Genomic DNA, 71481 nt, shown 5'->3' with positions numbered 1-71481 from the left:
AGCTGTACATTGGATCGACAAATGTTGTAAGTTGGGTGGAACTCCCATGGGATCGGCTCATATTATTGGGGGATCCACATGGCGACCGTCCATCACAACTTAATATTGATGGGTCATCTTGACATGTCACTATAAACGGCGTCATATTATTGGGCCCTTATTGGACATGAGGTAAATACATGGGGGTTGCTTTGGAAGCAATTGGGCTCTACCTTTTGAGAATTATGGTTGGCTGATATTATTCGGGACCATAAGTTTGTCAATTGGACTCCATGTTCTCACTAAGGAAAAAGTTTCCCGTTTTCACTAGAGGGTAGTGAAATCGTTAAAATAGTGGGAGTGAGAGTCATAAAATTAAATTCGCCTATTTTATGTCTTAGTAAATTTCTTAAACAATCATCGATAATTGTCTGTTTCATCTCAGTAATCCACATGTTTCTATTCTCCAACAAAACAAACTTACTGGCGCAAACAATACAGAATGATTCCATAAGTTAAGATTGTCCTAAGTTCGGAAAAGATTTTCTAAAGTGTTAGAAAAGGCTTCTCCGAAAACAACTCCGGCTGATGTAACTACCGAAAGGTTGGCCGAACTAGAGAAATGGTTGGACCATGATCTCAAGGCCAAATGTTACATGCAAAATTGGACAAGTCTAAACAAGTTTGCCATCACTGCAAGAAACCCGGTCATTGGAAACGTAACTGCAAGGAATACCTCAAGCAGTTGCGAACTGCAAAGGGTATGTTTTACATTAAAATGTTTTTCTTAATACTACTTCTTGGGTATTGGATACCAGATGTAGATCTCATATTTTCAATGAGTTGCAAATGATGATAAGAAGTAATAGGCTAAGGATGGGTGAGACCCAGTCAAGGCTCGGGAATGGTTCCAGAGATAAATCCAAAGCTATAGGAGACATTTTTGCAGAACAATTTTAAGTTTTTTTGAGAGATGTTTTATATGTTCCGGATTTAATTAAAAACATTATTTCTGTTTCTATGCTTGATAGAGATGGTTATTCTTGTAATTTTGTGAATGGGATTTGCAATATTTACAAGAATGAATGTTTAATTGGAAATGGACAACTTGAAAACGATCTATACAATTTAAAACTAAAAGACGTTCCAGTGAATTGTATTGACAAACCGGCGACAACAAACAAAAGGAAAATCGATAGTCAAAACCCGGCAAACCTTTGGCACGCTAGACTAGGTCATATTTCCTCAAGGAGGATGAACAAGCTAGTGGGAGAGGGCATGTTTGATATGTCTGATATTAACTCTCTACCTACTTGTGAATCCTGTCTAAAAGGAAAAATGACTAAATCTCCTTTTAAGGGGAAACCTGAGCGTAGTCAGAATCTGTTGGATTTGATCCACACAGATGTTTGTGGTCCATTTAGAGTAGGGACTCAACATGGCCACACCTACTTCATTACCTTTACTGATGATTATTCAAGGTATGGGTATTTATATTTAATGAAATATAAGTCTGAAGCATTTGAAAAGTTCAAAGAATTCAAGGCTGAAGTAGAAAACAAGCTAGGTAAAAGTATTAAAGCACTTCGATCGGATCGAGGTGGAGAATACTTGAGTACCGAGTTTTTGGACTATCTAAAAGAGAATGGGATTCTCTCTCAGTGGACTCCTCCTATGACACCACAGCTTAATGGTGTATCGGAGCGTCGTAATCGAACTTTGTTGGACATGGTTCGATCTATGATGAGCTTCACTGAGCTTCCACCTTCGTTTTGGGGCTATGCGCTTGAAACGGCGGTATTGTTGTTGAACAACGTCCACACTAAAGCAGTGGACAAAACACCATACGAGTTATGGAATGGCAAAGCTCCTAAGTATTCGTACTTGAGGATTTGGGGATGTCCTGCTTACGTGAAGCGGACAGTGGGAGATAAGTTGGATAGTCGATCCAGCTTATGTTATTTTGTAGGGTATCCGAAGAATTCAATCGGATATTATTTCTATTATCCTGCTGAAACAAAGGTGTTTGTTTCTAGGAATGCCACCTTCTTGGAGAAGGAATTCTTATTGGATAAGAAAGGCGAGATGATGGAACTCGAAGAAGTTCGAGAAGAACCCGAAATACAAAATAACGATCCTACACCTCAGGAACCATTGCTGGACACGCCTGCACCTAGAAGATCCGAAAGGACTTCTAGACCTCCAGTTCGAAATGGTCTTCTTCTTGAAGGGGATCAAGATGAACCCGACATTGGATGTGATCCAAGAAACTTCAAGGAAGCAATTTCTGATGCGGATTCGAATTTATGGCTTGAAGCTATGCAGTCAGAATTGGATTCGATGCATACAAACCAAGTTTGGTCTTTGGTAGATCCTCCCGATGGAATTGTTCCAATAGGGTGTAAATGGATCTACAAAAGAAAGCTTGGGCCTGATGGTAAGGTATTGACCTACAAGGCGCGATTGGTGGCGAAAGGTTATACTCAAAGGCAAGGAGTTGACTATGATGAAACCTTTTCACCAGTTGCTATGTTCAAGTCCATAAGAATCCTTATTGTCATAGCTGCATGGTATGACTATGAGATATGGCAAATGGATGTGAAGACTGCTTTTCTTAATGGAGACATTAAGGAAGAAATCTATATGAAGCAGCCAGAGGGGTTCACATCCATGGGAAGCGAGCATAAGGTATGCAAGCTTCAGAGATCAATTTATGGTCTAAAACAAGCATCAAGAAGTTGGAACCAGAAATTTGATGAAACAATAAAAGATTTTGGTTTCATCAAGAACCCGGAGGAACCGTGCGTGTACAAGAAAGTAGTTAAGGATGCTGTGACATTCTTAGTACTTTATGTTGATGACATCCTACTCATTGGGAATGATGTAGGGATGTTGCAGTCAACAAAGATATGGTTATCAGGTAGATTCTCGATGAAGGATTTGGGTGAGGCATCCTACATTCTTGGGATACAGATCTATAGAGATAGATCTAAGAGAATGATAGGACTCACACAATCAACCTACATCGACACCATATTGAAACGGTTTTCAATGGATGGGTCCAAAAGAGGACATCTACCCATGTGTCATGGAGTTTCTCTATCCAAGTCTATGTGTCCCAAGACTGATGAAGAGATAGAGAATATGACACATGTACCATATGCGTCAGCTATAGGTAGTATCATGTATGGGATGATATCTACCAGACCGGATGTAGCATTTGCTCTGAGTGTCACGAGCAGATATCAGTCTAATCCTGGTCAAATGCATTGGAAAGCCGTGAAGGACATTCTTAAGTACTTGCGAAGGACTAAGAATATGTTCATGGTTTATGGAGGACGAGAACTCAAATTGGAAGGCTATACCGACTCTAGCTTCCAAAGTGATGTGGATGACTCGAAGTCAACCTCTGGATTTGTGTTCATGCTCAATGGCGGTGCTGTCTCTTGGAAGAGTTCCAAGCAGGACACCACAGCGGATTCCACCACTGAGGCTGAATACATTGCAGCATCAGCTGCTGCTAAAGAGGCCGTTTGGATGAGGAATTTCGTCCAAGAGTTGGGCGTCATTCCTGAATTTGTTGGTCCAGTCCCGGTGTACTGCGACAACACGGGTGCCGTTGCTCAAGCAAAGGAACCAAGGTCTCATCAAAGATCCAAACACGTACTGAGGAAATACCACATAATCCGGGAGATTGTGGAAAGAGGAGACATCATTGTCGAACGAGTGGCCTCTGCAGACAATATCGCTGATCCGCTTACTAAGCCCTTGCCAGGACCATTGTTTGACAAACATCGCGAAGCAATGGGTCTGCGTAGTATGACTAGTTGGCTATAGGGCAAGTGGGAGATTGTAAGAGTGGGTGCCCAGTGAGCCAACTGTGTGGCTATGGGCTTTGATGACTCTTTGTATAAACAATCTTTTGTTTAATGTTATTTACACTTTTATGGCAATGACTTTATATTACTTCATATTGTTATATTGTGATATACTATTGTTGTTTTGATAAAGACCTTGAATATACTATAGTGTATGTAAGATGTGGTAGAACATGGAGATGTCTATCATGAAATACATCTTATAGTCACTGTATGTTCTAAAACCGTTCCTAGTCGATTGAGCCGTCCGATAATAAGGATAAGGATCGCTCGAGTTTGAGACTAGCATTTGCGATGCGGAGGAGTACCACGTTTCATTGGTAGGGAACATGGAGATGTTCGAAGCATGCAAATGGATATTCATAGGATGAATAATCGAACTACCCTATCCGGACTTTCCAAGTGGTTATCACTTATCGAGTGGATTAAGTCCGCGGTTTTGGTTGTACACCATTAGTCCTTACGACTTGAAACATCATGGAGACTCTATATGCTAGTGCTGTGCTTTGACTCGTTTACCGACTCTATGGGGTCATCAGGTGTCGAGATTGGGTACAGTTACGACACATATAGGAGTCAATGCATTGTTGTCAAGGATTCACCACATACTTGCGAGTGTGGATATCCTATGCGATCTGAGGAGATATTAGTGTGATAAATCTCTGGCCAGAGTAATTGATGTGATTTAAGAAATGGTTTCTTAGTAGCACATGCGATGTCACTAATTTGATCTTCAAGATGTATTGCATAGTTATCGAATCTTGAGCGACTCTCGATATACCAATGGTTGTTGATTCGATCGGGATATATGGATGAAGGGACCGTACTGTACGCTAACCAAAATCTACTGGTTCTTGTAGGCACTATCAGTGATACCTAGGGAATCATGGGGCGATGTTGCTAGGCGCTTTACCATGATTCGTTGGGCAAGTCGGAAAGTGTTGTTTCGAGTCACAAGGAGTTGTGAGCCCACGGCTAGCTGTATCCCTGAACCATTGAGGGTCACACAGTGTAATGGAGTTTTAATCCCCGTTGAGATAGTTAAATTTAAAGAGTTAAATTTAATGAACTAAGGAGTTGGACTTCTTAAATAAGAGTAAGGGAGTAGGATTTCCTAAAATGACATAGGGATGGACATTTTTGGAAACCACTGAATTCGGATTCAGGAAAATTTATTTTGACTTTAAAATGTGCAGAAATGGTTTCTGTGCACATTGGTGAAATCAGTTCATCAATCGGAGTCACGATGAATTTTATATTAATTTCTGAACGAGCGGGCTTTGCTTGTCGGGCCCCAGCTTATGACTAATGGGCCCTAAGGTGTTAGTGGCCTGCATTATAAATAAGTTATTTCAGTACAGAAATTACACACAACAGCTCATAATTTTTGAGAAGCAAAAATCGAACCCTAGCCTCTCAAAAGTTTCGGCCGTCCCCTCCCTGTCCTCTGCCCGAGAAAATTCCGGTCTGTGATTTTGAATCGCAGTAAGGAATAGCGAATCAGATTCGTTTATTCTCTTCGCAGAAAACTTCTGATAGATTTTCTAGTGCAATCTATCAGAGGGATTAAACCTCTGTTCGTGGACCTGATTGAAGGAGTTCATCGGTTCCAGGGAGAGACAACAAGAGCAGATCAAATCTGTTGGTGTCCATTAATCTCGTTGCGAGATTGGAGGTAAAATTTAATAACTGTTATTTAAATTTTACACACACAATAATTTAATCGTTGAACGGTTGATACCCACACTATGGAATTGTTCCATAACAAAATTTTTAAACTTCCGCTGCACCGGGTATCAATCGTGATTGATCTGAGAGCCGCGTTTCCAACAAATTCCGGATTTCCTCTCTATTTCTAGTTCTTTTGGAGCTGTTCTAGTCTTCTTTGGCTTGGTCCGGAGGTCGGAGAGGCGTTCGATAGTCGTAGCGGAGTTGTGCCCAAGTTCTGGAGGCATCGACATCAAAGGGCTAACGACGGACGAAGGTATAGCTTTTGCTTCCTATAAATATTTAGGAGTATGCAATAGCTTAGTTAAGGCTTTTAGAGCACTGTAATGATAGTAGTATCATTTCGCTGTGTAGGCGGACTTTAGGCTTGGACTTAGAGCTGGTAGTGCCTACCTGGTATTTGAGGTACGAAAGTACTGTTTGAGATATCCTGACTGAGTATGCATGTATTATATGACTGCATGATTTATATGCCATGATATTATGCTGCATTCATTTGCATCTTGCTGTATCTCCTTCGAGATGTCTGTAGTAGGGTTGTACCCTATCCTGTTAGTGGATGGACTTCCATCGATTTGGGTCCGGCGTATCCACGGTTATCTTGGTATGGGAGCCACCTCCTGAAGCGACGGCACAGCGTGCTACATACCAGGGCCCGGTCTGTCTCTGTTATCTGATCCTTGACCTCAAGTCTATAGGGAGTTCACTTTGCATGCATGTATACTCATACTCTCGCACTGAGCGTTTTATGCTCACGTCTCGTACTCTGTATTTTCTGGACACCCTATTCCATGGGGCAGGTTTGCGATTGGACGAGGAGGGTGGATCCAGGAGGGGCTAGTCAGTGGTTGGCCAGCTGGAGCTTCGTCTAGGCTTTATTACTGTTGATTGGGTTTATACAGCTATTCGATTTGGTTGTATATTATTGGATAATTACAGATTCCTTTACTTGGGATTGTATAATGTTATTGGTTTCCGCAGTTTTTTTATGATATCTGTTTTATTAAGTTAATTGCATGCCTAAGTTCTGTTTAGTAGGTGATCCGGGTAAGGGTCACTACATTTATTCAGTTGATCGAAGCTCCTCTGGCAGTCTGAACTCCATATAAACTTCACATTTTTCTTGGTCAAGGAAGTCAAGGGTACTTAAATAGAAGAAAAACCCTTGATGAACTTCCGGTAGTAACCTGCCAAACCCAAAAAACTGCGAATCTCTGAAGCATTCTTTGGAATTCCCCAATCCTGTACTGCCTGAACCTTCGTCTGATCTACTGCTATCCCATCTCTCGAAATCACGTGGCCTAGAAATGCCACCTGCTCAAGCCAAAACTCGCACTTACTGAACTTCGCATACAAATCGATGCTCTCTCAAAGTCTGTAACGCTGTCTGCAAGTGCTGTCTATGCTCCTCAATGCTCCTCGAGTAGATCAAGATATCATCAATGAAGATTTGATAAACTGATCAAGGTACGGCTGAAATACCCGGTTCATGATATCCATGAAAACCGCAGGAGCATTGGTCAACCCAAAGGGCATCACCAAAAACTCATAATGCCCATAACGTGTCCGGAATGTTGTCTTGGACACATCTGCATCTCTGATCCGCAACTGATGATAGCCAGAACGCAGATCAATCTTAGAGAAAACCGAAGCTTCTGTAACTGATCGAACAAGTCTTCTATCCTCGGCAGTGGGTACTTGTTCTTCACTGTAGCTCTATTAAGCTCTCGGTAGTCGATGCAAAGTCTGAAATTGCCATCCTTCTTTTTCACAAATAACACCGGGGCTCCCCAAAGAGAAAAGCTAGGGCGAATAAATCCCTTCTCCAACAATTCTTGAATCTGCTCCTTCAGCTCTTTCATCTCAGTAGGAGCAAGTCGATACGGTGCCTTAGAGATTGGCACAGTACCTGGTATCAGATCAATACTGAACTCTACCTCTCTAGCTGGTGGAATCCATGCAATATCATCGGGAAAAACGTCTGAAAAATCACGTACCACCTCTATATCTGCTAGGGAACTGGTAGGTGGCACTGCTGATGTGACTACACTGGCTAGAAACCCCTAGCAACCACGTATCAATAACTTCCTCGCACGTGCATAAGAAATCACAGGCGAGATCTCACAGCTCGAAGATGCATAGAAAATAAACTGGTCGCCCTTCTCTGGTTTCACTGCCACCGACCTCTGTCGAAAATCAATCACTGCCCCGTTGGCTGCCAACCAATCCATACCCAAGATCAAATCGAATCCCGTCAATGGTAAGACCACTAAATCTGCTCTGATGGTATGCCCCTGCAAATCCATTTCCAAGCCTCGGCAGATACTAGTGGTAGACAGAATATGTCCAGACGGCATGGTCACATCATAACCTATAACAGCAACCTCAGGTTTGATGCCTACCCGCCTGATAAACTCTAGGGAGATGAACGAATGCGTAGCCCCTGAATCTAGCAACGCATACGTGGAGTTTTCTCCTACTAGAATTCTCCCTACACGCAGAAAATCCCAACAATCGCATACTAAACTTACTCTCTCCCAATAAAAGTTATAAATATTTCTCTTAATTAAACACAAGTAAAAGTACATCTTAATCTAGTCATGCAATCAGACAACTCTATAAACAAACAATCATGTAGTAAATCCCCAAAAATTACTTAAAAGAAGAAGTTAGGAAATACCGGTGATTAAGGAGGTATCTAGGTCAGCCTCCTCAGCCTGCATAACAAACACCCTCCCAGTGGTGTTCTTCCTCTTCGGGCAGTTGTATGACACATGCCCTGGCTCCTTGCAAAGATAGCATACATTGGAACCCACTAAACACTTCTCGGTGTGTGGCTTCTGACACTGCGGGCATATCGGAACTCCTCCAGTCTTAGGGGCCCCGCCCCTCTGCTGCTGCTGACCCTGCGGCCTCTGCTGATTTGGGCCCTTAGATGGCCCTACGTACTGCTTCTTCGCAGGAGGCTGCGAAGTCGCCCTCTGAAACCCTGGCTGAAATTGCCTCTTACCCTGCTGCTCTCTCTGAATCTCCTTTCTACCCTCCTCAGAACGCAAAGCTCTGCTAACTGCAACCTCATATGTAGTGACGTCCATCATCCGAACGTCATGCTTGACTTCAACCCGCAATCCCTCAATGAACTGCCTCAGCTTCTCTGGTGCACTGTCTGCAATCAAGGGCACAAAATGACAGCCCCTCTCAAACTGACTGACGTACTCCACCACTGACTTGTCCCCCTGACGGAGACTCATAAACTCTCGGACCATGCGACTGCGCACATCCTCCGTGAAGTACTTGGCATAGAAGGTACGCCTGAACTCTGCCCAAGTCAAGGTAGGAAGGTGTACTCCCCTGACAGCGCCCTCCCACCATAGAGCTGCATCTCCCTTCATCATGTAGGTTGCACACTTGACCCGGTCAGCATCAGTAATCCCCATGTAATCGAAGATGGTCTCCAGGGATCGAATCCATCCCTCAGCAACTAGCGGATTGGTAGTGCCCGAAAACTCCTTCGGTCCCTTCTTCTGAAACCGCTCAGCCACGTCCTCCTCATGGGAAAGCCTCGGACGTGCCGCCTGCTGCTCCAACAGAGCAGTAATCCCAGCCATCATGTTTGCATTGGCCTGCTCCAATGCTGAAAGAGGGTTCTGCGGAGGTGGAGGTCCCCCGTGTCTGTTAACCTGTCTCGGAGGCATTCTGCACCACCACATGTTTCTTTACGTAAATCGCAATGCATAGCTAGGGATTCAAAAGTTTTTCTAAGTATGAAATTCTTAAACTAATACATAAGCTCTTAATAAATCTTATTAAAGCATTTAAAACTTACAGACCGATAGTGAGATTTCTGAGCTTCACGTGGCAGTAGGACACCCTCCAAGGACCGTGCTCTGATACCAATTGAAACATCTAATACTCTTTAAAATAATATCAATACACATAAATGCCCATACATATATGTATCACATTTAAAATAAAATACTACTTCTTAGTAGTAACTTAAATAATAATAAACAAATAAATAATTAAAAAGGGTTTCATGCATGAAACAAAAATAGTAAGTAATACATGTTTGAAACTCTCATATGCGGAAATAATAAATAGAAAAATGCAATTTGTTTAAAGACTCAACATCATCAAAATAAATGTATCTTAAAACATCATCTAAAAACAGCAACGGTCACGGGGCCACTGATCCGTGAGCTCATACATCCTCATCACCGGTAGGAGCTACATAAAAATCATCTGTCTCACCTGCACCATATAAGCGTAGTGAGCCTAGGGGCTCAACATGTCTAAACTTGAATATCAAGGTTTAAAATAATGCATCACATAATCATACTAATACATATACATGATACATGAACATGCATGGAAACATTTTCATAACATAATTGCTGAATCATAATCTTAAACATAATCATAATCTTTTCTTCATCATACATAACATAGTTGAGCATGGCATTATTTTGAAACATTCTATGGTCCTATCCGTAAGTGTGACCCTATCTGTGCCGACTGATCAGTCTCCTGAACTAACGTACGTGGTGGTGATAAATCACCTCCTATGGTAGTAAACTACCTCATAAATCATATGGTGGATAACCACCCTTATGTCACACTGCATCAATTTCCATCAAGAAAATATTTTATTGCTCAACACATACATAATCATAAGCATGTAAAATTTCATGAATGCATGCACTGAAAATTTGTCTGTAATATATGTTTAATTGATTTGTCATAATATATATGTATATTTAAAATATTTTCATGCACTAAAATAATTAAATATATATTTCGGACTTAGGAATTTTTCATGGTTTCGGTCCAGACTGTTGGTCTCCCTACTAAGCCCATTAACTGACTTAAAGCCCATTATCTAACTTACCCCATAATTAATAAATAATTTTTAAAATTATAATTTTTTACTAAAATAAAATACTTAAATGTTATTGGGCTTAAATAAAAATATTTAGGCCCATTAACTAATTAATTACTAAAAATTCATGGACTGGCCCAATAAAATCACTTACTGGCCCAAAAATTCCTATGGGCCCACGAGCCCATATAAATCATTGAACTAACTTAAAAATAATTTTGAAAGCCCAAATAAAATTATTTAGAGGCCCAAATAATTTTATTTCTAATTAATTGGCCCAAAAAATAATTAAAACATTAAACATTTAAAAATTAAAATACTCAAGCCCGGCCCACCTAAACCGGACCCAGACCCTACTGACCCGACCCACTACACCCTAGCCCTGACTTGGACCCCCAGGACCCGACCCAGCAACCCCCAAACCCCAAACTCGATCCCCCTTCCCTCTCCTCTCGGCTGCGCGAGCAGCAGGCCTTCATGGCCTGCTGCCGCCTGGCTCCGGCCGCCCCTGGCCGGAGCACCACCGCCCAGACGTAGCCCACATATGGGCGGTCCTAACCTGACCCCTGCCTGCCCCTAGCCTGGCCCTGCATGGCCGGGCGATCCCTTCTTCCCCAGAACCCTAAACCTGCACACCAGCTGCCTATCCAAGGTGTTTCTGATCGACCAGCCCCTAACCAGCCTATAACCTGGCCATGGTTCGATCCTTAGGACCCTAACTCACCTCTGACCCGAGCCCCAAGCCCCTGGACCGAACCATGCTGAAGAAAACGTGAGCCATGACAAGAAAACACCCAAACATGCATCAAACATCAATAAAGTTGCATAAATTTCGAAATATTCATATGAATTCTAAAATAAAAAGATCATGCATGATTAATAGCTCATATGGTGGCCAAGTGAAAGATTTAGACATGCCTTTTAATCTTTGAATGAATATTGATGCATTTACGGGTCTCCGGGACGACGAACGGACCAAAATCTTCAAGGAAAATTGCTTGATCGGCTATGGGGCTGAGGAAATCTAAATAATGGCGTGAAGAATGTTTGGAGAAGATAAAGGAGGCGGCTGAAAACTTTTTAATCGGTTATAGGGATAGCTTAGGGTGAAATTTAGGTTATTACTTAAGTTAATAAATAAAATTAATAAGTAAATAAATATTATAAGATAAAATTTGATTAAAACTCTCTCATAATATTTATAATCTGATAAAAAAAACTTAAATCTCGAAATAAATAATTAGGCTAATTTTAAAAATTAATAAAAGTCAATAAAGAGACTAATTTTGGCTAAAAATCAACCCTTAAATAAATATATAATTAAATACTAAAATTTTCTTGATAAAATACCTTAAAATATTATTTTAAGGCTCATAAAACTAATAAAATATTTTTGGCTAAGAATTTTGGTATCTCGTCCGTCCACGGTCCCGTCTACGCGATCAACTCCATAAAATTTTCAAAAATCTAAAAATCCTAATATTGCGGGTTAAATGCTAAAATAAATTAAATCATGCATATAAATCACATAATAACACATAAATACATTTAATCCTTGTTTTTAAAAATTAATAATTAATTTTCTCCTAATTATGCATGCGGATTTACGTTTTAAAATTTCCGGGTGTTACAGATATTGATCGAGCCCTGAGAGTTTTTCTTGATAAGTAATTGTCTGATTAGGTTTGATATCGTCAGGCAGAACGAGAGCCACAGTAGATCGACTTGATCGATCAGATTATTTCAACCGGTGCTGAATTGGGATATAGGGAGTCGAGAAGTATGGTATGCATAGATACAGCGATTCAGGTACATTTAGGGAATTCTTCAGTCGTTAGGAATCCCCATGAATGCGGGAATCGGGGTTTTTGGATTCTGCAAATCACGAAAGTGGTCTTAGGTTGACTCTTGTGATCATAGTTTGTTGATAGCGTTGCTGAGATTACCATGGGCGGATTTTGATCTGAGCATAGCTTGGTGTTAGCAACGATTGATCCAGTTTGCGGAAATATGATTTAGTGATTGTCCCATGATTGTCAGCAGACAAAGTTTTGGGGACTGTTAGAGTGTTTTGTTTGGGTGCTTCCAGCATAGTTCTCAAGAGTTATTCTTGATGGACGATTCGATAAGTGCCTATGGATTTCAACGAGCATTTGCAGGTTAGCATTAGTTGCTTCATGGGACGAGACAACAACTGAGACTTGTGTTTCTAAGTCTGGCATGAGTATTGTCGCTGATATCCCAGTTCGTTCTGATATGCTATGTCATTGAGAGGTTGCGATAGCGGGTGTGAGGCCTCGATTCTAATCATAATCTTAGAGTAAAGCAATTGATCAACACAATTAAACAATAAGGATTAAGACATCAAAATATTTTTTAAAAAAAAAATTAATAGTGCCCGCTCGATCTATAAATTCTTACCGATCGAGCGGCCAAGGATTCCGAAGTCACTGCCCAGAAATCAGGACGCCCGCTCGATCGGTAAAATCTTACCGATCGAGCGGACACAAAAATGTCACACTCTCTGTTTTGGTACAGGGGTGCTCGCTCGATCGGTGAACTTCTACCGATCGAGCGAGATGCTCTGTACCAGAAATAAAACTGGTTTTTCCTCAAAAATTTCAACTCCAACTCTATCAAATACCTTCCAAACATCATAATCCCATTCAACAAGATATAAAAGTATTCTATTCTAGATGCATACAATCTTCAACAAAAATCATGCATAAGTTCCAACTAGTTCGACTTATACAAAACAACAGGAGTTCAAAAATACATAAATGACTTCTAACATCTAAGCCTCACTTCTATCATCTCATTCCCGATCTAGCCATGAGGTCTCTGACTTGATCCTGCCCCACCTGTTGCCAAGAACACATACAAACAAAGACAACAGCCGAATAATCCGATGAGAATAATATTCCCAGTAAAAGAGACTAGCATACAATATCACATAATATATCAAAACATGATATATAATCAAATTCCACATATACCTCAAGTAATTCATTCAATTGCGGAATTAAAATGATATGCATGACTTTTAAAACTTCTGGATTATCAGACTCAGATAATCAAAAGGAATTCTTCTTTCTTTCTTCGGTTTGGGATCCCGAGGTTAAAATATCCAACAATCACACCGAACTCCCCTTTCGAGGTGGATGAGGTATATTTTAATCCTCTAGACTCTAGGGCATTATAGTGAGTTAATCGAAACTTGTAGTAAATCGCCTACCAAGGCCACTCAACTATAATCTCCAGATCGTCTAATTCAAAATGAATAATCAATCGGCTCAAAATAAATGCATATGAAATCTCATGCATTCAAACATCAATTCAATCATAAGTTCAAATAAGCATAGCATATAAACATGCAATATGTGATTTCTTCTAGGACACTCGAATCAATTCGGATTCAAGTTAATCGTCCTATTTCATTCCAAAGTTGTCTTATACCTTCTTGTCGTTCACAATCTTCAATCGGCTCAATCTTCCGAACGGATCAAAGCTGCAATCTCGCAACTCCAAGGACTTCGAATCAATCTAACAGAAGAAGTCACATGATCAATATCGATAGCAAAACTTCATCAAACTCGGTATAATCAAATCAATAGAAACGACATCCCGAAACTCAAACTGACAGCATAACGGCTATAAACTGATCAAACCGAAATTGCAGACAACAGAATATCAATTCCAAATACTCAAACCAATCATCTAACATCATTTCCAAGTCAAACCCAACACATCTCAAAAATCTAAGTTTCGAAAATCATAAGAAAAATCATATCAAATCCGATCGTCGATAAATCTCCGAACCGTCTTAGATATACTATCACAGCAACCTCAAGAACATCCTCTCCGAATATCAATCATTTCTAAAGACATCCAAAAATTCAAACCTCATAGAAATAAGAGAAACTTACTTCCAAACGGAGCACTCGATGCTGTGATCGCAGATATGTACTTCAGATCAAATTCCAATGGACGGATCGAGTTAAAATCAAAATCACAAAAGCTTGGGAAAGCTTTGGGCGTTCTTCAATGGTGATAGGCGACTTGGAGGAGAAAAAGAAGCAATGAGAGACTTAGTCAACAAGTCTAAGGATATAATAAAACTCAATTTTGCGTTTTAGTCCCTGAAATTTCCGAAAATTGCAAAAAGGTCCCTGATCAATAAAAAGTCGGTTTTTGAATTCTGAAATCACTGATTATCTCAAATAAAGTCAATTAAGATAATTGGGGCGTTACAATTCTCCTCATCTAAAAATAAATTTCGTCCTCGAAACCAAAGATATTAACTCATAAGAAAGAATAAAGAATTCAAGAACAGAATTAAGGACTCACATCAGATAAACAGATCCGAAAATCTCTGCCTTATATCAGATTCTGTCTCCCAAGTCGCTTCTTCGACTCCGTGATGACTCCACTGAACTTTCACCAAAGGGATCGATTTGGTTCTGAGCTGTTTCTCCTTTCTGTCAAGGATCTGAATCGGTCTCTCGAAATAACTCAAAGTTTCATCAAGTTCGGCTTCGTCAGGTTGAAGAACATGAGAAGGATCGGGGTGATATTTCCTCAACATCGAGACGTGAAATACGTCGTGAATTCCAGATAAAGAAGGAGGAAGTGCTAATTTGTAGGCTAGATCGCCTATCTTCTGCAAAATCTCATACGGACCGATGAATCTCGGTAACAACTTCCCTCTCTTCCCAAATCTAACAGTACCTCTAAACGGAGAAATCTTCAAGAATACTCGGTCTCCCTGATCGAAAGATAGAGGTCTGCGACGGATATTCGCATACTTCACTTGTCGATCCTGAGCAGTCTTCATTCTCAATCGAATAATCTTCACATGCTCAGCCATATCACGAATCATATCTGGTCCCAAGCCTGGGGACTCATACATCTCATCCCAGTACAGAGGATATCTGCACTTCTTTCCGTACAATGCTTCGAATGGTGCCATTCCTATACTCGTCTGGAAGCTGTTGTTGTATGAAAACTCAACAAGAGGCAATGAATCTTGCCAAGTAGTGCCAAAGTCAAGCACCACTGCTCGTAACATATCCTCCAGAGTCTGAATCGTCCGTTCTGATTGACCGTCGGTCTGAGGATGGTAAGCTGTACTCAAGTGCAAACGAGTACCAAGAGCCTCCTGTAGACTGTGCCAGAAATGAGAAGTAAACCGAGGATCTCGGTCTGAAACAATCGATCTCGGCACACCATGCAATCTGAAAATCTCTCTAACATACAACTCGGCCATCTGATCGTGACAATATGTCATCCGATGCGGAATAAAACAAGCAAACTTCGTCAAACGATCAATCACTACCCAAATGGCATCGCATCCTCGAACAGATCGGGGTAGTTTCGTGACGAAATCCATCGAGATATGATCCCACTTCCATTTCGGAACAGATAAACTGTGCAAAAGTCCTCCTGGCCTCTTTCTCTCGGCTTTCACCTGCTGACAATTCAGACAATGTGATACAAACCTCGCAACATCATTCTTCATCTTCTTCCACCAAAACTGACTCTTCAGGTCGTTATACATCTTTCGGCCTCTTGGATGAACACTGAACCGACTGCAATGTGCCTCTCGTAGAATACTTTGTCTCATCTCAACAATATCAGGCACGACAATACGATTATTCACAAATAAAACATCATCCCTGACCTGAAACTCAGACTGGTGTCCAGATCTCACTTTCTCTATCGAATTCTGAATACTCTCATCAGATTTATGTGCTTCTCTGATCGACACAAACAACTCTGGCTCGGCCTGGATAGCACAAACTCTGATAGTAATCCTATCTGATTCAAACTCCAATCCATAATTGCAACAGTCGTCAATCAAAATAGACACACCAATGGTCGAAAGAGATAAAGAACAAATCTTGCGACTCAAAGCATCGGCAGCTGCATTCGACTTCCCCGGGTAATACTTAATCTCGCAGTCAAAGTCCTTCAATAAATCTAGCCATCTCCTCTGTCTCATATTCAACTCAAACTGTGAAAATAAGTACTTAAGACTCTTATGATCCGAAAAAATCTCAAAAGACTCACCGTACAAATAGTGACGCCAGATCTTCAAAGCAAAAACAATAGCAGCGAGTTCAAGATCGTGAACTGGATAGCGAGTCTCGTGCGGTTTCAACTACCTCGATGCATACGCTATCACATGCTTTCTCTGCATAAGAATACATCCAAGCCCAGAATGAGAAGCATCGCAATACACCGTAAAACCGCCAGAACCTGATGGAATAGAAAGTATCGGAGCACTAGTCAATCTCTTCTTCAACTCAATGAAACTGTTCTCACACTCTTCAGTCCAGACAAAAGGCGCGTTCTTCTGAGTCAGCTGGGTAATCGGCTTCGCAATAGAAGAGAAACCCTGGATAAATCGGCGATAGTAACCAGCTAAACCCATAAAACTTCGAATCTCAGGCACAAAAGTCGGCCTACGCCAGTTCATAACTGCCTCGATCTTGCTGGGATTGATAGAAATCCCATCTCCCGAGATAATGTGACCAAGAAAAATGACTCGGTCCAACCAAAACTCGCACTTTGACAGTTTGGCAAACAACTGTTTGGTTCTCAAAATCTGCAAAACAATCCTCAGATGCTCTGCATGATCAGCACGACTCTTCGAATAGATCAGGATATCGTCAATGAAAATAATAACAAACTCATCTAGAAAACGCTGAAAGATTCGGTTCATCAACCCCATAAATACCGATGGGGCGTTAGTCAAACCGAACGGCATGACAAGAAATTCAAAGTGGTCATACCTCGGTCGAAACGCAGTCTTAGGAACATCATCTTCACGAACTCTCAGTTGATGATACCCAGACCTCAAATCTATCTTCGAATAGATACACGAACCCTGCAATTGGTCAAAAAGATCATCTATACGAGGTAAAGGATACCTGTTCTTAACCGTCGCCTAGTTCAATTGGCGATAGTCAATGCAGAGATGCATAGAGCCATCTTTCTTTCTAACAAACAGAACAGGAGCACCCCAAGGCGATACACTAGGTTGAATGTATTCCTTGGCAATCAATTCTTCCAACTGCTCCTTCAATTCCTTCAATTCAACCGGAGCCATTCTATACGGAGCTTTAGAAATCGACTGAGTACCTGACGTCAATTCGATGCCAAATTCAATCTCACGAATAGGCGGTAATCCCGGAATTTCATCAGAGAACACATCAGGAAACTCTCTAACCACTGGTATATAAATCAACTCAGGGCTAGACTTCAAAACATCGACCGCATAAATCAAAAATCTCTCGGCTCCTTTCTGCAACAATCTAGTCATAGACAATACAGAAATCAAAGGAATTCTAGAACGAGAACCCTTACCAAAGAATCTCCACTCGTCTGACATCTCTGGTCTGAAACGGACTATCTTCTGAAAACAATCTACTGTAGTCCTGTACTTAGTCAAAACATCTATGCCAACTATGCAGTCAAAGTCAGACAAACCAAGTACAATACAGTCGAACTCGATCAAATTTCCTTCAAAACTCAATCCACAATTCCTAACAAAATTCCTCGAAACAATTCCTCCACCCAAAGGTGAAGTAACAGAAACTACAGCAGGTAATGGCTCAAAAGGCAAAGCATGCATCAACATAAATTTCTCAGATATGAAAGAGTGAGAAGCACCTGTATCTATCAAAATATTAGCAGGATAATCAAAGATCATACAATTACCTGCAATCACATCATCAGGTGCAGCCTGAGCCTGATCCTCATTCAGAGCATACGCTCTCGCCTGCTGTCTAGGAGGTTGGTTCAAATTCTGGTTGCCTCCTTGACGATTCTGTTGTTGAGGTTGAAAAGAGTGAACTGCATTCAATTGCCTCTGAGGCTGAGATAACTGTCGAGAAGCATTTCCACTCTGTGCTTGCTCAGAGCCCCGCTGAGGACAAAGTCTAGCATAATGCCCCGTCTGCTGACAAATATAACAATTCCCAAATATCCCTCTACACTGGTCGCTGGAGTGACGACCTCCACACTTGCTACAAGAAGTACCAGAGGAACCTGAACCTTGGCTGTAACTGTTCTGTTTCGAGCCACCAGAACTTGAAGAACTGCTTCCCGAGTTCTTAAACTGTTTTCCTTTGGGACGAAAGTAATTCTTCTTATTACCTCCACTGCTACCACCTTCAGTCCTTGGTGTTTGATTCTGGTATTGGGGCGGTTGGGCCTGAAACTGCCTCTGTTGTTGCTGAGGGGCAAACTGATTCCCTCTCTGCCTTATCAGTCCAGCTTCCGCACCCTTGGCATGATCCATTGCATCAGAAAAGTTATTCGGCCTTCCGGTATTCACCAGAACAAAGATATCAGGGTTCAGACCGTTAATAAAGTGGTCAGCTTTCGCTTCCTCATTGTCAGAAATGTGTGGAGCAAACCTCAATAGACTGTCAAATTTGGTAACATAATCTTCGATACTCAAATTTCCTTGCTTCAAATTTGCGAACTCGACATTCTTATCCTTACGGTACGAAACTGGGTAGAATCATTTATAAAACTCAGTCTTGAACAGAATCCAGTTGATAAGCGTACCTCTGTTCTCCATGGCTTTCTTAGTCGAGGTCCACCATTTCTTAGCCACTCCGTGCAGCTGATGAATAACCAATCTAATTCGCCGATCATCGGAATAGTCGAGAGAATCAAAAAGCTGATCTATATCATCCAACCAGCCCTCGCAATCCACGGGATTCTCCGTACCTTTCAAGATCGGTGGTCGGAAATACTGAAACCTCTTCAGTAAGGTTTCCATAGGGGTAGCCGTGGCATCCATCTGATTCTCAACCATATCGCCCTGGTCATTCTGAGGAGTCACTACAGGTGGAGTTTCAGTCGTAGCAAAAATTGTCAGAGTATTCAAGTTCAATCTTCTTCGAGTACCCATCTAAAAAAAAGGGATTAGGACACAGATATCTCAATCTCAAAATTCCAGTGTCCCACAACCTCTGATCTTCTAACACAATTCAAAAGATGGAACTCGGATCCAATGAATGATTATAGTTCATATCTCAATCAATCCATGCTTTATAAATTAAATCACATAATCATGTAATTCAAATAATTCTCAATCAATAAAGCATGCTCGCATCGTATTTAATAAATCAATTAAATAACTCAAACACATGCGAGAAGCCAATACAAGCAGACTCGATCTACCCCGCTCTCTTCTAAATTTAGTCCAAGATCTTATTTCTCTGATACCACTTAATGTGAGGTCTCGATTCTAATCATAATCTTAGAGTAAAGCAATTGATCAACACAATTAAACAATAAGGATTAAGACATCAAAATATTTTTTTAAAAAAAATGAATAGTGCCCGCTCGATCTGTAAATTCTTACCGATCGAGCGACCAAGGATTCCGAAGTCACTGCCCAAAAATCAGGACTCCCGCTCGATCGGTATAATCTTACCGATCAAGCGGACACAAAAATGTCCCACTCTCTGTTTTGGTACAGGGGTGCTCGCTCGATCGGTGAACTTCTACCGATCGAGCGAGTGCTCTGTACCAGAAATAAAACTTGTTTTTCCTCAAAAATTTCAACTCCAAATCTATCAAATACCTTCCAAACATCATAATCTCATTCAACAAGATATAAAAGTATTCGATTCTAGATGCATACAATCTTCAACAAAAATCATGCATAAGTTCCAACTAGTTCGACTTATACAAAACAACAGGTGTTCAAAAATACATAAATGACTCCTAACATCTAAGCCTTACTTCTATCATCTCATTCCCGATCTAGCCATGAGGTCTCTGACTTGATCCTGCCCCACCTGTTGCCAAGCACACATACAAACAAAGACAACAGCCGGATAATCCGGTGAGAATAATATTTCCAATAAAAGAGACTAGCATACAATATCACATAATATATCAAAACATGATATATAATCAAATTTCACATATACCTCAAGTAATTCATTCAATTGCGGAATTAAAATGATATGCATGACTTTTAAAACTTCTGGATTATCAGACTCAGATAATCAAAAGGAATTCTTCTTTCTTTCTTTGGTTTGGGATCCCGAGGTTAAAATATCCAACAATCACACCGAACTTCCCTTTCGAGGTGGATGAGGTATATTTTAATCCTCTAGACTCTAGGGCATTATAGTGAGTTAATCGAAACTTGTAGTAAATCGCCTACCAAGGCCACTCAACTATAATCTTCAGATCGTCTAATTCAAAATGAATAATCAATCGGCTCAAAATGAATGCATATGAAATCTCATGCATTCAATCATCAATTCAATCATAAGTTCAAATAAGCATATAAACATGCAATATGTTATTTCTTCTAGGACACTCGAATCAATCCGGATTCAAGTTAATCGTCCTATTTCATTCCAAAGTCGTCTTATACCTTCTTGTCGTTCACAATCTTCAATCGGCTCAATCTTTCAAATGGATCGAAGCTGCAATCTCGCAACTCCAAGGACTTCGAATCAATCTAACAAAAGAAGTCACATGATCAATATCGATAGCAAAACTTCATCAAAATCGGTATAATCAAATCAATAGAAACGACATCCCGAAACTCAAATTGACGGCATAACGGCTATAAACTGATCAAACCGAAATTGCAGACAACAGAATATCAATTCCAAATACTCAAACCAATCATCTAACATCATTTCCAAGTCAAACCCAACACATCTCAAAATCTAAGTTTCGAAAATCATAAGAAAAATCATATCAAATCCGATCGTCGATAAATCTCCGAACCGTCTTAGATATACTATCACAGCAACCTCAAGAACATCCTCTCCGAATATCAATCATTTCTAAAGACATCCAAAAATTCAAACCTCGTAGAAATAAGAGAAACTTACTTCCAAACGGAGCACTCGATGTTGTGATCTCGACTAAGAAAGCCATGATGTGATCTCGATTCTGTGTGGGATCAAGGTGAACCAGTTTGGTTATTTTAGTTAGCGAGTCAAGGGTTTTTTCTTTATCTAGGATAAGATAACTGAAATCTTTTTCGTCGATACTATCTCTAGTGACGAGATGGAGGTAAGCGTTCGATATAGACTACTAATGCTGAGGATGGTGTTAGTCCATCTGAGAGTTTCAGCAGGATGGTAGTATATTTCGAGGCGATGACCTTGAAGAGTGCATTAAGACAAGAAATTGTGAACAATGATTTTGTCACAATTGGGGTTAGTAGATAGAGATTTTGCCATCTGTTTACTTAGTTGGTGTTCTTGGGAACATCCGTCAGCATCAGACAGGGTAAGTTCTGAAAGTACGTACTATGATGCCAGGAATTGTCAGTATTTGGTTGTTATCCATGACATGATGACTAATGTGATCAAGTAGATGCTATCTACGATAGCGAGATTCGGATCAAGGTTGATCGCAATTAGTCTTAGGATTTCAGATGGTTAGAGTGATGTGCAGCAATGCGATTGCTTTGCGAGCTGGTGGCCGGTAGTTGCCATTTCTCTTCGCATAAGGTATTGTTTTGGGAATAAATATTTTATCTTTAGTAATAAGGAATAACTCGGATGAGTTCTTGGAAAGGGATATCTAAGATTTGACCGAAAGTGAATCTAGATCGATTGTTTAGCGCCTTGCAATAGCATCGAGGGATGCGATGTTATCGTTAGACCAGTGAGATACAATGTATTGTACCTTGTTTTCTCGATGGGCAGCGATGGAATTCGTGAGTGTCTAGAGGTAGCTAAGGACTAATTACGATCTTAACAAGAGTGTCATCACTAAGATCTGTAGTTAGTACGGCTGATACAACCAGCAGTTTGGATCGAAGGTGCCGTGTCATTTGCGGTTAACGAAGGAAAACTGACGGTAGTCAGTAGTGTTACTCAAATTTTCGCAGGATTGCTGATAAGAAGGCAGTGATTGTCAGGATAATTGTTAAAGGTGTGAGAGTTTGGAATCAGTACGGATTCTAAACCGAGTATATGTTCTGATGTGATTGAACAAGACCCTGCAGGTTTAGCGAGGTTTGGGGTTGTGAAAGTTATCCAACCAGATGTTTCGAACTGGAACTATTGGTGGATTGGGCAAGTGGTCTATGTTACGTTCTCGGGGTTTACCTTAGATTTCGAGGACGAAATCTTTCAAGGGGGGGAGAATGTGGTAGCCCGTATCCAAAACTAACAATTAATGAGTAGTTAATTGAAGGACCATGTTAGAATTAAGTAAAACATGATTAAGGAAATTTCAAATGAATTAACGGAGTCCAGAAATGGATCCAGAACACCCAAAAATGATGGGTATGGTTCGACAGGTTCGGGCGCTCCGAACTTGAGTTCGGAGGACCCGAACATGGACGGAGCCAGGCTTCGGAGGCTCTGAAGACTTCGGATGGTCCGAAGTGGGTTCGGATGATCCGAACTCATGCGGCCAGCTATCCCAAAATAATACATCATTGGTGACGTCATCGGGGAGATGTTCGGACGATCCGAAGAGCCGGTTCGGACGGCCCGAACAGTGTATTGGACAGGTGTATGGTTGCATGCGAATGGTTGGATGCGTGGCAGAGATCGGACGATCCGATGAAGAGATCGGATGGCCCGAAGCAGTTCGGACGATCCGAAGTCAGGATCGAACGATCCGAACTTGCTCTATAAATATGAGGTCCGGGCTCCTCATTTGGTGTGAATTTCGAGTTCCTCTCCTTCGCCAACGTGGCTCTATTTTAGGGCTTTGGGTACTCTTATTTTAGAGTTGGAGTAGGGAAAAATATTATAGTATAGTCAGACAGTGTCTGACATAGTAGCGGAGCAGTGCTCGTGTAGCGGGGCAGTGCTCGAGGTTGTGGAGCTGCAGCAGGGGTGTGCCCCTAGTTGCGGGATAGTCGCCATCAGTGGGCTGACGACGGACGCAGGTATAGCTATAGTCTCCTTAAATTATTTAGGAGTATGCAATAGCTTAGTTAAGGCTTTTAGAGCTTAATAAATGATGCATGGGTATTTGCATTGTAGAGTTGATGATAGGCTTGGAACCTAGAGTTGGACTGCTAGGACTGCCTGTAGAAAGGTACGTAAGTACTGACTGAGATTGCCAGCGGATATGCATGCTTATATGTTGCATTTATGTGTTTGCATGTTATTGTTATTGATATATGGCATGTACATATCATCTTGTGCCTGTACGTATGTACATCTTTTGAGATGAGCTAGTTAGGGTTACTCAGCCCTGTTTGTACGTTTGATATTGAGTACCCTTAGGTACTGATACCTAGAGGACTCTGTGGTCCGCGTCCGAGATTCGGGAGTGAGTGGTCGCACACAGTGGTTAGCTATCCCGATGTGACGAGCTCATACTCCAGGCGCCAGTCTGAGCAGTTTGTATACAGTTATCCCAGATATGGATACCCTTTCATTTGCATGCATCATATTTATATGTTTATCCGTGCTTTCGTATTGAGCTTAGCGCTCACGTCCAGTCTTTTCTGTGTATCTGGACACCCCATTCGACGGGGCAGGTTTAGGTGCGGGATTGAGCACCAGGAGCTTGGAGAGGCCAGTAATCCTTGAAGACAGCAAGATTAGCTGTAGGTTTATTTAAGTAATTCGATTGGGTTGTATAATCGAGTTTGTTTAGCCGATTGTATTCTGCCGGTCTTCTTGTATTTAAGTCTTCTGCAGCGATTTTATTTAATGCATGCTTAATTATGCTCTTATCTCTGATTAGGTAGCGGATCCGGTAAGGGTCGCTACAGTATGGCTTGGCCGGCCCAGAGAGGGTTAGCAGAGTGCAGAGGCCCAGTCCATTACATAAAAGGGCGCCCTTTTTTGTAATGGTCCGGGTGCGTCCCATCTCTCTCGGGGGCCCGCAACCATTTTTGCTACTCATGGTCTTCTCCCCGCCTGGCTAGGGGAGTTTTTGCCCTCCCCAGGAATCGAACCTTGTACATCCAGGCTTAAGTACAAAGTTTTTTGATTCCTGGTACCATTGAGCTCTAGCTCAATGGTACCAGGATTGAAAGAACTTTGGATATATGCCTGGGTCCAAGGTTCAAATCCTGGGGAGGGCCTAAAACTCCTCTTTTCAGGTGAGGAAAAGGCCCATGAGTAGCAAAAATGGCTGGGCCAGCAGAGAGAAAAGCCCAGTTCATTACAAAAAAAGGGCGCCTTTTTTTGTAATGGTCCGGGTGCGTCCCATCTCTCTCGAGGGCCCGCAACCATTGTTGCTACTCATGGCCTTCTCCCCGCCTGGCTAGGGGAGTTTTTGCCCTCCCCAGGAATCGAACCTTGTACCTCCAAGCTTAAGTACAAAGTTTTTTTGATTCCTGGTACCTAGCTCAATGGTACCAGGAATCAAAAAAACTTTGTACTTAAGCCTGAAGGTACAAGGTTCGATTCCTGGGGAGGGCAAAAACTCCCCTAGCCAGGCGGGGAGAAGGCCATGAGTAGCAAAAATGGTTGCGGGCCCCCGAGAGAGATGAGACGCACCCGAACCATTACAAAAAGGGTCTAGCTCAATGGTAACAGGAATCAAAAAACTTTGTACTTAAGCCTGGAGGTACAAGGTTCGATTTCTGGGGAGGGCAAACACTCCCCTAGCCAGGCGGGGAGAAGGCCATGATAACAAAAATGGTTGCGGGCCCCCGAGAGAGATGGGACGCACCCGAACCATTACAAAAAAGGGCGCCCTTTTATGTAATGGACTGGGCCTCTGCGCTCTGCTAACCCTCTCTGGGCCGGCCCAGCCATACTCATGATCTCTTCCCCCCTGGTGGGGAATTTCATTAGCTCAATGGTACCAAGACTGAGTGGACTTTGTACTTATCCTGGAGTGAAAGGTTCAAGTCTTGGGGAGGAGTCTTGGTACCATTGAGCTAATGAAATTCCCCACCAGGGGGGAAGAGATCATGAGTATGGCTGGGCCGGCCCAGAGAGGGTTAGCAGAGCGCAGAGGCCCAGTCCATTACACGTGGTCTCTTTCCCCCTGGTGGGGAATTTCATGCCCTCCCCAAGACTTGAACCTTGCACTTCAGGATAAGTACAAAGTCCACTCAGTCCTGGTACCATTGAGCTAACTTCCATCCTCCAAACTCCACTATATTTTTTAAATATATATTTTTCTAAATTTATTTTTATTTCTGTTTTGTGTAGTTATAAGTTTCAACCTCTTAATACATTCATTTTTTAAGTAGCGATACATCTTTAATTCACTTAATTATATTTTATCACATACATACATAATTATAAATATAGATACTTTTAAATGTCTAATTTTCGTCATTTTCATGGTTTACACACGCATCGCGTGTGCCACGACGACTAGTAATACTTAAAGTCACACGTATATATTTTTTTGAGTAAAATATATTTTGGTACACGAACTATTGGTAAAATGTCATATTGGTACACGAACTATTGAAAATGGCTTAATTGGTACATGATCCAATTAAAAGGTCAATTTTACCCTTAATAGGAATTAATATTATATTTATTAATTTTAAAATATCATATTTATTTAAAAATTAATTGAGTAAAATTCATTTTGATACACGAACTTTATGTAAAATGTCAATTTGGTACACGAACTATAAGAGAATGATTTAATTGGTACATAATTTAACTAAAAAGTTTAATTTATCCTTTAGTAATTGATTTTAAGTTAAATTATTTTTAATAATAAATTCAACTAAGTGTACATTTTATTTTTAAATTATTTTTTATTTATTGTAAATTAAAATTTATATTAATTTAAAAATAATAAAAAATAAGTATCTTAATATTTTTATAATATATTTATATTTTACTCATTAATAAATTATTTATATTTTTAAAATATTAATAATATAAAATAAAATTATATTTTTTGCTATTTATGTAAATAATTATCCATTTAAAAAAATTGATATAAATTTTATAATAATAAAATCACAAACTCAATAAATAAATCATATGCAAGAATAAAATATATTTCATAACGATAAAATATAATTTAATAAATATTTATTTATTTATATTTAATTTAAGTGCAAGTAAAAAAAATATAAAATTACAAATTATTAAATCGAGTAAAAAAATTTTGGGTTATTAGAACTACGTAAATTGAGATAATGAGTGAGATTTTTTTCTGTGATTTTTGTTTTTTATGATCTAATCTTTAATGTTGAAAATTTTGAAACTAAATTTTGAAAAACTAAAATGGTGATTATGCTTGTTTCAATCATTTAAACACAAGATCAACAGACTTCGGTGATATATATTTTTATCATATCATATATTATAATATTTGTTGTATAATTTGACTTAGCAATTGTTTATCATTATATATATAATTAATTTTTAAATAAATAAGATATTTTAAAATTAATCAATATAATATTAATTCCTATTAAGAGTAAAATTGAACTTTTAATTGGATCATATAACAATTAAGCCATTTTTAATAGTTCATGTACCAATATGACATTTTACCAATAGTTCGTGTACCAAAATACATTTTACTCTTTTAAAATTAATAAATATAATATTAATTCCTATTAAGGGTAAAATTGATTTTTTAATTAGATCATGTATCAATTAAGCCATTTTCAATAGTTCGAATACCAATAAGACATTTTAATATTTTACCAATAGTTTTTATACCAAAATACATTTTACTCATTTTTTTTTTTTGTGTACGTGACACCTGAAAATCACCTACAAACTTAGTACAATGATTGCTAATAATACACAGAAAATGATAAATTTAAATTTTTTTAATTTAAATTATTTGGCAAATGAAAATAAATTCCAAATCACAAAAGGCAATAAAGTTTTCAAGTGAATGGCTGACGTTGTTACACAACACCATCTGTTGACGCTCAGAGAAATACGTTATCAGCATCATCCCTCACAGATGTTTCTCTCTCTAAAACATTTTGGTTCCTCTCTCTAGAATCTTGGATGGCGACTCTGCAGTCAATGGCTTTCTGTTTTCCTACCTCCAACAGTTTGAGCAACCAATCTCGCTCGATTCCAGGTACGTACCCTTTAGTTTAATACGTGGTTCTTCAGTTATATAACTTAAAGACTGTATTTTATTTCCTATCGGAGAATGGGTGGCTGCAATTCGTGAGTGGCGTGAAATGTACTGTTTCAAATGCAAAGGTTTTGAACCAAAGTTTCATGGAGTGTTAAATGCTAATGGGAAAAAATGGGCGTAAAATAGAGCTAACTTTAAAAGATAACTCGTATGAAACAACTTCGTGGTTTACATTTTTAGAAAATTCAACTAAATTTCTGGGGTTCGGCAGGTTATGTCACCATTTCTTCAAATATTTAATGAAAGATTGCTCTTTTTGTGCAATCTTCTGTGTGCATCAGTTCTGTAGCCAAGTTAAAGATGTATATTAGAATTCTGCTTTGCATCATTAAAGGTTATATAAATTTCCCAGACACTGGAATTAATTTTGTCGTATCTTAAATCAAGCCCAAATGTGACACTAGATGCCCCATACAGAGAGGAGGTTTGGTTAAATTTATTGAGATTGCTAATTGCTGCAAGAAAATTAAGGCAGTGTTTGTGAGCTTTTCTCAGCTTTTACTTCACAAAATTTTGTATTCCAAAAATTGGTATTGATATTTGTTGAAAGAAAAGGTATTTGATATTTTGTTCAACTGCTTATAACAAAGAATCTTCTTTATTCAGATGTTGCGATATCTGATAATTATCTATTTTTTGTAGTCTCATTGTGTGGAAGTGTTCACTCGAGTTTGAACTCATCGTTCAATGGACTATGTTTGCAACTACCACAGTTGTGCTTTGCAAAACAAAAACAGTTGCAAAGCATCTCTAGACTCAACATAATGATGGTGAAACCAACAATTCAATTCATTCAAGGGACTGACGAGCAGACAATCCCAGATGTGAGGCTAACCAAGTCAAGGGATGGAACTAATGGAATGGCAATCTTCACATTCACTGAACCTTCTGTTTTTGACTCGTCTAGTGTGGTTGGTGATATAACCGGTTTCTACATGATCGACGAGGAAGGAGTGATCCAATCAGTTGATGTTAATGCCAAGTTTGTGAATGGGAAACCTGCAGGGATAGAGGCTAAATACATCATGCGAACCCCGCGAGAGTGGGATAGGTTCATGAGATTTATGGAGCGTTATTCCAACCAGAACGGATTGTCCTTCATCAAAAAGTGAAGCAATGTATATCTTTTTGCCTCTACATTTTTAATGCCTTTTTATGATGAAATTGATGCTCATGTATTTAGGTGAAATCCAGCAAGTATTTACTTTGAGAGATGATTAATTGGATTTGATCATACATTACGAATGGAATTCCATGTATTCTCTATCTGGAGTCTTATTTATCTTTTTGCAGATCTTACAAGATACAAAAGCTTCAACTCTAGAATGTAAACATTGTAAAATCTGTCCTAATGTTGAATTTCTTCAGAAATTTATAGCTGATTCAGTTAATTAAACCGAGTGTTATTCTCATTTTCGGCTGTCCCATGTAACTGCAATAGGACTCCGAACTGGGTAGGAATTGCTTCTGTGATTCATCCATGTCAAATACCCTTGACTGTACCTTGTACTCTCCATACTCATTCTTTCCTTGGATATAAACCACACCTTGTAACCCAAAGTTTGATTTGGGTGTTTGAATATCAGGCGTCGTGGTCTCACTTTCACATTGACCCCTTCAGGTGCCGTCACTTCCACTGAGTAAATGGAATTAGCACTCCCCACGTTTGTTAATTGTCTTTGAAACATTTTCCTTATTGCTCTTGGCCTGAAAACTACCGAAAAAGAGGGGTAATTGAGGCTGAAACCCCTGTTTTTCTGTAGAATTTCATGGCAACTCACATTCTTGTGAGTGATGCTAAAAATGTCCGATCTGCTGTATCCGAGAAAACATAAATGAATAATATGCTCGTTTGCCTGAATGTCATATATCAGTCCTGGATCCATTGCTCTTCCCGGGTTCACATGTCCTGCCCCAATTGCAAAGAGACTTGCAGGTTTGTCTCCATCCATTATTGGTTTCCCCTGGTGATCAGTTATATCTGCAGTTGTGATCAGTGCCGATCTGATTGCGGCTGGGGTCCATTTTGGATGAGCTGAGTGAATCAGTGCTGCAAGTCCACTGACATGGGGACATGCCATGGAAGTCCCTGACATGACTGTGAAGTTTACTCTTCTCGCATCTTCTGGGAGGGCACTAGGGCCAAGATTTTGTGGCCAAGCAGCAATGATGTTGACCCCTGGAGCAATCATATCCGGTTTAAGAATCGAAGGATCTGTGAAACTTGGTCCCCTTGATGAGAACTGAGCTACTGCAGGTGCTCTAGATTTTCCAATGGTGGTTCCTCCGAATATGATTCGAGCTTTCGGTCTCCTAGTTGAGTTTATGTAACTTTTTAGCTGGTACGACTCTTCCGAACCGATCAAAGTTGCTGGCAGGACGTGAACATCCACAGAATCTTCCTCCAAGTTTGCTTCTGTATTGGCAAGAATCATTCCTGCTCCACCAGCTTCTTTCACTATCTGACCTTTCTCCGCCCTCCCATTTATGCCCCTATCACAAACTACCATCTTACCTTTAACTTTTGCTACCGGGAGAGACCCTTTTAAGCAAAATCCACTTCCTTTACTACCACCCTCGAAATATACCAGCCCGAGCTCTTTTTCTGCACCTGGAGATCCAATCCCAGGATACATGGATTCTCCATATAAGAATTTCCCATCGCCCAGTCGAACTACTGCTGGAAATCTTCTGTCAAGTGTGCTTGCACCAACCGTGGTTATCCAAGGAGCCTCGTTTGCTACTGAGTTTTGAATTGGACCATTGTTTCCTGCTGCACATATGACTGATATTCCATGCTGCATTGCTCGGAAACTTCCGATGGCAATGGTGTCCTCGTACAGGGGAACAGGAAAGCCACCGAGTGAAAGGGAGAGTACATCCACGCCATCTCGGATTGCTGCGTCCATTGCTGCAAGAATGTCTGAGCTGTAACAGCCACTGTACCAGCATACTTTGTATATGGCAATGTGGGCACCAGGGGCCATTCCTCGAGCCTCACCAGCTCCATTTCCGAGCACGTCAGCCATTGGAACCGGAGCTCCCCCAGCTGTGGAAGCTGTATGGGTACCATGGCCATGCGAATCACGAACTGACACGTACTCCACCAAAGTATATGGCGAAGGTATCAACGAAGCTACACGGTGACCTTTGCTGAAGTACCGAGCACCAATGATTTTCTTGTTGCAGTTTGAAGCACTAAAGTCCTGCCCTTTTTGGCAAATCCCTTTCCATTTTTGTGGAATGGGATCCATTCCCCGATCATCAAAGCTCGAGCTTTCAGGCCAAATTCCGGTATCAAGAACACCGATAATTGCCCCTCGTCCATATCTTGATTTCATCCAAGCACCACCTTCTCTGGTTGGACTTAGCCCCAAGAACTTGTAGGAATAAGTCGTCTGAATCTCTAGCCTCCTGTCCGGTCTCACTGCTAAAACCTCTTGCGATTTCTTCAGTGTCTCGACCTCTAACAGAGAGAGTTGAGCTGCAAATCCTTCAATGGCGGAACTATAAGAATACATAAACCTCGAGGATACATCTTCTTCACTGGAAACTGCTTTCTCCAATAAAGAAAGATGCCAATGGGATCTAGAGGTAAACGAAGAACGCGAAAGCCCCTCGGGATGGAGCTGAACAATGTAGGTTTGCAAATTCTTAGCATGTGAACTAAGAAGAAAGCCCAGCAAAAAGGTAAACAAAATGTGCTGAAACTTGGCTTCCATTTTGCAAGAAAATTAAAACTTGAGAAACTGAGACAGAACTGGTGCATGTTTCTTGGGGCAGAACACGGGGTATTTGTAAGCTCCTTCGTCTGAGACAGAATATGAATAAGCTCGTGAAATGTAAGAGCTCTTCCTCACGAGTTTCCTTTGGCATGACTGATGATTAAGACAGTGAAGATATGAAGGAGCCTTTGGTTTTTGTTTAGTGAAACGTGGGTTTTCACGAGGAGTATTGCTTATATTTATTGCCATTAATTGTACACTTTTTTTAATCCAAATAAAAGGCAACACCCCCACGAATCTTGGTCGATTGATATTATTGTTTGCTTCTTTGGTTATTCAATTCCTTCATTTATTGGCACGCTCTAGGCTTGCATGGCTCGTCCGACTTGTGACTATAATTGTGTAAATTTTTTTTATCTTTTATAGTAAACAAATAATTTTTTAAAAATTATTGTCAAATAAATGAAATTAATTTAAAATCTGTTGATGGAATAATATGTTTTTTTAAATATACAACTAGAGTGATTTCTTATTACTCGAGGGAAAATATATATCTAGCTCATAGTCGTGAAATGATATTCAAAAAGATATCTATCCGATATTCTTTCACTAGCTTGTTTATATTTTTCTTTAGGCTAATATTGCATCACAATCTTAGATTAATTAATCTTTTGGAGAATTCATATGTACGTACTACCGATATTGCATGCATACATACATATAAAATCCAAAGTGGACTCCTAGATATATTTTTCAGTCATGTGAAAACTCTTCTTTGCATGCATTTATATATGTTGCTAATACAACCAACATTCGGCCCGAAATAAAAGGTAATTAAAAGTACTAGTTGTATCATAAGCATATATATAAGTATGTCGTACGTTGTTATCTAAAACAAAACTCATAACAAATTAATGTGGTGAATCCCACGAGACCAGATTATATATGAGATATCTAGAAATTATCTAAATCATCCTAAAATTCAGTAACCTTGACGATAATGGATCGTTACTAAACTTTCTCTCGAGGAATACTGCACGATGTAAAATAAAAAGACAAATTTATCTAGACCCTTGAAGGTACTTCAAGTTGACGAGTCAGGGGCATAGCTAGCAGGAAAAAAATTAATTTCACCCGAAAATATATATAAACTATTAAAAATGTGATGGATGATTCAAATGAGCTGACTCCGAAAAACTTTTGATGGTTGTAAAAAAAATTAAGTTTCACAATATAATATATTAAATCTCTTCCTTAATTGATATCCTTATAATATATTTCACAAATTTCTTTAGGGGTTGGGTGGCGCAGATGCCTTTTTTCTCTCGATATGTTAAAAATTTAAACGTAAACCACTAAAAAATAACTCATTTATGATTTAAAAAATGAAGAAACTTGAAAAAAGCAAAAAATTTCCATTTTCATTTTCCAAATAAAAATAACCAAAATTTATACATCCTACAAATAAACCATTTGAAAATAAAGATCATTTTCATTTTTCAATTAAGGAAAAAAATGGCATAGAAAATCATAGAAACTAAATGAAATTAAATAATTTCAAAAAGTCCACTTCACAATTATTATTTACAAGAAAGCCAATATTTCACCCATTGATAAAATCAAGGAGTGAAAAAACTAAAAAATCTAATTTAGAAAATACAAAAATCTTGATAAAAATTAAATTTTTAGAGCAAGTGGGAAGAAGCATGAATGAGAAAATAACTTGAATAAGAGTTGTTTTCTCCTTCTTTGATTTTATTTTATTTTTATAAATCAAACCAAACAAGTCGCACAAAAATATTTTAGAAAATAAGTTGGATCAAGTATTGGACTAATTAATAAATTTAACTTAGAATAAGATGACATATATACTATAACTAATAATTAAAAAAAGTCAACCCTGGGGTGGAGCTCACCCCAACCTTCGGGATGGCTCTGCCCCTAGACAGAATAATCTAATTTTTTTTACCAATATTTTCTCGAAAGAATTTGTCATAGCTAAACTGATTTATAGTATGCAACGAAAGGTAAGGTAATTTTTTTTTTTTTTTGTTGAGAGAAAAGGTAAGGTAACTTGTGTTGGTTCTACCATCTTAAAAATATTTTGCAAATGAAAAAAGTCCATGGACTTTAGATGTAAAATATCGAAGTCCAATAAAGTCCAAGTTATTTGAATGGGCTTTTCTTAGGCAAGATTGATTCAATGTTAAGTTAGAAAGCCCACACAACGAATCCGATAGCATGTATATAATTAGGGAAAATTGTAAATTTAGTCTTGTATGTTTGTCATTTTGCGATTTTGGTCCTTTATGTTTTCACATTTCAATTTTAGTTCTGTATGTTCCGATTTTTGGCAATTTCGGTCATTTTTCTTCGAAAATGCTGATGTGACATTGTACACGTCAGCTCCACATCAACATTGAATTGGTGACGCATCAGCGCCACATCGGAGAAAGGACTAAAATTGCCAAAAAATATAAAGATAACGGACTAAAACTGAAATTTGAAAATATAGAGGACCGAAATCGCAAAGTGACAAACATACATAACCAAAAAAGCAATTTTTCCATATAATTATATATAGTTACTTGCACAGTCGTTAGCTCATAGATGACAACTTTTTAAAGGGGGCAAAAAAAAGAAAGAAAGAAAGAAAATATGTTATCGTGAATATGTTTATGTCTTAAATACTGATAATAAAACTGGCGATATTTTACAAGATGTTCATTAGAATATCTGGAGTTGTGAAAAAATAAAAAAATAAATAGACGTTAATTGGTCGATAGCTCAACTAGCGTTCAAATTATCTTTTATATTAATGTACAAATTAATAGCTATGATGAGTACATAGATAAGTACGATTAATGAACAATATAACAAAACTCTATATTTCAATTATTGTCTATTGATATAGGTTATTGATTTGATTATAAATCATCATAATCCTACTTTACATTTTTGTATCAATCTTTCAACCTTATGAACAAGGGTGTATAGTTTCTTTTTGCCAAAAATAAGGGTGTATAGTTTAAACAATGGAAATCTTGTATGGGTAAATTACATTACAATTACAACATACACAAAAATTTTATAATTAAAATTAGGGGAAATCAAGAACAAAAAGAAATAGGTCTCCTCCATTGATGACTCGATTAACAAACCGTACAAATATTGTCTTCTTCGTCCGGACTGAACTGCTGTACAAAGTCGGTCAAAAATCAACGCCTTTACTCGATTCAGGCATTAGGGTTTTATTCTCAGCCCTAATTCTACTCAGTTTTTGTCTGATTTCCTCTTTTATTTTTTAGCTACAAATTTTTCATAATTTATAGGATCGGATTGTGCACGTGAATTTTTGTTTTCCGTTGTATTATGTGTTCGATTGGTCTTCCTTTTTTTTGGGTTTTGGCCGGAAAATATCATATTGACTTTGTATTATTTCAATTTTAGCATGTAGTCTGCACGATTTTGCTAGAAAATCTACAAAGTTTTCGACTTTTTGATGGATAATTCATGCCCACTGATACTGGAGATTAGCTCCGACGAGGAGTCGGGTTTCTTAGACATCAAAGAAGGAGATTTTACTGGCGATGGAGGCGGATTTGGCGACAGGGAAGACCACAATTGGTTGTCGAAGCTATTAGGTGAGGTGGATGGAGACAAGGATGATGATTCTGATGAGGTTTTGTTGGTGAGTGAGATGATTCCAAATCCTAAAAAGCCGAGATTACAATCTTGGAAGCCAGCCTGGGAAATTGTTTGTGGCGGAGGGGATGAAGATGATGATGATTGTGTAATTTTGGAGTGTGAATCCGATCAAGCCAGAGTTGTTAAGAATGATGGAGTAGATAACCTTGGTGGTGGTGGTGGTGGTGGTAGTGGTGATTCCGATGATTTGGAAATTGTTGGTGAGAAGGGTGAGGTAATGAATTCCTCTTTACGAATTATTATTTGGTTGAATGCTGGTTAGATTGCTTGTTTCATTGGTTTACATAGTCAAATTTTAATCTCTGTTTAGATCATTTTTAGATGTTTACTACTGTGTACTTGATAGAATAGGGGGCGATGTTGCTTGCGTATGTGTTTCCTTTTCATCTTGTATCCGAATTTGACTCTTAAGTTTGTTTGTTTGGAAATTTTGCTCTGGTTGCAGATTCGCGCCTGAGCTTCATTTTCAAAATGATGAGATTAGAATATATAGTTGCTCTATCCTGAAAATAGTGGTTTCTGGATCTAGTATTCCAGACTTCTTTTTTTCTTTTTCTTTTTTTAATTTTAATCTCCTTTTGTATTGGCTTTACTTTGCAGTTGGGCATGATAGCCTATTAATTTCTTGCCAAAATGTATGTTTCTCTTTTACTTGATTTGTGGTGTCACTCTTTGAAATCAAGTTTCTACTTACCTTTGTAATTTAGGTTGCATGCAGAGACTTTCCTCATGCTCGGCATCTTTGTGCCAATTTTGCCTTCGCTTCTACTCCCCATGACGTCCACTGCAGCCAGGTAATATTTCGTACTTGATGTCTTGCACTCTTTGGTTTTTTGTCCACAGAGTAAACAACTGTCATCTTGAGTCTACTTATCTTAATTTCAGTGTCACTGTTATGTTTGTGATTCACTTGCTCCATGTGCTCATTGGGGCACTGGCATTTCAAAATCTGACCATTGCCATGCTAGCGATAAAGAGGATTACTGGAAAACAGAGAGGATAAGGGCCAAGAATCGTGATCAGCCTCTACGTGCTCTTCCTGGTACTATTGATGCTTTTTTCTCAGCAGGACATCGCCAAACGTCTCAAGTTCCAGCACTCCTTCAACCATTGGCCAACTCTTTGCTGCAGAATCAGGCTTTTAGGCAAGTCCCATTCCGTCCTTGTTTTAAGTCATCTACTGTTAATGTGCCGATTGCCATTAATCAAAATGGAAGCCACCTAGCTGGACGTGTAATTCCCAGATATAAAACTCATCCACAATACAGCCCCCAACAGTTGCACACCATGCGAAGTAAGGATGCTACCACAATAGGTAACAGCAGCAATCCAATGAATAGAGGACATCCGATTGTTCACCGTCCAACATTCAAGGGGCCTGGATTCGTTGAGGCTCTACCAAACAGCAGCAATCCAATGAATAGAGGACCTCCGATTGTTCACCGTCCAACATTCAAGGGGCCTGGATTCGTTGAGGCTCTACCAAACAGCAGACACGGTCACGACAGAAGGTATTACAGGTCCCAAGTATCACGAGGCTCTCTTCTAAAGAGGTGTCCTGGATTGAATAATGGCAACAGTTTCAATCATCCGCAAAATACTGTGCACCGTGCTGCTCATCCAGTGCTTCCCCAACCAAATTTTCCTGTTCCACAAAGCATAAATGTTGGGTCGGTAAACTACATTCATTCAGACCCTCAAGTACACTCAAAGCCAAACTCAAGCCATGTGGTTGGAGGTTCAATGCACAGCCAGCCTGACACGCCTTCTCAATCATATATGGGTGACAACTTTGAAAATGGAATAACTTTTCATTCTCAAGTATTATCGCAGCCAAATTTGGAAGTCCACGAGGTTAGTGTTCCCCCCCTACTCGACAAAATCTTTCAGCCCAACTTTCCTGCATCTTCTCAGCGTCTGTTATCCAAGCAGCTGGATTCAAGCAATGAACATGGGAAACAGATCCATTCGACGCCAGTGATACCCTCTCCTCTAAATCAGTCCCCACAGTTTCCAGAATTCGGCGAGCATACTACCTTATGTATTAATCCCCAAAATAATTACCATGAAAACAGTCAATCTCAAGGTGTTAAAAATACTATTCATGCAGACTTTGGTGTTAACTGGAACACTTCTCTCAGTCGTAACGATGTATTGATTTCTTCAGAGATTTCCCAACTACAAAGTGCAACATCAGCTGATAACACTCAGCGACCAAGTATGACGGAAAATGATTGTAGTATAGTGCCACCCGACAGTTTCTATCCCCAAAGTGTTCCACCAGGAAGCGGACAGCTTCTCGGAGCTGACAATGACAGCCATTTTCCTGTAGGCCAAGATCCCAACTCATTGAACTTTAGTTTCGACAATTGGATAATGGAGAATCCATCTTTTCCAGGCGACTTGGAAGTGAGTCCTATGTCTCCTGGCCTGAGTGTATTCTCACCTGAACCTGCTTCCATAGATGCAGGTACTCTTTTTGATTTCTAAATTTGTCTGAATAATGTGAATTGCAGAGGTTGTTAGCTAATTTCAGCTTAGCGCCCTTGTTCCCTCGTGTAATATATAATATATATATGAGGCAGGTGACAAGAATCCAACAATATATTGAAGAATGAGGATCCCGCATCAATATTCTTACGATCTTTATTCGATTTCGATTTCGAACTCAGAATAAGGAAGCAATATCTTGGTTACGTTTGATTTGGAAACCGATCCATTGTATATCAATTGTGAATGGTATTCCACTCCACCAAGATTTGAAATGAATTTGAAACAAAATTTACGGACTGAGTCAAAGATGGTAAATCTGGTTGAACATTGATGCTATAATTTTTCCGATGGCAACAGCTTAAGAATTTGTTCACGATAATGTGTGAAAATTTCTAATTTCATGCAATGATTTTATCAAAATTATCGTCCCCAATGTGTTAAATATAAACAAAGTCAACCAGTAAACTGAACTCGCAAGAGGCTTGTGTGACATTTATCCCATTAAAAATTTGACTCGCAAGAATCCCGTGATCTTTAGGTGAAAAGAACCTGCTAGTGTCCAAATATATTGTATGTTGCATGGCCATATGGAAAACAAACCAAAGATTACTTTTTGTTGTCATCATTTATTATTGTATTTATTTTACTATATTATATTCTCATATTATATCATATATGGGTTCGTTTGAAGTGGGACATAAGATAAATAATATAGAGATAAGTAATAAATTGTAATAAAAAATAAAAAAATTAATATAAGATTTGATTTATTGATAGATTATGGTTTGTTTGATTTGATTGGTTATATTTTATATAAAAATAGTAAATTATCATTTTATCATTTTAATAATTAATAAAATATTAATATTATTATTTATAAAGGGTAATATAGTAATTTAAATTTAATAATTTGATTGATGTAGTATAAATAATTAATGATTTGATTGATGTGATATAAATAATTGAAAGATGGATAAATAATATAGCAAAAAAAATTTGAGACTAGATAAAATTATTAATACATAGATTATTAATCAATAACTTCAAACGGATGGTTAATTGAGATTTTACCATATATTTTATTGTGATTCAGTTTCTCTCAAAGAAAAAAAAATATTTTCACTATTTGATTCACAAAAAATTTCTCCGCACTCCATGATACACATTTTTCGTAGGTGAAAGGTAAGTTCAAGTGATTGAAAATCAAGTATATTTATATGTATTTTCAATCTCAATTATTTCATATATGTTAACAAATAGGTGTTTTGTGCATAAAAATTTTTGCCTTCACGTTTTATCTTTCTAAACTTGAAAACGTAAATCTTGATTTTGTATCTAATTTAACTAAATTGATATCATAAATATATAAATCAATACGTAGATTAAATATTGTTATACTCATATTTATTAAATTAGCGCACATAAATTGTTTGTTTTGGTTATCAAAATACTAATTTATGTACTTAAATTAATTTATGAACAAGTTCTTTAATATAAATTTTTTGTACTCAAACGTGTATGTAGAGTGATCTTTTATATTAATAAAGTTTTCCTAATATCGTAGTTAAAGTTTTAAATTTTTTTATAACAGTTATACTTATATTAGTATTCCCACTATACCATATCAATAGGAAAAAGTGTGTTTCACACAAATTAAAAAAGTGTTTGATAAATTAAATTTTAGAAAAAATTTCTCATTTTAATCTTATTTAATTTAATAAAAATTTTAATAGAATAAAATAATTTATACAAGTATTTAATGACATTAATTTAATAAGGATAAATTGATAAAAAAAATATAAAAAATAACATTAGATATGAAAATTGAACTATATATGGATGAAAAACAAATGTTGTCTAAACGTGTGAAACGAGTATTATATTTTTAATATTTTATTTATAACGAAAAAATAAAAAATAATAAAAAATAAAAATAAAAATTTCTTACATGTATTTTGATATCAAAAAAATTTAATGCTGAAAGGTAGTTCGTCAGCATTTTGAAATGGTGTACCTTCTAGTCAAACAGTAATTAAGGCTACCAATAGTATAAAGCCACGTGTTAGTCTCTAATTAGATATTTCTAGTTAACCCTTTGACCACGGGAATCATATCCTTATCCACTACCCTCCTCATTTTTTTTTAAAAATATTATTCACCGCCAACTGACAAAGTGAATTTTACTTGGGGAAGGCTGTATTATTATCTATCAATCTATATCTTATATTATTATATAAAAAAAATAGATTGATTAAGATAATAAAAAAATATTTAATTTACCGCAAAAAAAATAAATGATTTTAAAAAAATAAAAAAAGCATATAAAATTATAGATGAATTACAAAAAAGTTAGTTATTCTATGTTTTTTTAACATGATTAATATTATATGGTTTCAAAAAAAAAAAACACAAGATTAATATTATATAGATGATTATATAATTGTAATTTTCATTTAGGTTTTACCAAATTAATTGAAAGTTCATTAATTAGCAACTAATGCATATCTTTAATTAACTAGTAAGATAACTAATCGATTATTATTAAATTCATTTCTGAATTATTTTTGTACTATCCTGAATTCCTATTTTTTTTTTTTATGAAAATGAATTCCATAATCGGATTGAATTTGAAAAAAAAAGAAAGACTATACTAAATAAATAAATAATAGCAAATGTATTGAAACCCTTACAAATTTATTTTGATTAAAAAAATGTTTCTTTAATTTTTTATTGTATTTTTTTTTTTTGAAAAAGAGTACACGAAAAATGAATTACGATTTACCCGTTTTCACATCATATTTAATTGACTGATTATCATTTCGGTTTTCATCAATATATAAATAATATTCATCTTCGGAAATTAATGAAAACCGATATATAAAGGGAAATTGTTGTTTTGATCCGGTAATTTTGTGACTATGTGATTGGATTTTTTATATTTTCATATTTCAGTTTTAATCTTGTATATTTCGATTTTTTGTAATTTTTAATTAGTTTTTCTTTCGTCGAAAATGTTGACGTGTCACTATATAGTCAACTCCACATCAGTTCACAAAAAATAAATATAGTAGACTAAAACTAAAATCTAACAACATAAATGACGAAATCGCAAATGACAAAATACGGGGTTGCAAAAAATAATTTTCCCCAATAAATTGTAAAATATACTTTTCCAAGAATTTTTTTTAAAAATAAAATAAAATAACACGCATAACATACTTTTCTAATTAAATATTACAAAAATTAAATAGATATACTAAATGTCAAATATTTTATTTCTGAAAAAAAATGTGATAAGGTGGGGTCGTAAAGTTTTGGTACAATCCCAAGCCCCTAATTGGTTTTATTCCAAATTTTCAGTTTGTTTAAATTATTTTGATAAATATATATATTTAAATAGTTAAAATTATCAAAACATAAAAAATAAAATTCTAGAATTTTTTTTTGGGCAAAATAAAATTCTATAATTAATCTAAGGGACCGTGGTTACTTTTTGAATATTTCTCATCTATATATATATATAAAGAAAAAAGAGAATTGCAAAACACATGGCAAGCATAGCATGGTGGACTGGATGTGACGGGTCAAAGGATATTTGTAGTGAGCAAAGCATAATAATTACATAAATACAATCCAAGAATTCATTACATCATATTATATAATATTAACATAATATAATATAATACAATTGTTCTGATCATAACATAATATAATCACACACTTATATATCAATAATTGTGAACTCAACCAAATTTATGTTCTCTCCCTCAGTTTTCCACCTAAATATACAACTGATCTCATCTCTTCAAAGTTCAAACCCCACCTAGCTAGCTATCTCCCATTTTCTTGATAATATTCCCAACTTCTTCTAAATCCAAAAAAACAAAAACAAAACCCTTAGAGAAACACAAAGATACATGGCAGCAGACACCTCAAATTCTCTGAAAATAATTGTCCAAAGAAACCCTCCGGAGTCTCAGCTTTCTGAACTCGGCATCAAATCTTGGCCCAAGTAAAATCAACCCCTTCAATTCTTCTCATTCACTTGGCTTTTATCTCATATATATTTGTTGGCTTGTTTTTTTTTTTTTTTCTAAAAATTTTGTTTTTAATTTAATTTGAATGATTGATTTATATATATAAAACTTGTAGATGGGGTTGCTCTCCGGGGAAATACCAGCTGAAATTTGATGCACAGGAGACATGCTATTTAGTGCGTGGAAGAGTGAAAGTTTACCCCAAGAATCCGACCACAGATCAAGAGACCGTCGAATTCGGAGCTGGGGATCTTGTTATTATTCCAAAGGGCTTGAGTTGCACTTGGGATGTGTCTGTTGCTGTCGATAAACACTACACTTTTGATCCTTCTTCTTCTTCTTCATCCTCTTAAATATTATATTATATTAAATATAAATAAATAAATTATTATTATTATGTATTCTTCATTCTTGTTGTTTGTTGTAACCCTAATTAATGCATGTAAAAGTTTTCTTTTCTTTTCTTTTTTTTCTTTTTGGCTTTCTAGATAATATCTTTTTATCGATATGGTATTATGACTTTTATATCAATTAAGGCAGATTAGTGGAGGGTTTGGGAAGTAGATCATATGTGTGTGTTTATTATAGCTAGTTAATTAATTATAATTAACCATGTTTGTGTAAGTTTTTAGTTCAAGATATATATGTAGTTTAGTACTAGCTAGTACTTCTTAGCGTGTGCTGCAAATGTTGCTAATCACACCGTCACACGATGATTTCGATCATTTTCCCTTGTTTATTCACTAAGTTATAAACAAAATATTATTACTTAAAAAAAACAAGTGTTTATATATGTAACTTAATTTCTTGTTAAATAAATAATAATTTTTACATTTACCAATAATTTTATGTTCGACTATGTAAGAACTTTTTACTTAAAAATGTATTATATATATATATGTAAGAACTGATTGGATGATGGTATCAATTAGGGTTTTTTCTTTACCTTCTTTAAATGGCATTGGTTATTGGGATTTGGAGGCCTTTTAATTAATTTGTTTGGGGAACTTAATCAAGAGTCAAACAAATGGGAAATAGTTGGTCAATGGGAATATGTCCTATTCAAACTAAAGTTTTAAAATCAGTGGAAATGTTTTAAATGCATCTCTGACTGGTCAAATGTCGTTTTTAATTACTGTGATGTAAGCTCAACCCGCACCACCACCTTTTTTTTAGTGGGTTCGATTGTTTGTTACCACTTCTTTTAATACTAGTTATAACTCATACATAATACGTGTGTAATATAATACATAAATATTATATGTTGTGTGTATTATATAAAAAATTTTTTTAAAGTGTTTGATTTTAATATAATATACATATTTTGTAATTTGATAATGATAATTTTATGAGTTTTTTTTTTTTTTTTTTTTACAATTTGGGGTTGAACATACCAAAAGATCAACTAAATTTTAAAATATTCTTATTTAATATATATATATATATATAATAGCGATTATGTACACGCGTTACGTGTTTATATAATTATGAAAATTTTAGTATCTGAAATATTTATCTGATAATTTTTGTTATTTTTAAATTAATTATTTTTATGTATTGATATATAATATTAAAATGTATAGATGTGCATGGCATTTTGAATTAAAAATATGATCGAAGAGTGTTTAAGTAAAACTATTTTAGAAAAAAGAAAAAAAAGAAAAGGTTTCAACAATAAACTTATACATATGTGTGTGTTGTGATAACATTAGTGTGATGTGTATTATATTACTTGGTTTCGTGTGATGCAAAAGAAACAAAACACCAGGAGATAATAATAATAATATATATCAAGTGATTTTGAAAAAGAAAATGGCTATTTATTTCTTATACATTTTTAGTTCGATGGTTCAATAATTTCATAAACTCTTGAAGCGTAAAATAAATTAACCGAAACGCTTGACGAAATGCTTACTTATTTACTGTATTTAATTATATCAAAACAGAAAAAAAAAAAACAAAAAAAACAAAAAAAAACGAGCCATTAGAAACATATATTTTTTAACAAAGTAAGACGTAAAATGCATATATTTTTTTATTTTTTAAAGCTGGAACGATAAATATATTATAATCGAGTTTTGAACTCTAAATTTTGTTCTAAATTTAAGAGGTTAAATTTGTTCTGCGAGGGCTTCAAATGATCAACACATTTTTCTTTCTTCAAGAAACATTAACTCCGATTTATAACTCGTGGGGTCGTCTTGTTTATGAACTTATGTAACCATCAATTAATTTCATTTTTCATTGGATCAATATAATAAAATATATAATATAAAGGTCGATAAAAGCATGTGATTTGCAATGTTTACTGTGGCTGACATTAACAATCAATCATTCGTCAAGAAAATAATATTTAAAAGTTATATATAAATAGTTTTAAAAATCTACACAATTATATACCAAAAGAATATTTTTGCCCACATTTTCATGAGATTAATTGCATCATATCTTATTAGCCAAAAAAAAAAGTAATTACATTTGAAATTTTTGTTTTTTTATTACAAGACAGAGGTATGACATGGAGTCGCCCTAGCTAGTGATTTAAACGAATTCATTGAAGCTCAATTTTTACTTGTATGTCGAGAACTTCCGAATTTTCGAAAAAAAAGAAAAATAAAAGTGATATGGTAATTATTTAAATATTTTAAAATGTATAATTAAAATATACAAGCTCATTAATTTGGTCTACCATTATATAATAAATTAGAGAAAATTCGAACCTAACCTTAAGTATTAGATAGGATCCACGATACGCTAAGGCATCGTTCTGTTCACGATATTATTAATATATGTATAACTCATCTCATCTCATCTCACGTTCTTCTCATCATATTATTTATCTATATATTAACTATTTATTTTACATCAATCAAATCATTAATTATTTATCTCACATCAATCAAATCATTGAATTCAAATTACTATATTACCCCTTATAAATAATATAACTTTTATTTTATTTATTGTTAAAAAGACAAAATAGTCATTTAACATTTTTATATAAAATTTAATCAATCAAATCAAATAAACCATAATCTATCAATCAAATCCAATACAATTTTAACTATCATTTCTTATTTATTTTTTATTACATTATACTACTTATCTATATATTACTTATACCATACTTCAAACCAAACGGTACCTAAATTGTGGAATTTACGTACATTATATCGTGTTAACCAGATGAGTTTTTTTTATTGTCGTTATTATTATTATTATTCAACTAACGGCAAAAGATGAAATTGAAGGAAGAGGAAAACGAGTATAGCGAGATACATTATCAACGATATTCACAATGGTCTTCGAGCATAAGCAAATACACTGACATCTTTAATTCAAAACTGAAAATTGCTATATGGTAACATCTTCCATGTTCACAAGTGAGTTTTCCACGTCCACCGTAGGGATTACAAGATACAAAGCATAGTTATTTAGCCGATGGCCACAAGAGCGTCTTGCTCGGGAGGTGGCTAGTTTAGTTAGCCCGCTAGTGAATCTGGCTTGGGAGGTTCAGATTCCTGCAATGAGCACAAGTTATTCGTGGCTATCACCATGTGAAGGCAATTTATACCCCAGCATGTTTCAGAGAGCAGTCAAGGAAAGGCGGGGAAAAAAGAAAGAACAGAAGGGAGAAAGAAGACAGAATGAACTGAGAGTACCTGTTGAGTAAGCTGAGCTCTGGACAAAGACTTGAGCTGGGAGCTTTGCATGTTAGCAAGTAACTGAACAGCGGTGTCCAGATGAGGCAAACTGTAAAATTCAACTCTCAAATAATATCATTCGCTGATTAGATACTGTAAGACAAAGAAAACTTTGGATTTGTGCATCATTGTTCAACGATCACAGATAAACTGCTTACTTTTTTGGTTGACAACGAAGAAACTCCGATTGCCTAAATATAGTTTTTTCATGTACCAATGCTTGATATGTCACATATAACCCAAGTTGAGGGCTCACAATTTACAGTATGACCACATTCCCATTGAGGCAGTACCACAAAACTTTAACTGGTTTTTGTCTTCTAATTATTAATAATCTGCAACTCTTCTACATCTTATTTCTAACTTGGTTTCAGCAAAGAGCCAAGAATGTTGTATATAATCCAGCTTTCAACTTAGCCATGACATTTTACATTATATTGCTCCCAATGTATACTTCAAGATCTTTCTGGTTTTAGGATCTTCAAATTCATTGACAGATATTCGAGACTTTAAAACAATACAAAAATGATAATAACAAGTGACTAGATAATACCTTTGCAATCCACTTTGCACATGTACATCCAGTGCTGAAATTACTTGAGGCATCTGCTCCAAAACCTGTGTTAAATTTCATAAATTCGCCATGATCAGGGAATTAAACCCCTCAAAAGTGATCATAATTTGACATCAAGGCCATGGGAGCATGCACTTACCAGCTCCGTATTCTTCATAGTTGAGACCTTGGACAAAAGGCTTTTTGGGAGCTTTCTAAGTAATGTCTGCCAAAATTTGACAACAAATCACTTCACAAGTTCTATAATTTCCTTAGTTTTACTTTGCAGATCCAAAATAGATATGCTTAACCAGGAAGATATCCCAAAATCAAGTCTTTTAACATATTTTAGTGAAGATTCATTGTGAAGACCAGATTTTGTTGAAAACCTTGTCCATGGGTTCATGATGAATTGAATCGGACTGCGCTATCAAAACCATTTAAAAACCATAATCAAATCAAACGGTCATATTTATCACGATAATGCAATCAATTTATAAAATCTCAATCTAATCAAATGAAATATAGTCCTCTGATTTATGCACAATCAGTTCTATTGGTTAATTCATATGCAGACAGCATAAATTTTCCGCAAGGCCAATCAACGGCTGAAGGAAACTACATAGCATTCGATTTCAGGATTTTGTGAATGGATGGCACTCAGCAAACAAGATAAACTTATGATCAACATCCACATCCACATCCATCTAATTCTCTCTCCATTCAAAACTTAACATCTCCCAAAATCAGTATCAAAATAATAAATTTTCTTCAACTACCAAAGCACTGAAAGGAAAAACAAAAAAAAAGGAAGCTTTAATTCATCATAGCAATTAATTCATCATAGCAATAGCATATGCAAAAAAAAAACAGTCATTTGATAATACATAACAATTAAGCATTTCTTCAGTCGTGAGAGTATCTTTACTTGGTTAAAAAGCTCTAGAAAGCACCAGGTCCGAGACAAATGCTAGTAAATCAAATCAATCTAGTAATTCACAAGTCTATTAACTCACACACAGTGAGAGGGATGGAAATATACGTGAGACGGGGACGACTCGAGCATGAGGTGAAGTAGATTGGAGGTGGACTGCACCGATTGCGATATTTGATCCGCCACTACCGATTTCGACGATCCGCCGCCGCCGCCGCTCGATGCAGCCATCCTTTTTATTTCTGCTAAATATTTCCAAGGAATATTTTGATCGAATCTTACCAGGAAGATGAAGTGAGAGATGGAAAAGAGAGAGACTGAATGAGACGGTTTGGGCCCGTTGTTGAGAGTTGGGCCGGCTAATGGAAAGCCCAGTAGAACTAGAATTAGGGTCCATGATTTTAAATATTATTAAAAATTATTGAATAATAGTATTTAATATATAGATTAATTCGGTTAATCGATTGTAAAATTTTAAAAATCGTTATCGAACCGAATTCAAAATTGGCTCGGTTAATTTGGTTTAACCGAGATCTTACTCACCCCTAAGAACAATTATAATTCGCTATTTCCACGCCAAAAGCAAGTACTTCATCCCTCTCGATTTTATAAATATTTTTATTTTAATATATTAAAAAATGATTGCATAATTTAAATGATTGTACAATTTTCAAACTATATAGTTAATAAAGATATATTAGTAAAGACGTGTAAAAAAATATTATTAAATATGATATATGCATATATATTTGAAACAAAAAAATGTCATATATATTGTAAGTCACTAAATCAATCAAATATTATTTATTTGGCACCGATACTCTCCCACATTTAACAATAATTAACCATATGTAACCCAAATTAAAATCTGTTACTGAAAAATAAAGAAAAAAAGGCACTAAATATTCACAAACACGGAGAATAAAATTGTTGTTTTGTTTTATTTTGATAGGTATATTTTAATATGTGTAATATAAGTTTAATTCTAACCACAGAGTCTTATATGAGAACATCAACGTCAATTAAGTAATATTCGATTTATTTAGTAACTTTCGATTAAAAAAAGGACAAAAATTTAAAAATCTAATTTACTGGACTAAGGCAAAACTTTAAAAAATTATAAGACTAAAACAAAAACAGGTCAACATATAAGACTAAAATTATAATTTTCTCTTTTAACGTAAACGGTCATCATTAAAAATTTGTGGGAGAGACACTAAAAAATAATTTTAGTATCGAATTGGTTTTTCTTTTTTTGTTGGGGTGCAATAATTGTCTCTGCTAAGTTGAGCGATCCAGCCATGATACTAAAGCGGCAAGTGCTCGGTCCTACAATTTTGGGCTGCTATGCGGTTTAAAAAATTTTGAGTTGCACCATTAACATTAGCTATAGCTTTTGTTAAAGCGGCAAGTGTTCGGTCCTACAATTGATATCGGAGTAAAGATTTGAGTTGTATCATTACTACCAGATATAACTTTTGGTAAAACGACATATATTTTTGTTATTTTTTTCAAGTGAATTGATGTTGGATTGAATTAAGTAAATTAAAATTTTTAAAAATTACTAGTACTGAACTCTGGAAGAACACATATTAGTGCCCGACTTACACTCGTCCGACGTCAAGATCTCAAATTTCGAGTTTTAAAACCAGTGTTTTTAGAACCTGACCTGACCGGTCGGTTCGACCGGGAACCGGTCGTCGGTGCGATCCGGAACTTCACCAAGAACCAAAAAACCGGTCCAAGCGATCAAAACCGATCAAAAACAGTTGGATCGGTCAATAACCGGAAAATCGGTTGAACCAATTTTTCGAATTTTTTATTATTTTTTTGAAAATTTAAATTTAAATTTTTTTATTTTTTAAAATTTAAATTTAATATTTATATATATATATATATATATATATATGATTATTTGGAATATGTACTTCATTAAAAAAATTATTTTAGTAATTATTGTTTTTTTAAAAATTAAATAATTATTTATTTAAATAATTTAGAATTATAATTGATATTTTGACTATATTTACATATTTATTTAGCTTTCAAACAATGACAAATATATATATATATATTGTTTATTTATATATATTTTTTAGTTTTTAAAATTTAAAATATATTATTTATTATATTATAATGTTATATAAACGTTTTTTTCCGTTCCAGTGTTAGGTTAAATCGGTCCGATTGTTTGGATTGTTTTTTAGGTAGACCAATTCGATACAAGTTACCCAATTAAAAAAAAAAATTGTATGTTCAAAATTAGGGGTGAAATCGGGTCGGGACCCATCCCGTAACCCCGTTACCCGATTTCCGTCACGATAGAAATTGAGATATTTTTTTTCTTCCGATCCCGCACCCGAGATGTGTCGGGACTCGAATGTTCGGGATTCCGTCGGGTCAGGAGAGGGTAATCCCGAATAATATTTTTTTAAAAAAGAAATTCTATGAAAATATTTTTTTGAAAAAAATTTATGAAAAAATTCAAACAATTTCTTAATACATTACAAATAAATTAAAATTTCTTTATATATAACCATTAAAAAACTAAAATATTTTTTTAGTACATTACAAATAAACTAAAACAACTACTTGATTAATAAAAAAACATATAATTATTTATAATAATAAAAAAACAAAATAAAAAATTATAACTCAATGTTAATATTAAAAAATATAAATATAAAAAAATTATATGGTATATAATTATAAAACATTAATATTAAAACATAAAATTAAAAAAAATTAATTTTTTTAATTAAAAAATATTATTTTTATATTTGGGTCGAATCGATAATCCCGTCGGGAAGGGTTGCCTATCCCGATCCGATCCCGACATTGATTGGGTCGGAAAAAATTCCGAACACTCGGGTCGCGAAAAGTTTGGGCCAGGAAAAATTTGAAACGGAAACGAGATGGAAATCGAAACCGATCGGGATTTTTTAAAAATTTGCCACCCTAGAATGTGGGGGGTAGGAAAGAGTAAACCAGCGAGTGAGCGGTCTATCTGGTGACTGGTACATTGGTTTCATCCAATCCAAGAAGAAAATGGCAGCAACACCGATGCTGCACTCAAATCCTTGCGTCAATTACGCGTTCTCTTTTTCCTCTCCAAGTCATTCTTCGTATTGCCCCAGGTATTTTCTCAAGCACATTGATTTCATTTCTAGAATCTCTAATTTTAGTGAATTTCTAGCTCAATTGTTGTTCAAGTTTTTTTGCAGGTTCCATATGTCGTCCGTACTGCCTCCTCTGCCTGAAAATCGCATTATTGTAAGCTACCAGTGATCGCTCTCTCTTGATATTGTTGAAAATTGTTTTGTTCGTCTGTTTATGAGTATGTGATGTGGTGTGTTGTGCTTGATCGAGTAGTTGGGTGTCGGATCAGCGACGGTGGATTTCTTAGCGGCGGTGGCTTCTTATCCAAGGCCGGATGATAAGATTAGAAGCACTAGCGCCATGGTAATGTTATTGTTGCCATAATTTTGTTGGTTTCCGAATGGGAATTGATAGTTACTACTCTCAAAGTGTCATTGATCATACGAAAGTAGTGGACTTTTTACCTTTTTGCTGTAAAATGAGAATGCTTGGGCCTCAGGAGTAAAGACTATATATTTTTCTTTTCTTTGAGTAATGCGGTGCTGGCTTATTATCTATGACTCTGTTTTTTTCTTTCATATAATAATTGATTTTCTTTCCTGCATCAATTGTCTCAATTGAGCGGTTTGGTGTCCTATTCTGTTTTGTTGGATAGATTCAAGGAGGTGGAAATGCAGGGAATGCATTGACTTGTGCTGCTCGCTTGGGGTTAAAACCAAGGCTGATTTCCAAGGTCTCTCGCTTTCGGTCATCGCTCGCCTGTTGTGTTCAGGAGATGGGCAGTTCTAATGTAATTTGTTTTTGGTTTTAGGTCGCAGATGACTCTCAAGGTAAAGGAATATTGGAGGAACTAGAGGCTGATGGGGTAGATTCGTCATTTGTTGTAGTAAGCTTTCTAGTCACACCCTCTTTGTTTCGGGCTTCAATTATGAAATCTGAACTTCAACGACAATTAACCATAGCCGAATTAACTTAGAAGGCTAAAACAGATGTCAAGACACAAAGAAATCGAAGAATTCAGTTTTTAATGGCAGGTTTCACTCACTTTGACAGAGTATACCTTAAAAAGGGTATTTGACGTGTGAAACTGCTCTTTTTGGTAATTGTACCTTGGCGTAAATCCTGAATTTGTGATGGCAGCTTTTTAATTATGCGGGCAGCATATTCCTGGATTCATGCCCAAATGACACTCTTTTACTGAATCTCCTTGTCCTAAAGTTTGTTCATTTGTATGGGCTGAGACTCTAATTTATGACAAACTGGGCCAAAATGATTATGCAGCATCCAAATAATTGCAATCTTTGTTGCATTCTTTTTTCTTTCAGGTTTCTGATGGTGGCAACTCACCATTCACCTATATCATTGTTGACGACCAAACGTAAGTATTTCTCCATTGTTTGCCTAAGTTAATATGTGTTTGGCCCTTTTAGGTACTTCCTGTTTGTATTGCTTTGCTCGTCTAAAGTTTATCCTTTTAATTTCTCTTGTAAACAGATTTTTGGTTCATTTCTGAATTCGTGACATCATATGAAGTATCATCATTCATCATATTTGTCGCGATCTTCTGATTTGAGCTATGTTACAATTGTCATTGCCCTTGAAAATGCTTCCTGTACAACTGTGTGATTGATCTACTTCGAAGATTTAATGAACTCACATAAGAAAATGTGAACACAAACATTATTATCAGAATTATTGTTTTGCGTGTTTCAGGAAAACACGCACTTGCATTCACACTCCAGGATACCCTCCCATGATTCCTGATGATTTACCAGAATCAAACTTGTTCGAATCATTGGATGGAGTAAAAATAGTTTATTTTGATGGAAGGCTGCATGAAACTGCTCTGGTTGTGGCTCAGGAGGTGATCATCACTTGATGTTCTTGTTTACCTTTTGTTACGGTCAAGCTTGCTATTGAATGTTTATTTTCTTCAGAGAGAGAATAGTACTTTCTAGATTTCCAGTGCAGGCAGCTCGCAGAGGTATTCCGATTCTAATTGATGCTGAAAGGAAGAGAGAAGGACTGGACAATCTTTTGAGTTTGTCTAACTATGTTGTGTGCTCTGCTAAATTTCCACAGGCACGCCTCATCATTCTTTTAAGGAGTATTGTTTGTATTATTTCTTTACTACATTAAGTGATACTGGTTGTTCGTTAGACGGATACTTCATGCCTTCACTAGCGAATTACATGATTAACATCTTGAGTTAGACTATCCTCTCTCTGTGAAGCCTATGACCTATTACTGAAAGAATGTTTTGTATGTTTCCGAGTAAAGTGAAGAATGCCTCACATTGGCTTGTGTAGATTCATTTCATTCAAATTAATACTGCTCGTATATATTACTCCGTGACTTCTTTCATGGCTCCACGATTAGATTTTTAATTTGTGGCAGCATGAGCATTAACTGAGACGTATTCAATAAGGCAAGAAGCAGACATCGATTAGGTTAGGTCACATTTTTTATTACTTTTAGGTTTTTCACTCCAACCTTGTGGAAAATGAGTAATTTCCTCAAAGTACAAACATTTTAAGTGGACTGAAACATTCCTGAAGGTATAATAAAGGTTTGAGTGAAGCCATCAAGTGAGGGGTCTTGCAAGATCTTGAAATAGTTATTTTTATAGATTCTATAATTTTGTTTGTAATTATATAGCAGAATGGGGTTTTACCTTCTCTGATTTTTTTCTCTCTCAGGCATGGACAGGTGCTCCATCTGTTCCAAGTGCACTTGTTTCCATGCTTCTAAAGTTGCCAAATATCAAGTTCGTAGTAGTCACAGTAGGGGAGGATGGGTGCATCATGCTGGAAAGGTCTGTAAGTGGTATGTGAGTATATTTCTTTGTCCTGTCAATTATGAGTTGTTTGGTAGTGAGAAATTAATCTCATCGATCATGTCTTGTGTATTTGACTTCTTATCTTCCACATAATTGTTTTCAGAAGATGTTCATTCTGAAGAAATAGATGTTGACGATGTATTTGAGACATTGAAGCAGAAAATGGATTATGACCCGACTCTTCCAACATATGTAGCATCAGTAAATTCTCTTTCCTCCTTCGAAGAAAAAAAATCCTTTTTCCACTTGTTCTTTAGATAAAACTTTTTCGATAATTATTTCATCCTTTTATAATCTTGTAATTGTAATTGTTGCATATCATTTCAAAGAAGCCACTCGAGCCTTCTATACGACAGCTTAGAAGAATTATTATTGAACCATTTGATGCATAAGTAAGCTTTTGGTCTTATGTGTTCATTAAGCAGTAAATCAAGACCACAAGTGTGTTTCTGATCTCCAAAAGAGTTTGTTGCCATATAGCTACAATCGTGGGTGTGTGTGTCTTAAGTAGAACCAATGAAAATTGGGTATGTGTTTGCCCATTTTTTTGCATTAATTTTGTTCACGTGCTTTGTTTCCTTGCAATATAACTTTTAGCGTGATGCAAAACTGAGGGCAAAGGGGATTGGGACTGTGTGTGGCAGGCTTCTCATAGGAACGGCTGAGAAGATCCCACCCTCGGAACTTGTTGATACAACTGGTGCTGGTGATTCATTCATAGGAGCAGTTCTTTATGGTTAGTATCATAATGTATCCTGGCGTCTTAGTTTCTACAGTTCTTGGGTGTATGTACCACGAACCTGCATCACATGCTTTTCTTTTGGTGATCCTTTTTTCGCATTTGATCTCCATTTAGTCTCCAGTTACCTTTTGTCTTGAACTGCACTCCCCACAAACAAACAAACAAAAAAGAAAAGGAATAGAAAAAAAAAGAAAAAATGGCTACTCTCTGCCAAATCAATTGTTTTATTCCTCTTGATTTCTGCTGGTGAGAAACTGAAATATTACCTGAAAGAATGCTTTCAGCTTTGCTTTTTTGGCCATTATTATTTGCGCCAGTTGGTGATAAATCCATCTGTTCTTTTCAGTTATGGGGACCATTGATTCTGTGTTAATGTTACTGTTGGTTCCAACTTTGTAGCTCTTTGCACCAACATGGTACCAGAGAAGATGCTGCCTTTTGCCTCTCAAGTGGTTAGTTTAACTTGTTTGTAAATAATTGTAGCGATAATAGGATATCATCTGATGACTGCAATGAAAACAAGTTACACCAAGACCTGCATCAATTTTACAGGCTGCTATCAGCTGCAGAGCCCTGGGGGCCAGAACCGGTCTTCCACAACGAACAGATCCCAGATTGACTTCTTTTTTAATCTAGAGAACCCAAGTGGTGGCCGTGGTACTTATGTGGTGTCCGACTTAAAAGGAGTACCCGGTCGTCGACTTGGGTGGTTTTTTTTAGCATTCTTGACAGGGTTTTTTTGGACTGATATCCTGATATACCTGCTGGAAAACTTGCCTTGAGAAACTCCTATTGCGTAGTATTCATGATCACAGACTTTGAATTACATTTTACCGTCCAAATTTCAGTAAGTAGCTTTCCTTTTTGTATTGCATACGCTGTGTACAGGCAAAAGGTAACAATTTTATGTCGATAACTTCGAAATTTACGACTCCGGACATCTTGCTTCACGATTGTGTTGATTTCATGATTGTATATGAATACATTGTATTCACTCGTTTTCTATTTTGACTTGTGGGCGAATCAAACATAATGTTGAGATATAAAGTCACACATACAAATGAATTTTAGTTGAACAGATTACGGTTCTGAACAGATTACATCCATTTAACGAAGCAGAAAAGCAGGAAAATGAGGTAACCTCCACGCCAGTCTAGAATCACCAGGAAAACAAACTACGAATAAATTACAACGAAAGCCTTCCACCACCAAGATTTTCAATTCTAGAACCTAATCAAGCTAATTAAAATAATCCTATGTGAATAATGGCAGATCACAACATGCTATCAGCATTTGTAGGCAGCCTCTTGAAGAAACTAACAGCACTTGAAGGCAACTTGTTCCTGAACTTCGGTGGCCGCAGGTAATACAAACCAAGGAGAGCCACCACCCATCTGATTGGAACTAGATAGAATCCGAATGCTGCCAACAAGCAGAATATCACAAACAGGAATGTAGCTCTCGGGTCGCGCCAGCTTAGCAATGCTTGAAATCTCTCACCTTGAGTCGCCAGATCCCCAACCACAGTTTGAATCCTCCCAGCCACACTCCTGAGTCGATCATATCTTATTCGAATAACCTCCGCACTTCTGCCAGTCGGCAAGGAATCAAATTCCTCATCTAGTTCATCTGGATGCACACTCTCAGCATAGGAGAGCCGAGTATCCATGTGAGGTGGGTGCCGTGGGCGAGACTTGTAACGCCAGAGCCCCATGACAGCTAGGGTTAGCAAAATGCAAGGAATTATGAGCTCAGGCACCAACACGAGTGTCATGAATGCAACAAGAAAGAGCGTTGTGTACACGGGTTTGTGCCAGTTTCTCAAAATCTCCAGCAACCTGGTCATGGCAACAAACCAGGCCAAAACATTGGTAAGCCTGAAGAAATTTGCTTTGCTCTTTCTCATGCTCCACATGTGTGAATCGTGGTCTAGCATGTACTCCACCACTTCTCTTCCCAACGGAGGCTCCGCTCGACTGAGCCTTGAAGCCACCACATTCATCGCCTGGTACCTCAAACTATCCAACTGATTCACAGACAGTGGCTGCACATAATGCATCTTTGGCAGCAGGGGCATGGCATACATATTGAGCATGTTGAACATGTTTGCGCAAGAAAACCGTACTGCCAAATGAAGCTCTCCCATCTTTTTAACCCCAGAAGGATGCAGCATCAACAATGGGTAAGCATGAGTGTACACTCTGTCAGATTCAAGGGTGGACAACCGGATCCTAACTTTTCCGATGCGTATATCCCGGTTAGTAGTTCCCGCCACCATATTCTTGTCTACACGTGAATTGTCAAACACCCCAATGGATATTACAGTGCAAGGATCAAAGACTTCCCAAGTGTACTGTTCGTTCCATTTGGGAGACAAGCTATCAACAACCGTTCTAGTTCGAACCCACTTTTGGCCATACTTTGCCACACAATAAGAATCGGTGGAACCTCCCTTGCCATCTTTGATCTTCACAGGCATAATATTGGTGGCACCCAAAATACCAACTTCGAGCACACCAATGTGAGGCTTCCATAGCTGCTTAGCAGTTGGTCGAACATCGCTGCTATACATTGTCGCCTCATCAAGCACATGGTAGCCCCCCTCGAGAGAGACTCGAAGGTGAATTCTAGATGCAAATCTCACCACAGCTTTGGTCTCATTTGGGGTGCTATATTGTGTATCCAGATGGAACCACTTAGATACCACAGACTTGTCATCTAGCCGCCGCTCCATGTTCGCAACTTGAAGAATCACCCTCCCTACAACCTCATCTCTGTTCGGCATCAATCGATCCTCAACAGAGATCAACAAAAAATCCTCAAAAGGCTCCGCTACCACAAACATCAAGTCCTCGTTCCAAGAAGGATTAGATAGGCTCCTATTTGCAGCAGGGGGAGCAATTCTAGTCCTCAAAACCTGGTTCCCCACTTGAACTTTAGCAAAAAGTTCAGGATACCTCACCATATTCATGGAGACACCTTTGTCTCCCAACACAACATCTTGTGCTTCGATTACCCCCACTCTCAAATACCAAAGTTTTGGAGACAAATAGACTTTGGACTTAATCGAACACAACCCATCCAAATGCACGTTCGCAGCCTTCGAATGCCAGGCCTCTGCAAAGGCCTCGTCCGCCTGAGTTCCAAACCAAATAGACACCATAATCTCACCACATTTAGCCCTATCTCCCTTCTTATCCTCCATTCGATACCATTGAGGTGCTAACTGACTATCCGGAGGATGCCTTTTCGGGACCTCGTTCAAATCAAACCAAACACGCCCCAAGAACTCTTCTTTGTTATTCTCCTTCACAAAAACCTCCACCACAGAGGATTGTATGCAATCCTTGGAAAAGGCAAAAACTTGGTCCCATTCCGCATTCCCCAAAGAGACCCTCTTCGTAATCCCTTTGTAATTTCCAAGCTTCACCTCAGCCACCACGTCACCGCCACCAAACACCGAAATCTCTCTAGCCTTCACAACTTTAACATACAAATACTGCATTTGCTCCACAAGATCATAAGTTGAGCTTGTTTTATCCTTGTTGACACCACCAAGATGTGGGCTTGTTTCCTTGAGAGCATAATCACTCGAAAACCCACCACCGCTGACACCCAGAAGCCCGCCGGGAGTTGCAGCCGGAACAACCGGACGAGGAAGAGTGGTTATAACCACAGGCTTGATCTCACCCTGACCCGGCTCCACATTCTTCAAATGGGCCTGATTCTGCAAGCCCGACATCATTTTACCATTTTCTTGGCCCAAACCCACACCCATCTGCTTAGGCACCACCAAGTTACCGCTCTGCTGCTGCATTTTCTTGCTTCTCTTGGAAACCGCACCACCACTGTTCATCACCACCTGTTTAACCTCCTCCTTGGAAGAAAGATAAAGCTTCAAACTAATCTCACCCCTCACATGCGAGAAAAGACTCCTTTTGTCCAGTGTATAAAGCTGGGCCACTTGTTCACCTTCTCTCGCAATGCTCGACCCCGACACCCTCACTTTCCCCAAGAAATTCCTGCTGTTATTCGACCTCCTCTCGTTGAAAACGTTAACTTCTATCGTGCGGTATGGGAGGTCCGCAACGTTGTTCACATGAAACACAAGCTTCTCATTCCACACAGGGTTGAGGTCTCTGTACTTCACCTGAGTCTTCTGCCTCTGCTCCTCAAACTCCACCTCCACGAACGCCGAAGAAGACCCCTCGCCGTCTTTCGGCATCAGATTGTGCGCCCCCACCACCTCCACCACCAGCTTTTCCTTGTTCATGCTTCTTTGATGATTTTAAATTCTTTAAACAGTTTAAGGAGAAAAAAGGGTGACGGACACAGACAGAGGATTGAATTGTTGGATTTTGTGTAATAATACCAGTGAGTGAAATTTTGAAACAAACACAGCTAGCTCACTTTCCTATGCATGAATTCGTGGTGCTGACCACGCGCCATTAATGCTGAATGCTGGTAATATTCCCAGATTTTGTGCATGCATAGCCATAATCTCATGTCCTATTGGACTACTTTGGAATATAATATATTCATTCATATAAAAATCAAGAAAGGATCTAAAATTAAAGGGGATATTTCGAGTTATATGATATTGGTGTATACATGGTTAATTATATATACAATCTAGTGTTTTATTTTGAAAATATATAATTATTTCCAATACATTAATTGAAAGATTTTTTATAATTTTTTTTAATATAAAAAATTAACATTTAAAATGTATGTGTATATATAACCATTGTCTATATAGAATTTGTTTTCGGATAAGAAAAAAAAATGTATAAAAATACGTATTTAGAAATTGAACAATGAAATCCATCGTATATATGTTTGGTTATATTTTACAAAACAACGTACAATGTTTTTCATCGTATTTGTTAACATATAATAATATATAAATTAAATTATTTGATTGGCAGGAAAAGGTTGAATTGAATTTTTTTAAAAAAAATTTATGTAAGAGAACCTGGAATAGCAAATAAGATTGTCCCGTGACTTGCATATAGCTATTAAATTATAATAACGTTAGAAGCCCGAAAATTTATTACTGTTTTACTTTTGTTGGAGATCTATTTAATAGGAATTGTGGCGGGGAAATAAAGTTTTTCCCAATAATTAAAATTATATCAAAACAATAAAAGGAAAAAAAAAAAAAAGAAGAAGAGTATATACTGCTAATCGACAGACAAGGTGATTTCTAATTGATTTCGTCTCGATAAACAATTAAGGATATCACATTTTTCGAACTTAAAATAAAATTATCAAAAATTATATAGCTACATTAATTTTCAAAGTGTTTTATTTACTTAATTTGTATGTCTGCGAAATTGATTGATTTTCCGGTGGAAACAAAGATTAATTCTAAAAGCATGTCGTTGAGGAATCAACGTTCATATTTTAAATAATTTTCCTTCCATTTAAAACATAAATTTATTGGTATTTTACAATCTGATCAAATTAATATATAATCATTTCACAATAAAGGAAGTGGATTGCCAAAATCCACTTTTAAATCTTCATATTTAACAAATATTTAAAACATTTTTAAATGAGCACTTACACATAATTAATGATACAATCATAATTGTCCCTCGATTCTCTAATTCATGTGGTACTATGTAGTGTTCGGCTTTATTTCTTAATTTTCCCTTTGTTGAAATTTGGTGTTTGTCTTTCTTTTTTTTAAAAAAAAAATCTACATATATATTACATAATTATGTATAATGAAGGCGTAAAAATACGCAAAGAAAGATACATTAAAATAGCCTTGATCTTTTCAAAAAAAATCATTCCTGAGGCCATCTAATCTAAAGTAGTGTTTGCAACCTCTAAAAATAAGTGATTATGGAGATTCATTTGTGGATGGTAAATATATGTGTAATATAATTTTAGTTGTTAAACATTAGCAAAGGTAATAATATAAATCAATTAATATCTTATAATTCAATAAGAAAAATAGATGAATCGTGGAGGCTTGGTTCTAAATTCTAATCCAATTTTTGGTTAGCGAGAAAATTGTTTTCCATCCACCTTGTAAAGTCCTTAAATTCGAAATTGTTTGACAAGATAAATTGTCCGTTTTTTCGAAGATGTGGATATTTTATTTTACATGTTAAAAATAAGAAGACAATCATAATTTATCGTTCGATGATGTAATAATAATAAAAAAAAAAAACCTTTAAATCGAATAAAGTATTTATACGTAGGTTTTGACTAAAGAAAACAAGTCAAAGGGAGGTATGCTTCGCATGAAGGGAGCAGAATCTTATTCTATACTATGGAAGAGGTAGCGTCATTCGACGCGCGGCGATGTCGCGTCGCTGTTTAACGGAAGAGCGTGGTGCATAGAACCCGACAAGCTTCGAACCAGTCTCTTTGCCCGATGTTGTAATAAAGGGATATGGGTACGATTCGGGTCGGGTCGGGGCGATTGGGGATTCGCACTAACTAGGCGCGTGAAACACAGATATTGTGGAACATAGCTGTCTGCGATTGGAATTTGAGAACACGCCTGTCAGCGTAGGGAGATGTTTTTGACGCCCACTCGCTGCGTCTGGGCGAGTGACACGGACGCGCCCTCTCTCAGTTTCCCGATGAAATTTTTGCATGGCTCGTCTTTTCATTTGGGGTTAATGTTTCCTAAAACTTTGTAACATCTAATCTATCTATATAATAAATAGAGGAAAATTTAAAAGTATTCTATATTGAAAATTTATTTCTTAATTCTTGATTTTCATGCTATTATTGAAATACTTATATTCAGAGATTATATTATGGGCAACTTGTAGATAACTCCCTAAATCAAACATAACTTTCAATTTACTCTCTATATTTGTCTTTCCGAAAATGCCCTTGTCGTTATTTTAATCATTATTATTTCTTGAATTATCAAATGTGGAATCGGATTCAAAATCTGATTCACTTGATTCATCATCGGATGAAAATTCACTTGTCGTTATTTTAATCATTATTATCTGATTCACTTAATAAATATTTTCATCATCGGATGAAAATTCAATTGTTTCTACGGGATAGAATCCAATAGTATATATTTCTTCAAGAAGTTTAATTTTATTTTTTTTTCGTTTCGTTTTGAACATTCATTCGCATAATGTCCTTCTTCGTTGCACAACCAACATGTGCAATTCTTTCCTTTACCCTTTGGGCAAGGTGGTTTTTTGTTATCAAACTTTTTATAAAATTTTCTTTTATAAGGTTTTCTGAAGAAATTCTTTTTAAATTTCTTTTTTTTATAGGGAATAAATTTCTTATTAAAAGATTTATAAGGTTTATTAAATTTATTCTGTTTCTGTCGTTTTAAATATTTGTGTGACATGTTTGTTTTGCAACCCTATTTTTTTACTGTGAATTCCATTTTGTCACAATAAAGTTTATTGTTTTGTTTGTAGGATTTATAGATTCTTTTATTTAGTGTTACTTCATGACATTTCTTTGTTATTATGTCTTTGATGAATTTAATAGCTCCTCCTAAATTTTTAGCATAAGGACTAGTTAAGAATGCATCTTTACTGTGTATAGGTATATTAGGTATCTTATTAAAGATACTTAGTTTATAATGTTCTTTTTTATCAGCATCTATTAATTGATAATAGTTTGTTTCATAATCACAAATAAATTCTTCTAAGTAACATAAATTGCATAATTTAATATTATATAATATAAAGATTGGTCTATTTTGTTCTATGTTCTTAGCTATCAAATTAGCATCATTATTAGAAATTCCTAAAAATTATTGGTACAAGGCATCAACAAATAGTTCAAAATATCGATGTCCTGTCATTCCTTGTGGTAGATTAGTAATTACTAGGTTTTCAGCCCAAGTTCTTACTGCTCCTACCAGTGTCATTTTTATCATCTCATGAGTTAAAACTTGAATATTCTCACTTTTGTCTAATAATGGTGTTAATTGAATTTGTACTGATAGTTCATTTGCCCAATGATCTATCTTTGATTTTCTTTCTTTGGCTGTTGAACATCCTAAATCTAAGATAATTTGTTTCACAAATCCTGATGTTTTTGATTCTCTAAAAATATCTCTAACATCTTTATAAGATTCAGAGTATTGATCTCTGTTATATTTAAATTCTTCATCATCTCTTCCACCACTACCTTCTACATTCGTTCGTAGATTTAATCGTGGTCTAGAATCATCTTCAGATTCTGATTCTGAAATATCCATATATCTATATTGTTCTGAGTCCTGATGTGAATGATATAATTCTGAATGATATAATTCTTCTGTATTTACTTCTATTTGTTCAAAATCAGACGAGTCGGTTTCACTAAACATCTTCATACTTATGTTTGCCATAACTAAGGGGATTTCTATACCATGATTCAATTTTGAATGGTGGTTCTTCTTTCATTTTTCTTTTTTCCTTTATCTATTGGAAAAACTTTCTTAAGATAGTTTAATATTTCATTACTATGTCTTTCTTGTTCAATTATTAATCTAGTCGTTGCTAAATCAATATATTCTTTGAAATTCTTCTCTAATTCTTGTATTGATAGATTGATCTTATTAATATTATTTTCTAAATCTCCTAGATCTTTTTCTAATTTTATTAAGGACGTCATTGCGATGAGGTTGACTCATTAACAATAGCTTGTTTAACTTTAAGAATATTTTGATTCATGGTTCCAATCTTATCAAGAATATCTTCATCATTTCTAGCAAATGATAATGATCTTCTTGATACAGACTGTTTTGTGATTTGGAGGTCATCTGAACTCCATCTTTTATAGAGATTTATTTTTTCAATAAATGCTTTTCGAGGGTGTTAAATTCTTGTAATATTTTCAAACATTTTTTCAACAGAAATAGTTGGTTTTGTTGAAATTATTCATGTTTGAGAATTATTACTTATTGCTAAACCGACAACATAGTTTATATTGATCGGATGGTTTACTGTTAACATAAGATTATTTCTATAAAAGTAATAATCTAATGTTAAAACGTCATTTATGTTTTTATCAAAAAGAGATATATTGTATTGTGGATAAATACAAAATTTCATCTTTTTGTAACATAAATTTTCTTCAATTTTTCCAAGGATAGAATCCTCGAAATTACGTATTCTTTTGTCACGAACTGTTATTTCAATTGGTGTATCTATTCTTTCTCGGTAGTGAGCTGATATTATTATTTCAATTCCTCCGATATGAACATATTTCAGTTCAGATCGTTCTTTTTCACTGGCTTTTGCCATGATGGTTTTAATATCTTGAGTTGTTAATAACTTCAGAGTATTAGACATTGATTCGTTATTTATTTTACAAGATCGTACTTTTGTACGAATCGAATAATAAATTAAATTTTTTCTGGGATTAATAAAATTTGAAATCTTACTTGGTATTCCTGGTTGGTCTATTAGATTTGTTTTTGAATTAGAAAACCCTGTTTTCTGTATTTCAGCAAACTTGCTTTGATTGAATATAATATTCAAATTATACTCTTGATTTTCTTCAGATTCTTCAGATTCATCGACCAGGTTGTTTTGATTTGGAATTGTTACTTCTGTCATTTTAACAGATGATAGAACTTCTTAATTTTCTTAAGGCTATTAAAAGCCTTTTTTGTCGAATCTATCTGTTCTAATAAATTCTGAAAATCTTCGAAACTATCAATTGAAGATTGACAATTTTTAAGATGTTTCAAATTGTTTTCACAATTTTCTATATCAAAATTTATATTTTGAGAATATAAATTAAAGATATTCATTTTTGTATTTTCATACATTTTCCATTTAGTAAAAATTGTTACTTTTATTATTTTGTTTTTATTATCCATTCTCTCATTTTATTTATTTATTTATTTATTTTTTTTAAGAGATAAAGGTAAAATTGGTATTTAGAAACAAAAGTTTCTCTCTTCAGGGAGTTGAAAGTAAGTTTTATTTATGTAGGGATTTATAAATAAGTTATAAAGTGTTTTAGGGAGTGATTGACAATTAATCCTTATATTATATATATAAAAAAAATTACTTCTGATAATAGCTAGTAGCTCTAAAATTTTGAACAAAGTCTTTTATTCTCTCACATACACAATCTTAACATAAATATTAGTTCATGAAAATAATCGTTCTGTCGATAAATATATAAAAAAAGGCTTCTCTTAGGTTTCTTTAAATTAGAAGTTCCGAACTTTAGTAGTTCTCCAAGATACTGTTTGGTTTGAGTGTAGGATAAACAGTACTTGTATAAGTAATATAATGTAATATAAAGTAAATAAAAAATGATAGTTAATATAGTATTTGATTTGATTAATAGATTATAGTTTATGTGATTTGATTGATTGAATTTTATATAAAAATAATAAATTACCATTTTGTTCTTTTTAAAAATAAATAAAATATGAATAATATTATTTATAAGAGTAATATAGTAATTTAAATTCAATGATTTGATTAATATAAAATAAATGATTAATGATTTGATTGATGTAAAATAAATAATTAATATATGGATAAATAGTATGACAAGAAGAACGAATGATTAGATATGACAAGTTATACAAGTATTATTTGTACTTTACCAAACAAGCCCTTAAGATGGGCTCTGGACGGTTGTCCGGACAATCTTCCATAAAAACCGCTTCTACCTACATATATATAAAAATTTTATTTATGGAACTAGTAAATTTTCATAGCATATATTTCATCAATTGATTCGATTGTTTTAGTAAATGGATATTTGGGGAAGAATTGTTCAAAATTCTGTCGAATAACTCAATAGCTCCTTTATTAAACACTTCGGGTAAGTCTTCTAATTATTTGAAATGTAGCAACTATCAAACTAGAAATTTTGTTGAGTGATTGATTTATTCATCAAGTGACACATTGCACAAGGTCAATCATAATTTAAAATGTAGCATACACTATTCATATATTCAAAATCAGTTTAGATTTATAATTTTTTTTCGAAAGTAATATACAAGCATTTAATTAAGAAATAATTAATTGTGAACACTATTCAAGCACGGGCACAAACACAAACACAAACACAAACACAAACACAAACACAAACTACGTCAAATCCTTTTTCCTTTAAATCTAGCTCGAAGATAATTTGAAAATTAAAAAAATAAAAACACGCGTGGGCTGCCTCGAATGGATTATTTTAGCAACTAGATTTGACGTGACGCTGTTGTCTATATGTGCAAACAGCCATGGTTTATTTTACTGTATTTTTACATACAAAACCATATTTAATTGATTAAATTGAAATTAAAAACAAGAAAGATGTTTTTTTTAAAAATAAAAATAAAATTCAATGATAATTAAATATAATAAAATTTCATATTCAACACTAAATATCCTTCATATATAAATTAACAATCATTTCGTACTAAATATCTCATATACGTAGCAAGTGTGTTCTAAATATAACTATCGTGGCTCATAAATAATGTTCAAAAAATTGTAATTATAAAAATATTTCTTCAGATATATATATATATATATATATATATATATATATATTCACATACAAATGGAACGCATGAAAAAGCGCGAAGGCGAATTGCGAACATTGAGAAAACTACCTTTTAAGATTCCGTTTGGCAGGATTATTATTAATCAATGTATAGTTTATCTTATCTAATCTTACGTTTTTCTCGCCATATTATTTATTTTTCTATTAATTATTTATTTTATATCAATCAAATCATTAATTATTTATCTTACATCAATCAAATCATCGAATTTAAATTACTATATTACCCCTTATAAATAATATTATTCATATTTTATTTATTATTAAAATGACAAAATGGTAAATTTGTATTTTTATATAAAATTCAACCAATCAAATCAAATAAACTATAATCTATCAATCAAATCAATTACTATATTCACTATCATTTCTTATTTATTTTTTATTACATTACGTTATTTATCTATATATTATTTATCCTATCATCCAAACCAAATTGAGCCTAAGTTGTCACTTTCATCCCAACAATTTAAGAAAAGGGAAGAAATTGCAGGGACTCGCATTTGATTTATTAGCTAGGTTATCTTTTTTTAAATAAAAAAAGAAAAATTTGAATTATCGTCAATGGGAATTGGGATATTGCTCTTAAGCGTCAAACAATAAAAAATTATTGAATAATGCTAGAGGTACAACCAATATATCGTACAACGATATTTACAACAATTATGTTGTGATATTTTGTTATTATCTCGTGAGATTTTGATATGATATCGTGAGATTTTGTATTCAATGTATCGTGAGATTTGATAAATTAAAATTTTGTATTGAATTTTTTGTGGTGTAAAAATTATTGTACAAATTTGGTTGTACATGTAGCATTGCTCAAAATTATAGGTATTTTTAAAGGAAAATTATAGGTTTCTAATGTAGCCAAAAAAATTTAATGTTGGATTATGTAGACCGAAAGAGAACTGTCGTAAAAACCAAAAAAATATAATTTTTTATTGTTGAATTTGTTATATTATTAGAGTTGACTAAAATTAATTCTTCGTTAAAAAAATTAAGGTTCCATTAACATGATATAATTGACAGATATATATGCATTGAGTGAGATAAGATTTGTTACAATTTAACTTCGAACTCAAAACATTTTTTTTATGTCGTTTCGTACTTATAAACCACATGAAAGCTGAGAAGTGCTCCTAACGCTACCTTGTCATTGGACGATACATTTTGCATATTAAACAAAAGAGAACTTTTTATTTATATTAGCGATGGAGCACACACATTGCGTGTATAGAATATTATATACAAATATAATGTATTGTATATTGAATAATTTGTTAATTTAAAAGTGTTTTTTTTTCAAATTTTTTTTTAAAAAATTACCTATGAATGAAATTCACTTTTAGATTGATGAAAATAATGATTAAAAAAAAATAAATGATGCTGAAAGAAAAACGTGGGATGAGTGAGTTGAATAGAGAGTGTAGGGGTATAAAAGGAAAAAAAATGGAGAAAATTCACCATGACACAAAAAGTGATTAGTTAAGAGTACGCACACTTAATAAAACAGTAAAAATATGAGCCAAGAGTAAAATAAATTAATTTCTCTAGATAAAAAAAAAAAGGGTGACCCCCACCCCCAAAGGCCCCACACAGAGCCACCCCAAGCCTCGACATGAAAGGAGGTAAATCAGGGTTATGCTTGTAATTTCTCTAGATAAGCCCATAAATGACTTGGGTCTTCAAATGTCGTCGAGATATTAAGCCCAATCAAAATTATTTCGATTCGGGGTTTAGATGTATTTTAATTTTCATTTACATATAAATTAAAGTCATTGCTTGCTTGTCTATCAATCAGTCCACAAAAAATTGAGCCAACTTTCGAACAAGTCGATTTAATATTATGATATTTACCGACTCATTTTGTCGATCAAGATTTGATTGTTGGTTTATTGGCCAAATTTTATTTATTTATGGCAGGATACTGAAAAATGGGTTTTATTATAAACAAATTTGGAGCACCTATTTCGAAATTTTATTCAATAATTTAGAAAAACCTGATATGAATTTGTCAATTAATTTTAAGACAGTAACAACCAGAAAAATATTCAAAGTCCGGAGAATGGGCCATATAAATTCATGAAATAAAAATAACAAAGAGTAACGTTTGTTTTTCTATCAATTACTCGAGCCATTATTTCCGATATTCGAGCTCGAGTTCGACTGCATCGCCTTTGCTTAGAAACCCAAATAAGTCGATGAGAGAGTTTCTTAACCAACGAGCCATCATTTGAAAACTCTTCGTTGGCTAACCAATATATATACATATATTTTCGTAAGGTAAAAATTTTCAAATTATTGTTATATTTTTTATTTGATTTAGAAATCGTCGGCTAACCAATATATATACATATATTTTCGTAAGGTAAAAATTTTCAAATTATTGTTATAAATTATAATGTTGGCACGATTTCTAAATCAAATAAAAATTTTTCAGCCAATGATTACATATACTGTGTAGGCTAAATAAATTTTGTAGGCATATCATGTGTTTTTATTAGTTGTATTTGATTCTATCACAGTTCGTAACTAAAAAGAAATAAATGAATTAGAAATCTTATCTCATCTAATCGCCTCACCATAATTTCGTTAATTTATATATCTACCTTATTAAATATTTTAAATCAAGACTTATGAATAAAAATTATATTTAATGTCTGCATTAATTGTATTATTTTTAAATTCTGATTTTGATTTGATTATTTTTATATATTTAGTATGCATTACTTACATGTACTAATACAGGGATAATTTGTCATAATTTTTTATATACGTAAAAATATTTTTTTACGAGTTATCATAATAAGTATCCAATATAATTATAATTTATTTGTGATTAAAATAATATAATATTCTAATCCTTTATTTTCATATGAAACAAGCGAGAACCCCTCCATTTATAAATGGGCAACAATTAAAATAAATGACTTCTCTGGATGCGGGCCATACTGACCTGGGCCTTCAAATACCATCGAGATATTAAGCCCAATAAGAATTATTTCTTCGGGTCCTTTGATTTGACGTAATTTGCATTGGCACATCCCAATTTCTGTATTCGCAGTTACTCCAATATTTCACTTTGTTTTTGGTCCCCTTGATTTTTGTATTTCTAAATACACCCTAACATTTTGTTTTTCGGCTAATGAACCCTTTATCTTTTGTAAATTTATAGTTAGAAATAGAGCCGTTAATGTGGGTTATCTCCGCCGGGTCGGCCCGCCCCGCCACAAATTTAAGTGGGTTGAGTTGAAATTTTTTCAACCCAACTTAAGGTGGGCCTAGGTGGGCTGACCTGCCTAGGCCCGCGACCCACACGGGTCGCGGGCCTGGAGAATTATTAATTTTTTTTATTTTTATTGTGATATATGTATTTTTTTTAATAAAAATTGTAAAATTTTTTTGTATTAATTACTTTATATAAAATTTACACGTATGCAATCAATAATTAAAAATTTTATTAATATGTTTCTATTAATATTTATTTATGAAATGAAATTTATAATTAATTATATTGATTTTTATTTATTTTAATTTTAGTGAGCCAACCCGCGGGCCGCCCCCTAACCCGCAACCCACCTTGGGTTGGGTTGGGTTGAGTTGAAGATTTTTAGCCCGCCTGGATGGTGGGCCGGCCCGCCCTCAACCCGTCAAACGGTGAGTTTTTGTTGGGCCGGCCCGCCCCGCCATAGGTTGACCCATTTGACAGCTCTAGTTAGAAATAAAACAACTCCTGAGGCGTGGGTTTTATTGATAAATACAATAGTATTGGGCAAATCTCATTAATTTATGAAACATCTATTTAAGAATATTGAAAAATGGGTTTTACAAACAGATTTGGAATTTTGGAACACCTATTTATGGATAATAGTAAATAGAAAATCCAAAAATTTGGAATAACACTATGGTTTCGCTTGGATAGAAGTATTTAAAATCCATGAATTTTGATTATTATTTTAGTGTTAACAATGAAACATAGAGAAATATTAAATTTACAACATAATTATTTACACATTACTTAAATGGATTAAAATAGATTCCAAATCACCTTTTATTGGATGAACTTAAAATTCATCATAACTATCATGAATAATTATACAAATTAACATAAATAAATGGATTTGATGTTTATGGTATTTTTTCTCTAAACAACAAAATTACATTTGAAATCCATGAATTTGAAATATTTCAATCTAAACACAACCTATATATTATTTGGATGATTACGTACATTGTATGTAATGCTGCACATACTCATTTTATGAATAATTTGTGCATAAAGAGAAGTATATACAACGGAAAAATATAATATAAATTAGTGTTTTCAAAATCATAACGAACCAACTAGACCAATTTGACCGAGGATCGATCATAAATTCGGTCCGAAACACCCCCAAAATTCGGTCAAGAATCGGTCGGATTGATTAACGTAAAATCGAAAAATCGATTCAACCTTTTTTGTTTGTATTTGAAAAATTAAAAAAAATTACTTTAAATTAATTTATTATTTCATTATATTTACATGATTATTTGAAATTTATACTTTGTAAAAAAAAATTATTTTAATAATATAAATTTTTAATTAATTATTTGTTATTTGAAAATTGTAAAACTATAATTGATATTTTGAATATATTTATATAGTTATTACTTAATTATTAGTATTCATGAGCTTAAAATAGGTTGACTCACTCAACGATCCAATTATGAAAACATTGATACAAATAACATTAACTTTTTAATTTATTTGTTGTTCTTAAAAAACCAAAGTACACCTTCTAAAAGAATCAGATTTCGCCATATTCGACCCAATTTTCACTACAGAATCAAATACTTACCATTTTATCAGAAAATAATAGTAATTGATAATTATTAATAATGAAATTATAATATTTCAAATAGGGTTGGGAAAAAAATACCGAAAAGTTTGGTATACCGCACTTACTGTACCGAAAAAAATACCGCATATGCTGAATTTGACGGTATACTGAAAAATTCGGTATGGTATGATACCGATACCAAAAAATTCGGTATTGGTATCAGTATGACATTAAAATATTTTCGGTATTTAATTATACCGAAAACAATCATTTATATTAAAATTAATAATAATAATTTTGTATTGAGCTCAATCAATTTCGGTATGCACGTTATTTGGTAACGTACCGAAAGAAGATGAACACATTTATATATAATTTCAGTATGAACGGTATATTATTGGTACCGTACAAAAATTTCGGTACGGTATCGATATGAAATTTACATCGTACCGAACATTCGGTATACCGACGTTTCGGCATATCAAATATTTCGGTACGATATCAATATTGTATTTTTCAATACCGAATATTTCAACACGATATCAATATTGTATTTTTCAATACCGAATATTTCGATACGATATATGATATTTGTTGAAACCTCGGTATACCGTACCGACCCACTCATAATTTCAAATAGTATATGAGCTTATATGAAAACATAATATTTCTCTCGTCTTCTGTCCAATTAATCAAACACGTGCAATAAAATATTCGTATTTTCCCTGGCCGAGGTTTATTAATCAATTATTATTTGACTATATAATTTTCTTTCATTAATTTCACTTAAAAATCTACACCCTACACTAACTAATTTGATGAAACCTATATGTATGAAAATTATAATAATATCCGCACCTATACAAGATTAACAATATTAAACCGTACTGAGTAACTCACATATTTTATTTGCTTTTAAATATTTTCAATGATCAACAAATTTTCTTTTATGTTTTTTTATGAAAAGAAAAAAATTTTCTTTTATCATATATAATAACATAAACTTTTTTGAATATTTAATTTATTATGTCAAGCATAAAAAATAAAACAAAAGTAAATTAACATTAATATATATATATATATAGAGTTTCTTTCAAGTGCCCACCTATCATGCCCACTATCATGCCCACTAATGATGTATATATATATATATACTCATCGCAACTTTTCATTCATTAATCTAAAAATCCACGCATGCACGATACAAATTTGGATTTAACAGCATGCTTAAAATACAAAATATGAATGAAAAATGTATTATTAATATCAATTAATTAATTAAGGTAGCAGTAACATGAGTTCGGTGGAAATCCAGGGCCCAAAGCAGATTTGACACAAATTCCGCCCAGTAGATAGCCAAACTGGATACATATTTGATCGCAACTCAAGCTTGGATCACACGAACCTACATAATCTGCATGGCGTTTTACCCCACCTATATATGTATGTATGTTTACACAAATCCAAAAAAAAAAAAGTGTAAATAATATATAATTTTTAATAATGATTTGTGAAATAAAATAACAAAGATCGACGCATAGTTCTTTTCTATTACTTACCCAAGTCCTCGATTTCGATATTCGAGTTTGAAGTCGATATCGTTGTCTTCGCGAAGCAAAGGAGAAACCCTACTAACATGATGTTGAGAGAGTATGTGAATTCATGAGCCATTTTTTCCGTGTGTTTTTGTTTGATTGTTAAATGTGGATGCAGAAGCTTAATTAATTAGTTAATCTATTCTTCTCAACTTTCATTATTTATACTAAAGTTTTG

General features: G+C 35.4%; 7 protein-coding genes across 14 annotated transcripts; 4 read left to right on the top strand and 3 right to left on the bottom strand.

Moving 5' to 3' along the window:
• The first annotated feature begins 27295 nt into the window (after positions 1–27295).
• On the top strand, positions 27296–28794 carry LOC140892985 (photosystem II reaction center PSB28 protein, chloroplastic). Its single transcript, XM_073302047.1, has 2 exons — positions 27296–27465; positions 28171–28794. Exons 1-2 carry the CDS (start codon positions 27390–27392, stop codon positions 28638–28640), a joined length of 546 nt encoding a protein of 181 aa, XP_073158148.1. The 5' UTR covers positions 27296–27389; the 3' UTR covers positions 28641–28794.
• A 143-nt stretch (positions 28795–28937) lies between these two features.
• Positions 28938–31250, bottom strand: LOC140893509 (subtilisin-like protease SBT1.2). Its single transcript, XM_073302589.1, has one exon. It carries the CDS (start codon positions 31248–31250, stop codon positions 28938–28940), a length of 2313 nt encoding a protein of 770 aa, XP_073158690.1.
• Positions 31251–34342: 3092 nt separating this feature from the next.
• LOC140887772 (uncharacterized) lies at positions 34343–37695 on the top strand. Of its 3 annotated transcripts, none has more exons than XM_073295238.1 (5): positions 34343–35175; positions 35669–35755; positions 35847–36815; positions 36894–37431; positions 37547–37695. In XM_073295238.1, exons 1-5 carry the CDS (start codon positions 34756–34758, stop codon positions 37570–37572), a joined length of 2040 nt encoding a protein of 679 aa, XP_073151339.1. In that variant the 5' UTR covers positions 34343–34755; the 3' UTR covers positions 37573–37695. The 3 variants fall into 3 exon arrangements, with proteins under 3 accessions (XP_073151339.1, XP_073151337.1, XP_073151338.1); XM_073295236.1 differs by having other exon boundaries at positions 34344–34501; positions 34704–35175; positions 35847–37431; positions 37547–37692; XM_073295237.1 differs by having other exon boundaries at positions 34346–35175; positions 35847–37660.
• A 3478-nt stretch (positions 37696–41173) lies between these two features.
• On the top strand, positions 41174–41948 carry LOC140892987 (uncharacterized). The gene is made up of 2 exons (XM_073302051.1): positions 41174–41466; positions 41607–41948. The coding sequence occupies exons 1-2, from the start codon at positions 41372–41374 to the stop codon at positions 41842–41844; spliced, it is 333 nt and encodes a 110-aa protein (XP_073158152.1). The 5' UTR covers positions 41174–41371; the 3' UTR covers positions 41845–41948.
• Positions 41949–44750: 2802 nt separating this feature from the next.
• LOC140892429 (tobamovirus multiplication protein 2B) lies at positions 44751–46964 on the bottom strand. The gene is made up of 5 exons (XM_073301305.1): positions 46791–46964; positions 45909–45974; positions 45749–45813; positions 45154–45244; positions 44751–45012 (listed from the first exon to the last, which is right to left on the bottom strand). Exons 1-5 carry the CDS (start codon positions 46911–46913, stop codon positions 44974–44976), a joined length of 384 nt encoding a protein of 127 aa, XP_073157406.1. The 5' UTR covers positions 46914–46964; the 3' UTR covers positions 44751–44973.
• Positions 46965–49664: 2700 nt separating this feature from the next.
• Positions 49665–54329, top strand: LOC140886722 (uncharacterized). 6 transcript variants are annotated; one of them, XR_012151635.1, is made up of 13 exons: positions 49665–49819; positions 49907–49955; positions 50055–50144; positions 50437–50514; positions 50593–50667; positions 51107–51159; positions 51495–51645; positions 51753–51863; positions 52481–52607; positions 52724–52821; positions 53218–53356; positions 53709–53814; positions 53915–54010. XR_012151635.1 is itself a non-coding variant. In XM_073293466.1 (13 exons), exons 1-13 carry the CDS (start codon positions 49731–49733, stop codon positions 53996–53998), a joined length of 1194 nt encoding a protein of 397 aa, XP_073149567.1. In that variant the 5' UTR covers positions 49665–49730; the 3' UTR covers positions 53999–54329. The 6 variants fall into 6 exon arrangements, 4 of the variants coding, with proteins under 4 accessions (XP_073149567.1, XP_073149566.1, XP_073149569.1 ...); XR_012151636.1 differs by having other exon boundaries at positions 52727–52821; positions 53265–53356; positions 53762–53814; positions 53915–54000; XM_073293466.1 differs by having other exon boundaries at positions 52727–52821; positions 53762–53814; positions 53915–54329.
• A 129-nt stretch (positions 54330–54458) lies between these two features.
• LOC140890647 (multiple C2 domain and transmembrane region protein 10-like) lies at positions 54459–57685 on the bottom strand. Its single transcript, XM_073298583.1, has one exon. The coding sequence runs from the start codon at positions 57633–57635 to the stop codon at positions 54636–54638; it is 3000 nt and encodes a 999-aa protein (XP_073154684.1). The 5' UTR covers positions 57636–57685; the 3' UTR covers positions 54459–54635.
• Positions 57686–71481: the final 13796 nt, after the last annotated feature.

This window comes from Henckelia pumila, chromosome 3 (genome assembly GCF_033568475.1).
Source record: "Henckelia pumila isolate YLH828 chromosome 3, ASM3356847v2, whole genome shotgun sequence".
Lineage (NCBI taxonomy): Eukaryota > Viridiplantae > Streptophyta > Magnoliopsida > Lamiales > Gesneriaceae > Henckelia > Henckelia pumila.
Note: the sequence above shows the minus strand (reverse complement) of the source record. Positions and strands in the feature narration are given on the sequence as shown.

What these genes read in the sequence shown, in the direction of transcription:
- LOC140892985 (XM_073302047.1), top strand. Translation starts at nt 27,390, where the DNA reads ATGGCGACTCTGCAGTCAATGGCTTTCTGTTTTCCTACCTCCAACAGT. An exon ending in CCAATCTCGCTCGATTCCAG is followed by an intron (nt 27,466 to 28,170) that starts GTACGTACCCTT and finishes TATTTTTTGTAG; the next exon opens with TCTCATTGTGTGGAAGTGTT.
- LOC140893509 (XM_073302589.1), bottom strand. Translation starts at nt 31,250, where the DNA reads ATGGAAGCCAAGTTTCAGCACATTTTGTTTACCTTTTTGCTGGGCTTT.
- LOC140887772 (XM_073295236.1), top strand. Translation starts at nt 34,756, where the DNA reads ATGGATAATTCATGCCCACTGATACTGGAGATTAGCTCCGACGAGGAG. An exon ending in TTGTTGGTGAGAAGGGTGAG is followed by an intron (nt 35,176 to 35,668) that starts GTAATGAATTCC and finishes TTTGTAATTTAG; the next exon opens with GTTGCATGCAGAGACTTTCC. An exon ending in ACCTGCTTCCATAGATGCAG is followed by an intron (nt 37,432 to 37,546) that starts GTACTCTTTTTG and finishes TATATGAGGCAG; the next exon opens with GTGACAAGAATCCAACAATA.
- LOC140892987 (XM_073302051.1), top strand. Translation starts at nt 41,372, where the DNA reads ATGGCAGCAGACACCTCAAATTCTCTGAAAATAATTGTCCAAAGAAAC. An exon ending in GGCATCAAATCTTGGCCCAA is followed by an intron (nt 41,467 to 41,606) that starts GTAAAATCAACC and finishes TAAAACTTGTAG; the next exon opens with ATGGGGTTGCTCTCCGGGGA.
- LOC140892429 (XM_073301305.1), bottom strand. Translation starts at nt 46,913, where the DNA reads ATGGCTGCATCGAGCGGCGGCGGCGGCGGATCGTCGAAATCGGTAGTG. An exon ending in CTATGAAGAATACGGAGCTG is followed by an intron (nt 45,814 to 45,908) that starts GTAAGTGCATGC and finishes AATTTAACACAG; the next exon opens with GTTTTGGAGCAGATGCCTCA. An exon ending in GTGCAAAGTGGATTGCAAAG is followed by an intron (nt 45,245 to 45,748) that starts GTATTATCTAGT and finishes TGAATTTTACAG; the next exon opens with TTTGCCTCATCTGGACACCG.
- LOC140886722 (XM_073293465.1), top strand. Translation starts at nt 49,731, where the DNA reads ATGGCAGCAACACCGATGCTGCACTCAAATCCTTGCGTCAATTACGCG. An exon ending in GCTCTGCTAAATTTCCACAG is followed by an intron (nt 51,864 to 52,480) that starts GCACGCCTCATC and finishes TTTCTCTCTCAG; the next exon opens with GCATGGACAGGTGCTCCATC. An exon ending in TGCCTTTTGCCTCTCAAGTG is followed by an intron (nt 53,815 to 53,914) that starts GTTAGTTTAACT and finishes TCAATTTTACAG; the next exon opens with GCTGCTATCAGCTGCAGAGC.
- LOC140890647 (XM_073298583.1), bottom strand. Translation starts at nt 57,635, where the DNA reads ATGAACAAGGAAAAGCTGGTGGTGGAGGTGGTGGGGGCGCACAATCTG.